This window comes from Ptychodera flava, chromosome 3, assembly GCF_041260155.1.
Source record: "Ptychodera flava strain L36383 chromosome 3, AS_Pfla_20210202, whole genome shotgun sequence".
In the NCBI taxonomy this organism is placed as follows: Eukaryota; Metazoa; Hemichordata; class Enteropneusta; family Ptychoderidae; genus Ptychodera; species Ptychodera flava.
In genome coordinates this window covers 14,872,716-14,940,712 of record NC_091930.1, presented here as the reverse complement: position 1 = coordinate 14,940,712, position 67,997 = coordinate 14,872,716, and the positions used below count along the sequence as shown (strand labels likewise).

Genomic DNA, 67,997 nt, shown 5'->3' with positions numbered 1-67,997 from the left:
GCGTTAGGACAGCAACGACGCAAGTCTAGTGTGTTGCCGTCGTTTGTTTTCGGGTGCATGACGCGATTCGACATTTGAGATCCGTCCATCCAAGCTGGCATTCTGCCCCACCATTGACTGTTTTGACGACAGTTATGAATTATTCTTCAGTTGATGAACAAAATATTTACATGAAACGTAATAAAAGCGCTTCAGAAATTAACCAATTTATTATTTTTTCCATTTAACTCTACAGAGGTTTCGTATTTTAAATGTAAGACACGCGGTCTAAACTAATTACCCCCAGATATATGTACCAATCTTTTGTAAAGGGTAAATACATATTCCAAAAAATGAATTGATTAAAATGTCCATCAACAATGAACAAAAACTCCGGGAGAATGGATAGGTCTTTCTCGAAGAGTGTAAATACATTTGCCAGTTCTAAATTCATCTTGTTAAATGCAGTATTACTATTTTCGTTACCGCTTCTGTATAGAGGGACATATGTTCACGCAGACTGGCTGAGCGCCATAGCACAGAGATAGTAAGATAGATCACACACTCGGGATGTCACTGGCTGAAATATAGTGTCGCCAAGTCCCAACCATCAATTACCTTTAAAGTTGCAATATGGATCAGAATTGACCTTCAAATTTCGAAGATTTAACTTTAGGCCCCCCTATAGAAAAATCCATGACAGTTTCATTTGCAGATTCGACCATTAACAGGAACACGGGGATGGCTCTAATTTGAGTAAATTGATTTAATTACCGAATAAATTGCTGTTTTGGTACGTACTGATTGCGAGAGTAAAGCACAGAATTTGAAACGTCATTTTTACTATTTGAATATATACGCATGCGCATTTGGTGCATGGTAACGGTTTGCGAAATAGCAACATCGTGTCAACGTGCCTAGCTAGCCTTCCAACGGCCAACGGGAAAGCGGTCAGGTCTCTGCCCGCGCCCTGGGTCTCTGCTTACTGATTCAGCCTGGTAAAAATGGAAGATTTTAGCCAAAAATGTCGGCAAAATAAACTTTGTTAATATTGTTTTGTCAGATCGAAAGATGGAACCAGAAAAAAGAGTGACACGCGACTATTGCACCACGTCGAGGAGGCAGACTGTGTCTACAGTTTCTCGCGAAAACACCAACGTCGCCACTGTGTGATGATCAACTTCGCTAGCCAGCGATGTTTCCTCGGGCAACGATTTGTAATGTGATGAACCGGGCCGTAGGGGCCGTAGTCCCTCCGCAAGGAAATAACTTAGATCTGTTAGCATTCATTGATAATCTATATCCTTCAGGTCAAATACGCATTTTTCGGAAACAAAGAAAAACTGCAGTCTCCATCATTAATGGCATGGTCTTATTTACGACGCGTCGATCGACGCGCTGACATGGCCATGCAAGACCAGTCTGAGGGGCAAGACAGCTGCCGAACTTCTGCAGTGGTGGATGATACCGTATGCTGAAGTGGGCAAAGCTTTCAAATAAATATAGTGTGCAGATACCTCCAGTACCTCGCATTTTAACATGAAAAATGTAACAACATACAACGGGGAGAGGATTGCGGAAACGCTGTCAGGTACGCGGTGAACACAACCAGATCGGTGTACGTGGTCTGGACGCTCGATCGATCGAACGTACACAGGTGCTTACGGCGCGGCACTGACATACGTGTATATCGGTGAGAAAAATCAATCACACGATCTTTTGTCGAGCTGCACTTTATCATATCGATATACTTATATTTCTGAAAGACTGTGATGCCACCAAAGTTAAACGCAAAATTTACAATAAATTATCATTATGTATGTCCAGTTCTGTCATCGTGTCAACATCGCCCCTCCAACGTGCACTCTATTGAGACGTCATCACTCTTGGTGGTACTTGTCACGTGCACAGTAGAAACGCCAATGTTTTTGTTTTGAAAGTTTGTTTACAAAACAGTTTTTCTAGGCGGCCGCAACGTATCAAAATGAACGTGTTTGAATGCCGGGATTGGTAAGAGGCTTAGCTAAGAAGAGTACTTCAACGTAGTATGGTCTATTTGCTCAAGTTTTACGAAAAAAAATCGACAATTTTGATCCATATTGCAACTTTAATGGTTTACACTCATGAAATGTCCATATTCTTGCCACGGTATTTACAACGTTTCCGTGTTTCAAATTTACTTTCATTTATCAAAGTCATGCGCGAGGTTCCCCGCATTAGCATATTTGCCAACCGCGTTGACGGACGGATCACGTTTCCATGGGACCGGGGACATGGCGTCGCCAGGTTTTGCACCACACATGTACATTACTTAGTCAAGTCTTTAAGCAAACAAATGATTGGACACATATGGAAAATTCATTCGGAATTGTTGTTGACGCTTAAAATAAGTTTATGACTTAGCAAGACCAACTCACAGCCAATAACACAACATAACTGAAAAGGCGCACAAAGCTCATTATAACGAAATTTGTTCATGCAGAAAGAAAAAAAGGTTGCCTGACGACAGAACTATAAATTTTGGTCACGTGATTAATCAAAAAATCGTCACAAGAGGCTTTGAGTTAAGGTCGCAAATTACTTAGCAGCGTGTCTTTGTTCAGAGACCTAAGTGTTGTCCATTCATTCTAATGAACACAACACAATGTGTCCACGTACGTACTGACGATTTCTTAATTGGTACCGATAAAGTGCGTCGAGCCACTAGAAGTGCCGTTGAATATCAAATCAAATGTGCCACGGATAACAATCTAATTGCTGTACCGCCAAATTGTTAAAGAGCAAACATGCCGTTTCTCTTCTTGTCTTTTGCTAATTCAGCAAGTTATAGAACTGGAAAATGGAACAATAGCATCGCATACTGGGAACATTCTAGGCATGCAGGTTGCTGAATTCGTTCATTATCGTTCTGATTTTGTGCGAATACGTGCAAGGTTTTTGAATTACAGAATGTTTAATTGATTTGCCACGTTCACACACGTTGTAATAAGAAAATCAGCTGATTGCTTAGCGAAAAAACCAACCGCAGAAAATATTCGAATGCAAATATAACGTAAAGATAATATCCACTTTTCACGTCATGATTTAATGTTCTATCTGAGACACCCAACGGTTACATTCGTTCACTGTAATAATCATTCCTATAGGCCTTCTATCATGAAATTGACAAGTATTCTGGAACCGAAAACGGGAGCAGCTTTAGCGAGTTTTATGCAAATTAGTTTTTTTTGTTTCGCAAGCATCAGATTTATTAAAATATTTTACAGGGCTATCCTACGTGCCTCCTGTTTTACCCCTATTTGTAACAATTAACCCTGTTTGTAACAAAACATAATTTTCAAAAAAAACTTTGCCATATTTGTTGAAATCTTGATGAAATATGCATATTTGTATTTTGGGAACGATTTTCGTTTTTTTTTCCTTGTCGAAACTCATTTTTTCCGAAAATGCTCGTTAGATTAAATTTCGTTGTGCAGTTTCCTTGGAATAATAGGTCTACTCGTAAAAGATAATCAAGTTGTGCAGATACATGCCAAAAGTTTGTTCGGGGCAATTTTCACCAATTTCGGTCAGAAATCATAACCCTATATGGGGTTAACTTTTGCTACAAATAGGGTTGGTTGTTACAAATAGGGGTGACATGTCAACCCTATTTGTAACAATCAACCCAATTTGTAACAATACCTATATTTCAAAAAAACTAATTCGTATTTGTTGAAATCTTGATGAAATATGCATATTTGTATTTTGGGAACTGCGGTCTGTCTATTTGTCTGTCTCTGTCTCTGTCTATTTGTTTCCCTTTGTCTCAATCTGTCTGTATGTTTGTCTATCTCTGTCTCTGCCGGTCTCTGTCTGTCTGTCTGTCACCGTGTCTGTCTGTCTGTAAAAGATAATCAAGTTGTGCAGATACATGCCATGGTGTTGCTCATGGTGGTAAATTTGTACTACATAAACGTACCTGCAGCCAAAATTTAGCGATGTGTATATATATATATATATATATATATATATATATATATATATATATATATATATATATATATATATATATATATATATACATACATACACACAAAATTTAAGTTTCATGCATCCTGCATACATACAGAAAACTTCTGTCTGAAGATTGCACGATGCATGAAACTTAAATAACATTTATTATTACTTTGTACTTGAAGTAAAGTGTTAATATTTATAACGCTGTGGTTTCCACATCGAGCACTGTGATTTTTCACGAGGACATTTAAGCGTTATAGATAAAAATAACGACACAGATATTTCTTGTAAACTATGCGAGACTTTCTCCTTGTCCCCTGAACAAAACACCATTAAAAATGTGAGAGTAGTCTCACGTTTGAGGACACCGCTCCATAGTATCTCTACAGGTCTCAACGGCAATCGTCCAATGTTCGGCTCTGTCGGCAGAATGTCAAAGAGCAAGATATCAGAGGTGGCGGATATGTGTGCACAGAGTTCAAAGAGGGCGCTTTCATTGTTTCCGTTTGCAATAAAGCCCATAAAAGGTGTGAAGGCAATGATACCTGAATTATGATCATAAGGAGAGGAAACACTGGCATATTACAAGCAATGATAGACTCAATAAGCTAAAATTTGAAACTGCAAAATGGATAATCGAACATTGCATACATAATGTAATATCCACAGGCTATGTTTATTAGAAATCTGAAAGGCACATAAAAACGATCACATTAAAACAATAGTGTCAAGAGAGAGAGAGAGAGAGAGAGAGAGAGAGAGAGAGAGAGAGAGAGAGAGAGAGAGAGAGAGAGAGAGGAGAGAGAGAGAGAGAGAGAGAGAGAGAGAGACAGACAGACAGACAGACAGACAGACAGAGACCGGCAGAGACAGAGAGAGACAAACATACAGACACATTGAGACTAAGGGAAACAGATGGACAGAGACAGAGACAGACAAATAGACAGACCGCAGACAGACAGACAGAGACGGAGAATGAGGGAAAGGTGGTTGAGATAATCGCAATGATAAAATGTCTCTCAAGTACATCTTGGAAAGATGTTCTACTCATAGTCCAATAGTGAATTATTTGCTATTTATTTTAAGTAGATCAGTGATTAACTTTATTTTACCATTGAAATTACACGTAAAGGGGTTCAGGGTCGTGGCTGTCTGTTAACAGTCAATACGGTCAAGTTCTCACAGTTAGCAGCGCTTTTTCGATCCTTTAATTTTGCGAACTTGAGGAGTTCTAACGTCCAGTCTTTATATCTATACTGACTATCAGTGTTTCTTTCAATCTCTCTATGTAGTTGTTGTTCGCCGTGATGCTTACATGGCTTTGTGCAGCTGAACAACAAGGTAAGGCTGTTGGATTGATCGTCTTACTCGATGCAATGTTTGCAACTCCTACTAATTATCCTCTGTATGTATGTATGTATGTATGTATGTATGTATGTATGTATGTATGTATGTATGTATGTATGTATGTATGTATGTATGTATGTATGTATGTATGTATGTATGTATGTATGTATGTATGTATGTATGTATGTATGTATTTATGTATGTATGTATGTATGTATGTATGTATGTATGTATGTATGTATGTATGTATGTATGTATGTATGTATGTATGTATGTATGTATGTATGTATGTATGTATGTATGTATGTATGTATGTATGTATGTATGTATGTATGTATGTATGTATGTAGGTAGGTAGGTAGGTAGGTAGGTAGGTAGGTAGGTAGGTAGGTAGGTAGGTAGGTAGGTAGGTAGGTAGGTAGGCAGGCAGGCATGCATGCATGCATGCATGCATGCATGCATGCATGCATGCATGCATGCATGCATGCATGCATGCATGTATGTATGTATGTGTGTGTGTGTGTGTGTGTGTGTGTGTATGTATGTATGTATGCATGCATGCATGCATGCATGCATGCATGCATGCATGCATGTATGCATGCATGCATGCATGCATGCATGCATGCATGCATGCATGTATGTATGTATGTATGTATGTATGTATGTATGTATGTATGTATGTATGTATGTATGTATGTATGTATGTATGTATGTATGTATGTATGTATGTATGTATGTATGTATGTATGTATGTGTGTGTGTTATGTATGTATGTATGTATGTACGTATATATGTATGTATGTTACATACATGTAAGTGAATGTACAGATGGATAGACTGATGGGTGGATGGATGTGTGTGCTCATTTACTGTGGTGAATGCGTGAGCAAATCTATATACTCATGCGGATGAACCTCAGTGTAATGAGTAAATCGGCCGTTCAATAAAGATGTTGATAAAGTGTATATAAATAATTATTATACATCTACCATCGAGAACAATATAATTTTGCGTGCGCTAAAAAAGCCGTACGGAACGCCCGTTCCGTAACACATACGGTTTCAAGGCACCCCATTGGACTTGTGCCAGAACAAGTCTCTCGCGCGCTCTGTACGTAAATGTGTAGTATATATAATAGCCCAAACATGGGACTATGTGCCCGAGGGTAGGTGACCATTTGCCAGACGTAAGGAGGGCAAATGGTCTCCTGCCCCGAGGGTACATAGTCCCTTGTTTGGGCTATAATATTTTTATTACATTCCTCTCTTACTCAGTTGCACCAAAAATATTTACGTTTATTGGCAAATTATAGTCAAATGCTTTATTTTCATTTTAGACGAAAAACGGTTAAAAATAGAACGATTTTCATCATCGAATGGCGCATTGATATATTTAAACTACTGTTATGCGGTTTATCAATATTTTTATGCGAAATTTTCCAAAAACCGGATTTTCTGTGCAAAACATGCAATTTCAAGACTTTTATGTCGAAAAATTTTCAAGTTGAAAATAGTTCCGGTTCACTTTCAGTCCAGTGATGACTATGCGGCCCGCGACGTCATCGGCGAGTTACCATTGAATCCTATGGAGCGCGCGACGTTCGATATACGAGGCATGTAATATGCACACACTTCAAAACTTGCAGAAGCGCGTCCGAGAGAGCGTTCCACACTGGCGCGATAAAATCGGAAGAAAAATTGTTGACATTGCACGAAAACGGTCACTACTCTGACATTTTGATGCCCCAGTCAGGAATGTAAGATGTATAATTATAAGGTTATTACGAAAATACCGCATAGGATGCACTCGGACATTGGCGCCGCGCATCGCCCTCCGCTTCGCGTCGCGCCAAATGTCCTCGTGCATCCTTTGCGTTATTTTCGTAATAACCTCATAATATTGCCACTTTGTTGCGGACATTTTTCCTTGCTTCGCAAAATCTAATTTGGATATTCAAAACAGCGTCTTCTCCTTTAGGTGTATATGGTAGTAGCAAGTATATCACGGGATGTCCCGGTGAAATAAAAAATACCACGCTGCCTGGTCAGAACTATGCTACGGTGTCTTGGGAAGCTCCAACATCAAATAGCATTGATGTCGTGGTCATCTCAGCCTCCTACCCAGACCACCAAGGTCAATTTGAGATAGGGGTCACGGGAGGTCACTTACACCGCCGAAGATGGACAAAACGTCCAGTTGGGTACGTGCGTCTTCAACGTTGTCATCGAAGGTGAGCCCATCAATGCCAATATATCTTCGTCATCTTTGCAGAATAAAATCGTAATGTACTTGACAAAAATGTCACCAAATCGAGGTTAAATTGCGACTGCTGATTGCGCAAGAGGTATTGGCCAATATAGATGACTTGCAGTGACGTATATGTAGTGTTTGTTTATTTGCAGTATTTGGCTGACTGGTATTCACAAAAACATTGCTCAAATATTTCCCCTCGCTCGCGACTTCTTTTTTCTCTGTACCACAGAGTACAGATAATATGTCCAGGAATGTACGATCAGGAGGTAGCTTTTAGACATGTTAAAAAAAATACCCTGACTTTGACCTCGATGTGACGGTTAAATTGGGGACGATATCGTTAAGAACTCAAAAAGAGGGGCGTTCTCGCCATACAGACAGAAAACGGCAAAAGCTGATGCAAACAGACAGAGACTAGGGTACAATCACCGTAGACAGAGACAGAGAGATAGAGAATTGCACACAGACTATGACAGACAAGATGGGGATAGACAGATATACAGAATTAGAAATACAAAGACGCGTATAAAGAACAATTGCTTGATAACAAAGCTTTTGTTTTCTGTGCTTGAAACCAAATCCATTCAAAATAATTGATAGTCTCTTCAGTTTGAACACCATTAAAATTTAAGAGGTGAAGGCAGGTTAAAATAAAGAATTCCTTTTTCGCTTTCGCATTTTATCGAAGTGGACAGAGCATACACACCGTTTATTATAATTCCAGCCTCTTTGCGTTACTAGTCAAGGGATGGATGTTTTGTCAACAGTAGTCCAAGATCCATAATGTTTAGCATCTTCAGTTTATCCTTCGAGATGCCACCCCCCTCAGAAACAACTGATAATGTGTCTATTTTTCCCTTTACAGATATTGAGCCACCGGTGATATCAAACTGCCCTGTCAACATGACTTGCTACAGTAGTGGGGACGCATATGGCGAACTGCGGGTTGAGTGGGAAGACGTTTCAGCGACTGATAATTCCAAAAACGTTACCGTAGTAGAATCTAACCAATCAGGTGATTGGTTTCCCGTGGGCAATCATTTGATAAACATAACAGCCATAGATGGGTCCGGTAACAAGGCGCACTGCGTTTTCATGGTTTCAGTCAAAGGTGAGTATTCAGCCTCCACTATTATATCTCGATAAGCGGGGAGGGGTGTCAAAAACCCGGAGGAATGCTGAGAGAAATATGCAGAAATGTTGCTAAAAATGCCTCTGTGTTCGACAAAAATTCGTCCGAAGATCGGCCGAAAATTGTAGAAGGTTTGGAAGGATGGTTTTATGATGCATCCTAAAACCCACTCTCCGAGTTTTGGACACCAAACATTCCTATCGCCATCCTGACCACCCCTTCCAAAGATTGATCGGTCCACTCCTAAAGACCAACTTTTTCTCCACTCTATTTCAAAGACGTTTTTGGAGTATGGGTTTCCATGGCGACATGCTACTTCGCTACGTTATACCGAGGTGAAAATATTGCGGTTCTGAGAAACAGACTTGAGTTCTCTTGAAATCGGAAGCCATCGCCAATTACTGGCTGTTCTCGAACTGTGTCCAGCAGATATTTTCTGAAAATTCCAAACAAGGGGAAAGATGGTAATTTGCAAGTCGAGTAATATTTACGCAGCCTGAAAGACGCGTTCATCATAATTTGGAGAATAGTTTTTCGATTCAGCGTATTTTTAATGTTTTTTGTTAAGCAGCGCACGTCCCGTGGATGCAACCCCTATATTGAAATATTGACACCAATGCATGTTAAGTTACTTTGTGAATAAGTCAGTGCTGTGTCACTTAGGGTGTAGGCTATTTTATCGGATCAGATATCATCTTCTTAACGCTTGCTCGGACTTCCCTCACCCAGGATGACCCATCAACTGATTGCAAGTATTCACCACCAAAACCATCTCCATGTATCATAGCAACTTAAAAGGCGATATAGTCTGGCAACCCCAATCGGCGTACTCAGTGCCCGACAGTGACTTTCACTTGCCACGGCTACAAATTTTGGAAAAAACTCTTCACAGTTTTTTTCACACTTCATTTTATTTAACAAGATCGTCAGTCAGTAAGGAGTATTTGCATTCCCAATGCCGATTCTTTGAAAAGGGGGGGAGGGGTGGCGGGAGGGGTTGCAAGAATGTATCCTTGTCGGGAAAGGACCATGCATGTAGAGGGGGCCTTTACTAAAGTACCGACTAAACACGGTATTATTAATAACCGTAAGTAGGAATAAATGTATGCATTCACAGATTTGTCAATCTTTTTCCCTTCAAAGTTAATATGTAGTCTTAGGGCAGAGAGAACACTCCATTTTTCTGGAAAATAGTTTTCCAATTTTCCTGTAATTCGAATCCCTGTCTTTTTAAGCAAACGATACAAGGTCAAGAGCTGAAACCTTCACCAATGTTACTTTCTACAGATTTGCTTTTCAAGCTTTTCGAAGAGATTTTTTGTACTCGTTGTGCTGGTGTGGCTGTAAGTCCGCGATAAACTGAAGTAAACATAATATCTCAACGGAGTTAACGCAGACTGTGCATTGGGGACAGATATTCAGATTTTCAAACTTTGATCTTGGCCAAGGGCTCATTTTGAAGCGTTGGAAGAGAATCAAGTTTTCGCAGGCTCGGTTTCGTGAAAGTCGGGATTTTTATTTTACTGCATAGAGATAACACGGGGTGTCAGTCATTTTGAATTCCAAATATCGGTAAAAATTGGCTAGTTTGTTTCTCTAGTACCAAAATTTGCATAGTGACCCCTGATTTTCATTCTTGATATTTGAAAGAGACGAACCGTCTGAGCAAACGTTTGTCTTTTATTTTCGAGGCGCGAACTACTTGAAAGGTGTACATCCATGGAAACATCCACCTCGAGTTCAAAATACTTCCATAATTTGTTCAAATTACATTTTTCGGTCGGTTTCCTTTTGGCATTATAAAAGTATTTGGCAGCAATACCAAAGGCTTGAACTAACATACGCATTACATGGTCCACTGGTGAACAAAGCGCGGGAAATTGGCAACAGCGTGCAGTCTGGTAAATGAAAGCTTCCGCCGACAGAGACGGGGTTCGTGTCTGGGGGAGAACTCATTCTATTTCACAAGAGCACTATTAGTTTGCCGTAAGATGGGGACAAATAATGATCGATTGTAAAGTGCCAAACACGTTCTCAACAGCTTTCGCTTCATTTGTGACTCAGCGAGATCAGACGTGTACATGGGAATATATACGAGATTGAAAGGGCGGGAAACGAGCAGCATTAACGCTTCGCGGAATTCGCCGCACTGTGTTCAATACGGGTGTGATACAGTGACAACAACTGTAATTCACAGAGAAGTGTCTCACAGGAATTTCCAAAAGTTGCCAAAATACAGGATTGCCATGGTGAAATCTATACTGTATGTTTAATTTATACCGGTAGAAACCCGATGAGGTTGAGTGACGTTGTTTACTATTCGTCTCCTTAGAACAACTGTAATAACGCTGAGCTTACAAGAAAACAAACCTTGCTCAAATAAGGGGAATGCATTTCTGCGCACTCTGTTTACTTTGATTGGTTGTGTTTTTATACAATAGAAATGCATATTTTAATGTTAATGATATCTGATTAGGCCATTTAAAGAAAATTCGTTGTTTGCCGTCCTTGGATTTTTGAAAACCTACCAGCCAGCCTTGGAAAATACAAACACAGACAAAAAAACCTCAAGTATATTAACATAAGCTCATTTTATTTGGTTTATTTAGGAAAAATAATATTTTTGTTTGTTATAGTGTTAACACTGTGTTTGTTTTCTTAATTTTCTCTGAAAACCTACCAGCAACAAAACCTACCAGTACGGCAAACAAAGCATTTTATTGAAAGCGAGTAAATAAAAAAAACAAAGAGTGTCTGTTCTTTTGAACATAATCACTGAGTATATAAAAACTGACTGCGCAGGTAGACGAACCATCGAGTTTTTGGACTTGCAACAAAAGACTCATGACAATGACACCAAAATTCCACAACAAAATTAGACAAAAGAGCCCCTGAACCCATCGAGAAAGGGGATTTACACCTAGACGGTACTGATAGAAATTGTACCAGCTTGCCGTTCAGATAGCAGGGAGAGACGCTGTAAAAATTAGTGACTTCAACCCCAGCAGAGGCGGCCAGTCGTCACGAAAACACCCTTTAGAGCAGGGCTGACATACACTCTATATCGACTGCAGTGTTTATGCCACGGTACTAGTTGTGTGTGCGTATGAGTGTGTTTCTCAACTTGTGTAGGATATGCTTTGAGGTATTCATGGCGGATTCCGATGAGGAGTCTGGGACAAGCTGAAGGTCACATATAAGTGTTGCAATATAAGGTGACGTCACTTTCTGTATATTGAGTAAAATTGTAACATGTCCCATCCCTCTAAACGGCATTTTGCAATAATTTATATGTAATGATGGGACTAATTTGTGAGCATACCCTGAGGGGACGATCGGAACACGAACGCGACCTTTGACTGAGTAGCGTTCTTTGCTCGCTTTAACTTGATGCGCGATCACACTTAAACGTGATTTGTGAAATTTATAAGTTTGTATAACTTGTTGATTGTACACAGTTTGCTAACAATACACACCAGCTTGTGTTCCTAATTGACAACTTGACCAATGCATCACCACTGTCGCAATGAATTTTTCATCAAAAATCAGTTCTTTGATTACAGAATCGTATCCGGCGACAACAACTGACGCCTCTTCTCTGCTCCAACCGTCGAGGATCCGAGACCCAACTCCGGGTGGCCCGACAGCGACAGACGAACATGAGCAATTTTATCGGCCAATCCGAACAGATTCCGTGACCGAACCGAGGACCATCCGACAGACCGATCAGCGGGTGATCCACACCGAAGGGATAACCGAAACCGATGGAACGGACACAACAACTGCGGTCCCCAGCGGTGATTTAGTCGATAGGGTGAGTGTTTTCAGTGGACAGGTCGTTAAAGAGAACGCTGTGTGCTATGAAGACATATTAATGACCCTGGACCAATAATCATCAATAAACACGCTTCATGATGAATCACGTGACTACCTATTCAAAAATAGCTCATACAAGAAATTACTTTTCGTGTTTTAATTTACCCTTGGATATTTCTGCCTCACTGACCAGATGAAAAAAATAAGGAAAATGACATTTCATCAGTAAAGGTGTTTACGTCCTACTCTGCGTTTGAATATGAATGATTTTTTCTTCATATTTTAGTCTTTCATCCCCTGTGTAGTTCGAAGTGAAAGACTTAAACTTTTGCTCAAACTTTCCTCAAGGAATATATCAATAATTCTCTTTCAAAATCAAGAATAATAATTTGGGGAGGGGATCACCGCACAATGTTTTGTACCAGATAAAGAAATTACCCAAGATTTACCAAAAATAAAGATCAGAGGTCTCCGTACAAAGTTTGGTACTTGGAGACACAAATTACCTAACAGTTGCAGTAATTTCAAAATTCAAACAGACCCATCCCTGTGTTATTTCTATGGATAAAAATAGCGTGTTTGATTATCGAAAAAAAATAAGATAGTAATATTTTCTTACTCCAAAAGCTTTAAAATGAGTCCCGACAAGCTAGTGGTAAATCAGAAAAGAATTGTGGAAAATACAGAGTCCGAATATATCTCTAGGGGGCAGTCTACTTTAACATCATAAAAGGGAAATCGCGCTGAAAGATGTGAGTTTAAGTGACAAATATTTTGAAAAATACGTGGATTCAATCAACTGCGGTGCGTTATAAATAGTAATGATGATAATTGCCTTTATGAGTCCTATTGATATTGGTCGAAAAAATGCATGCTTACAAAATCATTTTGAAGTCTCCAGAATCAAAGTCTCTAATTTCTATCTATGTAATTTGAGGTCAGGTGCTTGAATACATACAATTCGCCTCAGTATTATAGCGTATTCACGAGACCCCTGTCAAAGCTAAAACAGCGGTATAATCGTGATTACAGAGTAATTGCAGATTTCTGCGTGTTCTGAGTCCTAAATATTGTATAATTTTTCAAATTCATGAAACGCTTCATATAAGTAACTATCAATGAATGTTTAAATTGTTTTAGGTAAACACGTTACTTTAGATTCATATTGTTTGAAGTCGCTTACCAAAACCGCAGAAAATATCGAGATAATTCTCTTTAAATGAGGTGTGTAGAAAAATTCATTTCAGGTAGAATGCGCTTCGGGACAGATATTTGGACTCTGGAAATGTTACAATTCCTGTCTGATCCACTTGTGAGGGTTTCAAAATCAGAAATCTTGGTGTAACTTAGTTTTTTGAAAATCGAAAATTTTATTTTTCTCCATAGAGTTAACACAGGGTTGGCGGCCATTTTGAATTTCTGAATTTCGGATATCGATTTGACGAGAGAATGGTTGAAGGTTTAAGTTTGAGCAACACTTTAAGTCTTTCACTTTTGAGATACATACTACCTCAATCCGAGTTGAATTTTTGTGAATTTGGAATTTAAAATGGGATTCTCTGAATTCTCCCTAGGTGTCCAATCTGTTAAGCAGAGTATCGATGATCGGAAGTGACGCACCTATTGAACACGATTTGCTGGAGAGTATGTTGGACGACCTCCGCGACATATTAATGGGAGAAGACTTGCGAACAGACATACTTGATGCCGAACAGACGATCGCCGTTTGTGAGGTGAGTTCAATAATTTGTGTAAAACAAAACAGAGAAACCTCCTCTTTTATTTGCACAATGGCACATCCAATCAACGTCCGAGCAAAGTTATTTTTAATTCAGAGTTATTGCATTGAAATAATCTTGCAAACATGACGTTTGCACTTAAGATAGATATCTCCTAAACACTGCCTCAAGGTACAATTCACATCGGAGATAGATGTCCTGAATCTCAGGCTATTGTAGGTCTACAACTTGTTGGGGCTCATTTTGGAACTGTTTGGGTAACTTCATTTATCATACCCACCAACCTCTTCCACCTGACAAAGTTTTGAAGAATGAAGTCCTAAGGTGATATTTTGGATTCGCTGAAGCAGACACGTTTTTGAACAAATAACATATCATATATATATATATATATATATATATATATATATATATATTATATATATACATATATATAGGCCTATATATATGTATTTAAATGATTAGTTGATTAATTAATTAACTAAAAAATCACTATTGTTAGTATGTCACTCGTGTCCATTATTCTTGTGAAACTGTCATTTGCCATTGTAAGTGGTATAGTGCATACGGCGCTAAGATAAAACAGTCGACCTCTTCCGCAAGGCGTTTTATTATCCACGACCCATGTACACAATTAAATGACACTAGCTCTTCGTGAAGACGTAACGACCAGCATCCAATTACAGAACACTGCGTGAACACGTGATAAGATGATTTGTTTCGAGAAAGTCATAATAAGCACATGCAGAATAACAGAACGTTCGAAAATCTCGGTAACTCATTCAAGTGGGACTATGCCACACTTTTTCGGCGCAGTGTGACGTTCGTGAACGAGTGAGACATCTGTGTAGCGTATCTTCTCGAGTGTACTGACTTTTGTAATTTCCCCGAGAACCTTTGAGTAAATTGGGCGTACCGGCGTAATTGTTGGAAAGTGCCTGAAGGGAGTGTACGTGAGCACTTGAATAATGAGTAACAACCCTGCGTGGTCACAAAGTTCAAATCAAAACGACTTCGATGTTACTGGATTAATAATCGTAAAACTTTACTATTTCCAACTGTTTATTTGGACACCTTTTTGATCCGATTACCTCAGGACAAGTCTTCAATGTTGCTGTAATAATAGCTGACGACATTCATTCAAATATTTACCAAATTTGTGAAAGTAAAGCAATTTTGCGAATTACGTATAAATGACGACGACGTCAATCATTGTCAATCCATTTTTGATGAGTAAGAAAATAAATTCGTTTTAATAGTGTGTAACATAAATGGATTCAACAATGCTAATCTAGGTATATTTCAGACAAATATTTTATTGTGGTATCATTTAAGTTGGCTAGAGCTGTGCATTTCTTGTTTTGCTGACGGACACCTTGATGTCCCTCCAAGATTATACATCGACTAATTTTATAAAATCCTGGAATTGCGCATCGATGCAATTCATTAACCCTCTGCAACAGCCTGCACTTTCATATTAGATCTATTATGTCAAGTCCTAAAGTTAAATCAAAGGAAACTGTGAAAATAAATTGATGCCTTGAATTCCCTAATTGCCGGGAAATCAAATAAGCAATTGCATTGGCTTTTACACTGTCAAAAGTGTCGTTTTGCTGAATTAAGTTCCGTGTTACTTAAGTTTGAGAGTCGCCTCTGTGACCTTTTGTCATGTGACGTACTGTCTCCCTCACTCTTGCAGGACTTAGTGGAAGCGAACAGCCACTTCCTCGATCCAACTCTGAGCGGGTTTTGGGAAGAGCGACGGGAAATGAAACAGGTACGGCTATGTTGCACTTTTTTAATAGCCTAAGCATGTTTGCAATAAAGTCGCTCGAGTGAAACCGAACACGAGTGAATGGGTCAATTTTCTGTTGATTCACACGCAGGTTGACTAACAGCGCGCTTCATTGCTATTAACGGCACAGTCGTCATAGCTCCTCTTTACGGGCATGCGCAATGGGTTTCCCGGTACAAATGCAGGGGGAGTTTAGGAGCGGTTGCTATGTCAACCGTTTTATTTCGTATTTTCGGGCAAATTGTGACCAACTTTTTCATAATTGAATTACGGCATAAAAAAAAACCCTGCAGTAAACCACGATCACAGACATTTTACCGCCTACTAAGTAAAAATACATGTACGTACGGAAGAGCGACACTATCTGTAACAGGTGGTTTTCACTTAAACACTTCCATGAGACGCCATATAACTCCAGGAAACAATGCAGAGTTCATGGATGCTAATAGTATTGATAAAAGCGTGAGAAGCTTAAGAAGCAGACACACAAATAGAAGGATGGACATCAGTTAGAAAACGAACCTACACACTGTTGGTTGAAATGAAGCCCTTTTTTCATCTTGGAAGTATAGAAATCAGCGATTCGCTAATGACCAGCGTTATTGTCGTGTGCACTCGACAGTGCTCACCTCGGCTGAAAGGGAAAGATACCGCTTGTTTTTCATGACGTGTTAAGCTTGAGTATAGTCTGAGTGGCTGAAAGGTAAATTGCTTTTCTAAAAGTCAGTTGGAATGTACGCCGAGCCACGCAGCATTAAATGGAATCTGAGCCAAAAGCAATAGCTCGTCCAATAATGGAGCATACAACTATACAGGAGACCAAAATATTGATTTTTTTCTCGTCCTGAATCTCTTAAAAAGGTGGTTTGGTGACACGCCTTCTATTTCTATTTGTGTTTATTGTTGCTTGTTTTTTTTTCTTTCAGTCTTCAAGTTTCTTGTCTGTCTGTCTGTCTGTCTGTCCGTCTGTCTGTCTGACTGACCTACTGTCTGTCTGTCTGTCTGTCTGTGTTTGTTTCTGTTACTTTTGTTTGTTTCTAGTTCATAAAATTAGAACAAATCATCTCACTCAAAATGACAAAAAGCAAGAAAGTTTACGTACAGCGTTAATTTTTGATTGCCAAGCAAGTGGACAACAGTGATTGACTTAACAGAACTATACAGTGCGCATGTGATTCTACAGATATTCAATATTAACATTTTCTAGGAAACGTAAGGGGCGACGTCAAAAGTTCAATGTAGGATAAAAAACTTAATTCCCTTAGTTTCCCCCCAAACCCCCCCACCCCCCTAGAAACTTAATTGACTTATATTGAACCTGTTGCCAGGCTCTATCTAATAGATGTAAAGCGAAGCTAAGGATCAGTCAATTTAGGGGTGAAATAAAGTAATGCATCGTTAAGGCCCCACTAGCTGTAACTCTTGAAATTTGTTGACGTCAAATTATCTACCTATTCTTTCCTCTCTGAAATCTACCCTCTGAAGAGATATGAGCTTTTACTGCATTAGGAAACCATTCCTTTCAGAAACATTTGACATGTAAATTAAAATTTTATTAACGGTCATTTTGATTTCCTGGCATTTTCAAAATTTGGTAAATTAAAAAGGAATCAGAACATACAATGTCATGGTTGAAAACATTCACCCTTGTGGATTACAGTTTGGACTACGCTGTGCAGTTTATATGAAGATTTAAATGCAGATATGCATAGTATCAAGGGTTTTAGCTTTTCTGCATGGGGCTGTGATTTAATGTTTGGGCGAACATTTAATCGCAGTGTAATCTTTATCTTGTTCAAAATTGCATATATAGCCCCGGCAGTGTGTACACAGACCTAAATGACTACATTGTCACAAACTTATTTTAGTTTGAAAGTAAAATCATAAAAATAATGCTAAAAGATACAGCTAGTGGGGCTTAAGATTGGGAACACACTTTGTGTTTCATCCAATGTAAATACAACATACTAACAACAAACTTGAAGTTTATCAATGAATGAACAAGAACAACAACAATAAAGTCCAGGTTTCTCCTTCCAGAGGCATAAAAACTATCTCATCTGTCCTGGTGGTTGTAACAACTCAGTTCACACTGCTCCATTCAGGCGGACTACACATGCACCAGAAATGTAGCAAGATATAATTAAAAATAAATTCCGAGTGCAACCAGAAACAGTAGAGAAACTACCGTCTATGGTGCAACAGAAGCCAACAGCCTGCATTGTTTACACTAACTAGGCCAGGTGCAGCTCTGCACCGTGTTAAAACAACTCCCTCCGCTGGATTCAACACGAAAGTGTGCATTTCTGCTCTATTTTTTCAAAATATTCATTCCCCTGGCAATTTTTACCTTAAATCGATTTGTAGGATAGAAACTTTTTAGGTCAAAACCCCCCCACCCCCAAACTAAAAGAATTAAGTTTTTTATCCTTCATTGAACTTTTGATGTTGCCCCTAACTCAGTGTCCACTCTCCAATTGTGTGTTGCTTCCAAGCGGATGTGAAGAACAGGACTAACGTGACCCAGTAGACCAGAACGACGCTTGCAAGGATGAGAAATAAAGCCTATAGTATTCACTTGTTAGATGTGACATTATCGGTGCTTATTGTTTTGCTCTGTTTTGTTTCAATTTGAGCATTCGGAGGCCGACGTTAACCATTGCCCACATAGTTGCAATCATGTGAGGGCTAAAAAGTAATCGCTGCTAGACTGTCTCAAAATGCAATATCGCTCTGAAAGAGATGTCATTATTCTGTCCCCACCAGATGGGAGTTTTTGAAATCGTCAAGAATGTCGATGCCATTGCTGAAATAATTGGTAATCTTCTCCAGGAATCCGACACGACTGAGTCGCTTGCTCTCAACGCACAAAACATTGGTGAGTAAAGTTTTGACAATTTACGAAAATTACATAGACAGTTATAATAGAAATAACGGACGACGCCCTGACCATTAACATTTAGCTATGGTAAGGGCGAGAGGAAAGCCTGGTCCGTTATATTTTGGCTTTCCTCTCGCCCGAGCCAATAAACAAACGTTAATTGTAAGGGAGGAGTATGTTATTTCCATTATATTATAAACGAACCAAAAGAAAACCGTCGCGAAATACAACGGGGCCCAAGAACTTGTGCAATACGCAACGCTCTGTCAAGCGCGCCGTAAAAAAAATTGCACATCCGGATATTTTGGGGGAAAAAGTGTCCAAACTTGCCCTCAAGTGCTCAATTTTGTTTTATAATTGATTACGATCTTTTGTACAAAACACACTTTACGTTTTAGCTACAAAGTTACGATGTTAATGTTATTATTCAAATTCACGGGCATGTAAACAAACCATTACTGTGTATTTATGGTCAGTCACGTGGTTCAGCTCGACCAATTAAAATGCGACGGACAAGGCATGGTAATATAATAATGAAAACATCCAGTCGGTCCACTGACAACAACTGCACATTATCCGTATTACTTTTATTAGAAAATTGGATTCGAAGATTGTTGACGTTTGACTTTGGCTTTTCGATCCAAATGACTGAAACATTCTGCATGATGGCAGACAAGATCATGCAGCGAAATATATAGCTACCATTTCTTGGATATGTTTCTAGACTACACTTGTGGGGGCTGTTCCTTTACAAACTTTGATGTTCTCTGTAACCCATATACCCTCACTTCAACGTATATGGAGCCACCCAACCTATTTTTGTAATAACCACAGTTCGAATTGTGAAGGCGCTGAAAGGGTCTTGTGTATAAAAACACACATTAAGGCCCGGATAGCTGGGAATTTTGTGCGTTATTTTCATGATTTTATTTTTAAACCAAAGTTGGTTCATGTAAATGTGCTAACCGAAGGACGTGTATAGAAGAATCACTACTCGCCGATTTGGACCATGCCTACATGTTTTAATAGCGTAGAAATTAAACGGCTGCCCCATTAGTAAAATAGCGCACCCACGGAGAAGTACAAAAACTGCTTTATTTCATGCACGCATGATGGATTTGTCTTGAATGCACCACACACTATGACCGGCAATTTGATGTCGTAATCTTTATTTTCTCTGTCACATGATTTGATTTAAGAAATAGCGGAAATCTAAAATAATGTTAAAACTTTATAATTTACCAGCCACTTTCGACACTTATGACAGTGTTATACACTTTTTCAGTCTTTAATGAATCTTATTCAAAGAAAGCTCAGGGAAAACACGAAAGTTCGAGATCGGTTTATTACACATTTGCGGCTATTGTCGCTTAAAGAAAAAAATTCAACGGGTCAAAATACAAAGATCTCAGTTTGTATTGAGCAGAATATCTCTGTCAGAGTACATCAACTTCCCTGTGGACAAAATCCGGCATTGGTTGTAAAACTTATTATTCCGAGAGTATGTATGCTTAAAAAGCTTCTTTTCTTTTAAAAATGTAATTTTCCTGAGTAAAGAATTAATTACAAACGTCTCCCTATATTGTTGTAATGTTTTTAAATGTATCTGAAAGTGGCACGCAAGCATTGTATGGAATATTTTCAAAGCCTTAGAATCGGACTATTATCTACTGACGTGTGGGACAGTATGACAGAGTGCCGCCATATTGTCTCTTTTCAAGGGAATGTAATTACCTATTTGCGGCTTCTCTTCAATTTTTCATTTTGAGTAGCAGCCCTATATGGTTACTTGTCAAAACTCCGAGTCCCTATTCATGGCACGTATTTTCGATAAAATGTTTGCCACTGTACTCAGCAGACTGTAACAATTTCGCGCACTTCTTTTCACACAGAGATGCAAGCTGCGACCTTTGAACTCGAAAGTTTCGACGGCTTCCGGTATGGCGGTGATTTGCCGGATGCCCCGTCGGATGTGGGCTCCTACATTGAAATCTCGGCCTCGGCGATCGATGGGTCAGACATCGGGCAAGTGACAATCGTCGTGTCGAGGTATAAGACCTTACACTCGCTGCTGATGGAAAACCAGACATTTGAACTGGAGACGAAGTCGAGGTGAGTGCACTCTTCGTTCCTGTAATGACTAATATTTACGTCTGGCTGCGAGAGTGCGTGATGACTGGCCAATCAACGGCAAACAGAGGTATTGAGTCCTGCTGTATATAAAGTGTAACATGAATGGTTTATCACTATGCTGTTGATTTATTGAGACATTCTTGTCAGCGTGCATGCCACGCTCTAATGGAAGATTTTTGTACCACCGACAGACGTCAATGGCGCATGTATGATTCAGTTATATGGAGCGCTGAGGTACTTTCGAAATTTCACATGAAAAATCCCTTAGGTCCAAAAGTTTTATCATTAAACCTGATATAAAACCAAGCTAAAACACATTCTTCATTAAGGTAGTACGCAATTCGTCATTGAAAAACTTAAATTTTTGCTCGAATTTTTGAGTGACAAAATTTTAAATCATCCCCTTTGGAAATCAAGAATAGAGATCACACATCGTGCAAAATGTTATAGGAGAGAAATTAATTGCCCAAATTTTACCGACTCTTGATATTCAAATAGGCCATCTTCCCAATGTTAATTGTCAGGAGATAAATTTTCGATTTTCACAAAAAATAGATGGGAGAAAATTTAATGTATTTAATGAGCTTCAAAATCAGTCCCAACGTACAAAAAAGTTTTGTCAAAGTTTTAACGTCAACATATCCGTCCCCGAGGCGTGTTCTATCTTAAAGCACAAAATACGCCATCACATGTCCATCTTACAAAACCCCGTTACAATAGCCAAGTACGAAATAACATTTTCTGAAATGCAATTTTTTTCACAAACCCCTACGATTTCTTCCTTCAATCTTCAGTCGTCAAAGCTACCAACACACATCTGTCAATAGTGATATCATCGCAATGTCGCTGTATCCGGATTTCGAGTCTGTGAAATCTCCCGCGACAAATTATCCAGTCAAGACAAAGCACGTGACGAATACGCCATATGGAGAGGTACGTATGTATCTTGTCAGTCGGATCACCAGGTCGTTCCCATTTCGTGTTTCCAGAGCAATTTTATGCCGCCTGGAAGAAATATGGAGGCATGAAACTGTACCGTATACCTGCAATTTGTTTGGTCATTGTGTATAGTGTGTGTCACGATGGTGGGGGGGATTGGCGATTACAAAAGCGAAATTCGTCGTTGCAATTTGGAATAGGCCTACTGCAAATCTCATCTGTACACGGTCGATACACGTTACCATTGACTGACATCAACTTTCATCGAACATTGTCGGCGATTTCTTTAACAGCTACATAACGTCAATCTATTTAAAGACATGACTGTAACTGGGTTTTTTAAAAATTAGTATCTGTAACAAGTGCTGTTGCAAGTTTGAAAATAAAGTTGGACGGAAATTCAGATATATATGCATATGGGCCTGAAACATGTCTCATATGTAGATAGTTGAATGTGATTTCTGACCGCACGTGTGCTGTAAACAAGATATGAATCGTCAGTTAATGGGCAATGGCCTATCTGCAGTGATCTCACAGGGCCTGAATCCAAGTTCTTTCAGTTGGCAAGACTTCAAGATTGTGAGCTATGTATGCAAAAATTGTGCCTTTCCAAATGATACATGTGCTCACACGAACAAGTGTGCGACAACGTAAAAATAATGGACCCTGTCTGACAGGACTGTGTCCACAGAAGTGTACACAGTTCTAACGATATGAATGATGTAGACATGCAGAATATGTCACGTCCTGTAACATTCAGTGTTATACAGCAGTGTTTTGACAACAGTGTATACAGACCAGGCTCAGTCACAACGAGGTTCTAGCAAACCCGACCTGTACAACAGATTTAATACATTGTTTGTCAAGGCAGCGATGTTTTTCATTGCTGTGTACATATCATATATTTCTTTGTTCACTTTAGACTGAACAACCGCGCTGTGCCTTCATCGATTTTCGGTGAGTATTTTTTCAAGTTAATATCGCGAAACTGAAATTAAACAAAAACTATTTGTTTCCCGTAAACCGAGGAACATCTTTCACATCCGTCTTACCAATTTCAACGCCAGTAAACGTATTTGATAAATCTTTGTAAACATAGAGTAGTATGGTAAGTTGTGACAGACTAAGGGTAAGTCGACAACAAAACCATACCATCTACAAAAATCCCAAAGGCACTGAAATGTATGTTGAAGACGACAGGAACGACTTTATTGAATCCTATTAATTGATCATTCAACTGTATTTCAGGGGTAGAAGTAAAGACAATTATCAGCGTGAAGAGATAACCGTAATTACTAGTATTCAGGTTTAAACACGAGAGCAAGAAAAAAATGAAGAGGGGCCTTACAGACATCATTATTATAATCGTTTATGTAAACAAGTCATTCTGTCAGCTTTAGTGAACCATTATGACAGAATCATCGGAAAAAAGTTCACATATTTAATAATTTCTAACGTATTTGAATAACTTTCACTGTAAAGAAATCCGAGTGCGCATGTACTGCCCGATGCAATTTAACACATGAGACATCGTAATATTATTTGCTTTCATGTATTTGCTTTTCAAAACTGCAATAGTGTACAAAACTTATATCATAGCTTACGTCACGTCACGCCATGCGCGCCATGTCATCATGATGTCACATCACGTCACGTCAAGTCATGTCACGTCATGTCATATCAGATCATGTTAGCTCTTGTCATATCTTGTCTTGCCATGTCGTGTCATGTCGTGTCGTACTGTAAATGAGTTCCAACAAGCTACATATTGTGTTTAGCATATTCGGATTATCATTGCAATCAGCAGGTGATTGAAGTGTAAAGACGTCTTAGCCATAGGAAGTATAGGGAAAAGCTTAAAGTTTAGTTCGAACTCGTCTAACCCTGTTCAACGACAGTCAATGTAGACTGGATGATAGCTTGTAAATATTCAATCGAAACATTAACGGCATCTTAATTTACCAAATGCATTTTCGCTAAATTCCCTAAAAGAGAATGCTAGCTAAAAAGACTTATCAATGCTATGGAAGATGGCCATGAGTTCGACTGCAATATATATGTTATAGGTTATCTTGTGCAAATTTCTCTGTTCACCGAAAACCTACGAATTATAAAGTTAACTTTTGGACTCAAACTTTTGCAGCCAAGCTGTGCCTAGCTGGTCTTCCCGCGGTTCCCGGATGGACGAAGTAACCTCCGATTACGTGAAATGCAGTTGGTCGCATCTCACAAACTTTGCAATATTGATGATGCCCGTGGATGTATCAGTAAGCCGATGATCAAATCACTCGCTAGTTAAATTTGCCTAATTCCCAAAGACGTTTTCCGGTCATAATATGTTGAGTATCGTATGACGCCTCATCCTCGCATTTCCAGTAAGTTAAATTTTCGATGCAGCAAAATTGAGACTCGCCAGAGGCACGTTCATGTGTTGTTAACACCGATTGGAAATACCAGGTACATTTCGAAAAGGCAGGGAGACATGCTGAAATTACTGAGAGAGAGAGAGAGAGAGAGAGAGAGAGAGAGAGAGAGAGAGAGAGAGAGAGAGAGAGAGAGAGAGAGAGAGAGAGAGAGAGAGAGAACAAACAGACGGACAGACAGAGACACACCGAAACAGATAGGCAGACAGAAAGACACACACGTCGGACTAACAAAGAGACAAACAGGCAAACCGAGACAGACAGACAGTTACACCGAGAGACAGACAGAGACAATGATAGACAGAGACAATGACAATTTCAGAGATTGGTTTGCACTATTCTCAAACTAATACATCAACTTACTTCGATTAAACTTAGCGCAAACATAAGCGCTGCATGCACTCACTACATGCAATTCTCACCTACAGGATCTTGGCATTCACACTACCATACTAAGTGTTCTCACCTACATAGGATCTGCGTTGAGCATTATTGGAATTTTACTCACCCTTACATCCATCATATTTCAGGTGAGATTGAAAAAAATAACAATCAGATTAATTAAGAATAATGTGTTATGATAATCATTTGGATTGTGTGTTTAAGTTGACCTCTAACCCTTACTGTAATTCTTCTGCACCAGTCAATATTTGGTAACCGACATTGCACCAGGTGTCGATATTTTTACACTTTGCAAACCATCGTCTGCCGATCTTGCATTGCAGAGAATTTGGCGCCAATTTGTCTGCAAAAAGAGAAAAAGCATGAGTGGCATATTCAAGTATTAGTCATCACTTTTCCATTATTTGCGTTTACTTAAATTGATGCTATGACTGCGTTATCTTATCATTTCGTGTCTTATCTGGGTTTTTTTTTCAGATTTAGATCTGAGAGGTTCTTAATTCTGATGAATCTTTCGGCAGTTTTAGCGGCCGCGCAGATTACATTCTTGGCGGGAATTGAGGCAACCTCCAATCAGGTAAAAAATATCATCCCGACTTTTCTTTAATAGTTTATGATGTTCGGGTTTCAGCATTCATCTGAATAATTGAACCCTTTTAACGGATTATCAGCGTCACCGTACCGCGTATAATCCGTCAGACTACGGCGACTTCTTGTGATGACACGATGCGAGATAAGCTTAGTATCAAGATTGCGGAGCTTGAAAATTACATGTCCGTCCCAACCAAGTCAGCAGTTCATTCCATTGAACCGAAAAGGGTTGTATAGCTTACCTCCTAATTGAATTCAGCAACACGTTTGCATGTGTCATTGCCGAAACGCTTGGTCAGTAATTTGAAAAAATGCCGAAGTGAGATTGTAATGAAAGATTTGACTTGTCTCTTTTCCATGTGTGATTTGACAGATTATACAGGGTTTTTTTAATGAAAAATAAGTCTAAGAGGGCAAGCAGGGCTCTTGAAATGAAATCGCCTTCAGAGTTCGTGACTGAATAAAACGAACTCATAAAATATATTTTGCCTTTTACCCTGATAAGTATGCTAGGAAGTCTCCTCGTGTATTTCCTAACAAATGAAGATTAAATAAAAAAGCGTAATAGAGACATCAGTCAATATTTCCGTCAAATCGCCATGATTAAAGCGGGATAGGAGATCGGGGCACAGCTGGGATTACACTTGTCTGTGATTTCGCGCGGCGAGCACTTTCTTATAAGAGCCACTCGTTGCACACCCTTCGTTTTTGAATGAAATGCAATCCCAAATGCGCGGCACGTCCGTCTCAAATCCGGTCGTAGCCTCTTTTGACATTTTCTATTTTTGGATGTGCGCGCTCACTAATCACGCTCAAAGTAGGTCAGTGCACAGAGTAAAGCGCTCACGTCTTCTCAAGATGTCAAGTCAGTTCGACGCGAGACAGAAGCACTTTTATCAAAGGCCGCAAAGAAGGAGGTACTTGAGAATCGTATGGTGTGACGAATCGAGAGGAAGTAGAGTGTAAAGCTCACGTCACAGAATTCCCATTTCCGCTTGTATTATTTCATGATTTTCCCGCCTTGACAGTTCCAAACTACATGACGCGATGCTCAATCTGAAATCGTGGTGTAAATATACATCCGCTAGTGATCGGCTGTACAATTTTATCGAAGTACTCTGGTTGACTATCAAATTTGAAGCCGATGACGATAAATAAAGGAGAGCGGGAGTCATTTACAATAGAAAAATGGAACAGGCGACTTTCTTCTAAGTTCTAACGGTTCTCATATCAAATCATAGACCTGACAGTTTTCCTTTTTGTCGAGAAACCACACTTCTGATGGTTAATGATGATGATGATGATGATGATGATGAGAGAGAGAGAGAGAGAGAGAGAGAGAGAGAGAGAGAGAGAGAGAGAGAGAGAGAGAGAGAGAGAGAGAGAGAGAGATCGCTTAAATACAGCGCTCTCATCATATGAGAATGAGCAGACATGAAAATAATGACGAATTCGTCCAAGTGTTGAATGAACATATCTTCGCTAATCGCACATTATCAAACATCTCTGTGGATTTCTTTTCGAAGATGGTGAAATTGAAAGTGTCGTATTTCGAGTCTACAAATGGTGTGATTCTCAACATAACAGATGGAAAATCAAATGACTGGAACGTATATCACATAGCGAATGATTGCTGGCCGTTGGATGTTTATCATATGTGTGTAGATGAGTAGTATGAAAACTTCTATGGAATCTGATATATTTATCTTCTCGTGTGAATCGAACTACAAATTTTAATGCGAAACTCAAACATGTCCATGGAAAATCGTCGTGGCGACATTAACGGTCCGAGTGTACCGTGACAGAAATTATTGCTCGTAAACGATGTCTCGAGGAACTGTAAAAACTTCATGAGTTGTTGTGTAATGGAAATCCTTGATTCAAAAATGGCACGGCATCAAGATTATGTGACTCAATAAGATCGAATGCGCCCCGTGGACAGTGCTTTGGACACCGAATTTTTACAATACTTTACGTTTTCTATTGACTCGTTTGAAGACTATCTAGAAATTAAGTTTAACACTTTTCTGGCAATTAAATGTCTTTTAACTTTCCCTGTAGAGTTAACACAGGGGATGGCGACCATTTTGAACTTTAAATTGTAGCAAATTTGAGGTTATTTGTTTTTCTGATCTACAGTCGGTGACTTTTGGCGTGTTTTGATTTTTGCTTTTTGTTTCTTTCTGGATTATGAAAATGACTTGTTAAACGTTTTCGTGAGCTAGGCGAGAGTTGAGCAAAGTTTAGTGTATTCGTTTCTTTGTCTCGCGCATTTATAGCTCTGTAGTTTCACAGTGTTGGGAGTCCAGGAGGAATACTCGATATTAAATAATATTTTTTCTAATCTTTATAATATCTAGACAGTGTGCCAGATAGTTGCCGTGCTATTACACTATTTCTACCTGACCGTCTTCCACTGGATGTTAGCCCAGGGCATACAACTCTTCGTCAAGGTTCGGAACATGTGCCACGGTCGCTATCGTCTCGTGTCGTTCTACTGCGTCGGATACCTGCTGCCGTTGTTCATCGTGGGCGTCTCCATGGCGACGGGTCTGGAGAATTACGGAACGAGCAAATTGTAAGTTTGGCAACAGATAATGAATCAGTATGATGTCCGTCGAAATCGTAGCTATAGATTCACACAGCTGGCATTGAATTTGAAATTTTCTCAATACTGAACTGATCTAGTTTCCTCTATTTTCATTTTGCTCTACCACGATTCCGTGTATCATTTCCATAATTTGTATGCTGAAGAATAAAATAATGTCTTTACTAGCTACAAAATGGATGCTCCAGAACGTAATTACAGAAACGTTATAGTGAGAGTGTAGCATATAATTTGTCTATTTGAAAATTGTTTAGTAATATTCCATATTTTCCATCGTAAATCGTCAGTCTGATTTTCTCACCAAGGAAAGTGATCAGGAACCGCGTCGCAATTTGATGACAAATTAAAACAGTCACCTGTTGGTGCTAACGGGTTGCCATAGCGACGAGTAAATTGCAACGAAACGACACAAAACCGTTTTTTCCTTTGCATTTCATTCGAAATGCGCAGCATGATAGCCCATCAAATGCACAATTATGTCCTTGAGAGACTGTCAGTGATATGGTGACTGATATCACAGCCCCGGTTCCTCTTTTACAGCTGTTGGCTCTCCAACGACGACGGTCATATATTTGCCTTCATTGGTCCCGCTGTGTTCGTCGTACTGGTCAGTATAATTAAAATATTATTAACATGAAAACAGCATATTAACAAAGTAAGGTATTTACTCTGACACAGAAAGTGTGATTTCACCAATTGAGTTTCAGCATTTATGTATAAATAATACACAAGAGAAAGACAAAAGACAATATTTTGTGAATATATGACAATCATATGTTCAGTGCTCTTGTGACACACTTTTGTATATACTTCAGAAATCAATCACATCAAAGGAGTGTTAGTGTGTTTCTATTTTAGAAACTCTTTCTATTTCACATTTTCATGCCCTCGTTGGTAAGTTTAATTTAGCTCGGTACACTCGCCAAGCTGGTCCTTGACAAAATCAAAGGAAACGTGATGTGTGTCGATCGCTGGCTGAATGTTTTTCTCATTGTTAAATCGCATGTCTGAATATAATAAAAGAAAAGTACGACACGACAAAAAAACCCAGCAAACCTCAGAAACAAATGAACATGGAGATGAGTGTCTGCCACCTGTCTATCTATCTATCTATCTATCTATCTATCTATCTATCTATCTATCTATATCTGAATAGATACATACATACATACATACATATATATATATATTGTATGTATGTATATATATATATATATATATATATATATATATATATATATATATATATATATATATTATATAATTGCTTTTTCAGGTAAACAGCGTGGTATTAATAGCTGTCATGAAAGCATTCCTGTCTATCCGAGCAACTGCTAAGAAATCGGACTCCGAGAAAATCAAGTAAATATTGAAAATTTAATACAGCTCATCGTTCTTTCGTCTTCTAGTCGATGTCACAGGAAGTGTAAACAACCGTACTGTACGAATTTATCAAAAAGAAATTAATCCTGACAGTAAAACCTTACTAAGTGTTGAAAATAGAAAGCTGAAAAGGCATTGATTTCTCCCGCTGTAATTAGACCGTCTCGAACGATTGAACAGGAGCCAATGGTCTAGACACCAATTAACGGTCCCTTGCTCGAACCGCCTTGCTGTTGTGCCGCTGCTTAAATAGGTCGTGATCGATGTTGAACTCAACAGAGGTGGTTGCTCGGACGAGGTTAATCGAGTTAATCGGCTTATTTATTCAAGTCGGATGTTAACGTGAGTGACATCTTTCTACGAGCGGGTTAGATTGTCAGTATATCTACAACTGTGCGTGGAGCAGCTATGCATTGTACCGTAGAGTGAAGCGAAACGCCCCCATACTGTGATGCAGCGATAAGCAAACTGAATTATGAAACTTTTGCCTATTTCATCGCAGATCTGGTCTCCGGGCTGGAGTAATGTTGTTACCAATACTGGGTCTAACCTGCACTGTAAAGTTAAGTGTTAAAGGATAGAACACCGATTAAACGCCTTTTTGTAACACTTTTTGAACGCGTCCAGACGTTCAGAAATTTAACACTACGTGTTCAACCAACGTTCAATTTTGAACACACGTGTGCAGATTTTGAACGCTACGTGTTCATCAGATATTATATTGAACACCATGGTGTTCCATATCTGAACACACGTTGCACATGAAATGTGTTCAAAAAATTGAACGCATTTACGCGTTCAAAGGGCTGTAACACTTTTTGAACGCATGGACGCCGTTCAACGATAAGTGTGTTAAAGGCTAGAACACATGATGCGCGCTTGTTGAACACCTTTAATTTTGGGCGTTAAGGGGGTGTTCAAGCCTTGGAATAACATTACAGACCTCTGATATTCAATAAAATTATTTTATTCTAAAAATACACAAAGCATTTCTCGAGTAAAATACAATTACTGTAAAATGGGCAAATAAACATTGGCCAATTTGTATGTAAAGTTTGTCAGAGGAAATACCAACGGTGTTAACACCCTCCTATCAAAAACATAAGCATTAAAAATCACCATAAAAAATGTGGATCGTTTTAAAAAATATGAACAAAGTAATAACATAACAGGTTTTTCTTAAATATTGGGGATTACGTTTTAAGGTTCATACTTGTTTAAAATGTACAAAATATCAACTGAAAAAGCTCAAAATTTGGCTTACTTACTTCGTTGAAAACATGTGTATGTATGGAATGCATACTTCATTGTTTTACGATGGTTTCTTAAAGACATTTCCTCTTGTATAGACAATTGTAAATTTTGAAGAAAAAGAAAGTTAGTCAAGGCTTCTCTAGTGCACATGATACATAGTTGTCCACATTAAAGTAAACACAACATGTAAAGTTGTCAAAGTGTCACAGTAAGGCACAACATGCAGAAAGTGGGGAAAGTGGGTCCTTGTTAGGGTAAAACCTATTTCCTTGTCCAACAAAGTCCTTCATGAACAAAAAGCTTTGTTTGTTTGTAATATCTTTAAATAAACAATGACATAAATCGGTGACATTTCAAAAATCTACTTCTCAGAAATTAAAAACATATTCGTTAAGACCTTTCAGATTCTGGTGTACCTTGCTATTAATTGTTTATACAAATGTTTTTACCTAAAGTGATAAAATCACCCTTAAAATAAAAAAATGTAGATTGCATCATAATGTGAATATATCACATTCTGGTAATCCCTAATATCTTAAAATGTCTGAAATGTCTTTAATGTCTTAAAAATACAAAGTTTCAAATTTCTGCTTTATTTGAACAATCTGAAAAAGGCTATCAGTAGAGATCTATGTCCTAAATATCAAAGCTGTTCAATTAGCAGTTTTGAAAAAGATTTTTAAAGGACTTTTGACCAAAAATGACGAAAATTGCCATGAAATATAAAAAATTGAATATTTCATCACAAATAGCACAAATTTGACTAGGGTCATTCTTAGGGACATGTTTACCAAATATTGAAGACGTCAGTAAAAGAGAAGAAGATTTTTGCCAAAAATAGCAAAATTAGCCTCAAAAATATAAATTCGCATAGTTCATCATAATTTGAACATATGTGATTAGGGTAATCCCGGGGGACCTTTAATCCAAATATTAAAGGATTTGTACATGCTATTTTAAAGGAAAACCTTGGGATGTACAAATTCGAGGACAATGCTACACATCCACCTATTTAGCTGACGGCAAAGCTAAAAACCAGTTGCTAAGAACAAGAGACGTGTTAAGGTACAATACAAAATTCTCTAAGGTTTGGTAGCATGCTATGATCAACTAAATTTTATAAGGGCATAAGCTTCCAAAGACTTGAAGTCTCCTTTAACAGATGCAAGGGGGAATGGAAAATTGAAGCAGAAAGTGACAGAAAATTCAAAGTGAAAATTTCAGAAAATTCAGTGGACATTTTTACTCTGAATTTTCCGTCGCTTTCAGCTTTAATTTTTCATTCCATCCTTGCATCTGATAAAGGAGACTACACGTCTGTGAAAGCTTATTCTCCGGCAACATGTAGTTGATCATACCATGCTACTAAAGCTTAGATTAATTCAGAAAAAAAATACAGAAACTTATCATAATTCAGTTACTGACCCTTGGAAGTTTAAATCTACATTAGAGATGAACTGAGGTTCTCAAGCTTGTTTCCAGACAGCTACCTGTACACTCATCTTCTTTATTATCTGTACCACGTGCACCAGCTTCTGTAACAACTCTTCGATTTTCAGTTAAATCCAACTTTTTACATCCTGAAAATAATGCAACAATAGGTAATATGGCGAGATGAGACTTTAAATGAAAGACAAGAGACTGATTAGGTTAAGGAAAAGGGGAGACTTTCATAATTTTCAATACTGTTACAAAATATTGGTTTCTTCTTGTCATCAATTGACTAAAATAAAAAAGCCAAACTCTCATATGCTGAAACAATACATTGTATACTCTACGATGTTTAACTGATTTTTTACATGCGATTGTCTCTACTAAAAGACATGTGTTAGCTGTGATTACGCAGCGGTACTATGCAAGGCGTATCGATCGCGCTCAGGTCAAGGGTTATGGTGTCACGATGACCCTTGACCCGAGTGAGATCGATCGATAGGCCATGGCCAAAAGTACCATCGCGTATCACAGCTTGTTGTTGGTATACCAGCCACTGAAAGAAAAAAGGTTTCTTCACGTAGTTAAGCTATTTCAAAGTACAATACGATTAATTTCGAAGGATATTAATACAGATGCTTCAAAATCTAATACCTTTACTATTTTGGGAGAGAAACTTACCCTTTCTGGTCATGTTTCCGCACGATCACGACTTCAGGGTGCGCTTATAAGAAAAATGTCGCAACTTCCGTTTTGATGCATCATGGGATAGGAAAAAGCACCAAACTTGAACACCAAGTGTTTAGAAATAGAACGCCTCTTGCACGCCGATGTTAAAATTAAAACGTTCATGGTGGTTTTCTGTTTTTATTTTCAAATTTTCAAAATTTCAACACGTAATAAGCGTGTACAATTATTTTGTATACTTTCTTTTTTAGAAAAAACATGCTTTCAGCAATTGTAGACCGGAAATACTTTTCACTTAGTGGGAAATTCGTCACACCAAAATCCGTGTACGTTTGCCGGACAGCGAGGCAGTAGTAAATTGAATATAGCCATTGTAAAGTAAAAAACACAAAAGACTGTTAATTGTTTCACAGTATTGTAAAATTTCTGTGATGCTGAGTTTTTGAACACTTGAAGGAGATGGCTGTTAACACATAGTGTTCAGGTTTAGAACATCATTGTTAATAATATGAACAGTAGTGTTAACAATATGAACACTAGCCGTTCAAATTTGAACACCGACACGTACATTTTGAACGCGTAAAGACGCGTCTAGCGTCCGCTATTTTTACAGTGTGGCTGTTTGGCGTCTTTTCCTTCAGTCAGCACACCGTCTTTTTCCAGTACCTCTTCGTCATCTTCAATTCAACCCAGGTGATCTTTCAAACATTTGATTTTTTTTTCAGGAAAGAAGTCAAATGTCTACTATTGATTTGAATTTTGAAGCTGTGTCGCCTGTAAAATTAAACGATGGAATGATCATGTTTTTTCGTTGTTTGATCAGTAGCAGTAACCTTTCTGCAATTGATGGGAAAGGTTTTAAATTGCCGTGAAATGTCAATAAAAGTGTCGGGTTTCTTTTCAATTTTGTAATGACAACTTTTCTGATAGATTTTGCTCCTCGCAAATTAGAGAAGCAAATGGCTCCGTTCAGAATTCGAAGAACTGATGCATATCTTAACACGCTCGAATTTGGCACTTTCAATGCGTTCGGCACCCCTAGGGAACTGTTCAATACGACGGCATATCATAGCGTATGTCAGCACTTGCCACGGCCCATGTATAATTCAACTGATTATCCACATTCAGTTGCATGAGAACTATTGCTCTTTGAAACATCCAATTTTCGAATTGCACGTTCACATTGATTGCCTACGTAGGCACGTCCCTGTGGATACAATCGCGCAAATTAATAAATCGGCTGAGAGATTGACAACTTTTCATTGTCTGGTAATCCTCCATCTGCTTGTGTCTATGTCCTCTATTCGTCGTTGGTCAGCATCTTGAATAATTCATTAACTTTCGGGAATATACGAGAACGTATCGTCCTTTAAAGATGTTCTATCGGCTTTTCAGGGCTTTGCCGTCTTCATCTTTCACTGCGTCCTCAATGATGAAGTGAGGAACGCCTGGAATCGAAAGCGAGGCGGCCTCGCTTTCAAAACATCCTCGTACCCCTCGTCCTCCTCCTCGGATTCGAAGACGATGACGTCAAACGTTAATCAGGTAATTTTCCCGCCATGATATTTCAGAAGAGAGAGTGCACCCTTTCAGTCGGTTTGACAGACAGAAGACGCTAAGTGACATGAAGTAACGACGAATTGATGAGTTTATCCTGCATTTCTTCAGCGTTTGTAATAATTCTAATAGCTTGTTATGGTACGACATGACCGCATTTCTAAGAGGAAATATGTCAACAAACTCAATTGATGAGATACAAAAGACGATAGCGGCGCCTGTGGTGAAGAATCATGAAAGAAATGATTCCGTGAACTTTTCCAAGCGTAAACTCATGATAAGGAACTTTCATCTCGTCCCAACTCTTTCTGCTGTCGATTTTACAAATATGCAACATGCAAAAAATAGCTGTGGTAATTTAATCCCTTTCTGCTCGTGCGCGAAATTATGTTTCAAGTCTTTTTGAGAGTGGAGATTTAGCCGAGCGGTTCTTTCTGTTGCCTCTCCGCTAGGCGATTGATGCCGTATGTTGTGGGTTCGAACCCGATTGAAAACTAGCCGTATTTAAAAGTAGGATACACCTCGAGGATAAATTGTCAGACTTCACATTTCCCCAATACATATCTGGTCTATCGCTTGTGGGGCCTCGTACAGAAGGTCTGTGGGTAGGTGAAGTTTTCACCTTCATCATTTCCCCATAGAGTTAACGCAGCAGTTTCAACTATTTTGAATTTCAAGTGTCGGTTTATGTTGGGTAATTTGTTAACGTTATTGAACAAGGTATGTACACAAACGATACGACAGAATACACGATATCGATACCATAAACATTAATATCTTTGAATGTAATAAAGGAACTATGGTACATGCTAGTGTTCATATTGTTGTCCGTGTACGCGTACTGCGCCCTCGATGTATCAGCTTCAAGATGCAATGTGAACCGCTCGAACATACTAACCTTGTCTACACATGCTCTGTTTCCAAGGAAACTACCTGTACGGCAGCTGGCACGGACAAGTCTGCAATGACCGATTCCAAGACAAGGCTTAACAAGGTACAACAAGCTTGGAACTGAAAATCCCTTTCCTATGAAGATAGTTCATAAACTTTGAAGTTCAGACTAAGTCTTGTGGTTGTTGAAGTTACCAGTTGTCCCATGTTCTTCACGGTACAACTGAAGTCTCTTTTGTTCTTCATTACTGCTTACTTTGCTTCTTTAAACAAGCTAAATCAGCAGACACAGCCAATTTCCTTCTGAAGAGAAAGACGCACGCTGGTTACGAAAACGTAAATCCGGGGCGGATAGATGCCGCGGCGATTCGTACAGTATCCGTGTTCACAATATCACCATCAAAGGCATTCATTCGACTGATATGAAAAGCTCCAGAAATTGCATATTTAATAATAAAATGGCGTAAGCTTATCTGGTAAAATCATGACCCCTCGAGAGTCTATGCTTACATGGAGAATATTCACTGTGGATGAGTAACCTTAGATCTGCAGCTAGAAACTTATTCTTAACGTATTTTATCAGACCAACTCATTTTATGCAATTTCGTTGCACTTCTATCATGACTTTCAGATTATTTATATTTCTACTTCTTAAAGTTTTATGTGCACAAACCAGTTGGAAACAAAATTTATCTCCACTTAAAATATAAAACATTCGTTTCTTATAATACTTACGTGTGTGTTGATTAAATTTAACTAAATATCTGTGCTAGAATCTTGCTTGATTCAGAACACCTAAGACATTATGCTTTGAAGTAGGAAAAAACCAAATACAGGTGGATAGTGAACTTTCTTTTCACAGTACAAATGATCGAATTAAATGATTATAAATTTTGTATTACTGCTTCAATCAAATGTATAAGATTTAGTTCAAGTGTAGGACTATAGTAAATGCTGTAAAACCACACGTTATTCCTGCATAGTTCCGGCAAACAATGATTCAGAAGCGACATCGTCGCTGACAGGTTGCACCGATGAGGGCGCTGTATTCGAAACTCATTTTAGTAAATTTGTACATGTGAATACGATCAAATGTAATATTTAACTTACACAGAAATTCATTCTATTTAAAATGTGTTGATTGGCTTTATTTAATTTGTGAAATAGTACAGAATGCTGTGCAACATTGAGCTGGGGATTGTGAAATCGATGATTTCGGCAGAAACGGTATTGTATTTATGTGTAAATTTACTTGTGTTATATAGAGTCCCATTTTTATTTCTTTATATATCTTAAACGTCACCTATATGAATGTATAATTCTGTTATCGAATATGCGTTGCCAATTACGCCTTACTTCGCTTGGTTCTTGTAAAGTGTTTTTGTTTTAATATCGGTTGTTTTCGTAAATTTTACTCGGCGCTACATTCAGTTAATAGTGTCAATGCTTTGTTACACACATTGATTGAACCACAGACAAATATAGAATATAGAATAGAATATAGAATATATATATTTGTCTGAGATTGAACCATACAGCTTTCCAGGTGATTTTGATGCAGAAAATGTAATGATGTTATATATTTTTCAAATAGCTAACATGATACAAATATTAAACAATCGTTTATCATTATGTTGACTGACTTTCAAAAACATTTTCGCTGCAAGGTTCTCTGAAGGACGCTAATTTACGGAATGCATGACGTAAGAAATTCTATGCTGAAGGATCTGTAAATACAACTATGCCACGTTATTTACATCTCTGCCTTATGATCTGCTGCTTCACAATATGTATTATCACGCTTGAATGTAATTACAAATGAAATTATCTAAACATTATTGAACAGAACCTTGATATGTATTTTATTGACTTATACCGTGTTGATCTTTAAAAGTCCATCATGATGAAGTGTTAATTTGAACACGTTGTCTTTTATCTTTTAGAAATGTTATAGGGCTGAGCGACTTTATGTTGTTAAATTCACCAAGCCTAAACTCTATACCCGTAAGAAGAAGTCATTATAAACTGTCAAGTCAGCTTGCGCGCTTCACGCCGTCATGGTTACGACAGGGCGCTTAAGCTTGTGCGCGAGAACAATTTGTATCAATGACCTCACACCATGGGTCACAGTTTGGTACCCCTAGGTTCATGGTTAATGATCCCCATCCTTTGCTAATGACATTCTAAAGTCTCACAAATACTCAGTTCCTATAATTTTTATAATAAAATACTATCATAGCCTTATACAAACAACTTTTAGTCAATTGCCAGAATATTTCTAGAATATTACCTAGCAAAGTGTTATGATCTAAAAATGTAATGTGACAAGATCTATGAAGTCACCCTTTACCTTTTAAATACGATATCTGTATCGTTTGTGATATCTTTCAAGCCTTCTTTTCCGTCCATAACGTTTTCACGACGATGTACAAGAGAATTGTGACTGACTATTTTCGAAATTATTTCAATAAAGTCACTTAATAAACTACTTTCTTGACTCTCTTTTTTTCATGCCTAACATTCTATGGTCGGGTCGGGACGGGTCTAGCTGGGCTTGCACAAAATACATTCTTTACATTTAATACATTTAATACATTTTTTACATTTTTGTCACGAAAGGTCTGCACGAAATACATTCTTTACCGGCATTTAATACATTTTTTACATTTATGTCACGAAAGGTCTGCACGAAATACATTCTTTACATTTAATACATTTTTTACACGAAAGGTCTGCACGAAATACATTCTTTACATTTAATACATTTTTTACATTTATGTCACGAAAGGTCTGCACGAAATACATTCTATGGTCGGGTCGGGACGGGTCTAGCTGGGCTTGCACGAAATACATTCTTTACATTTAATACATTTAATACATTTTTTACATTTATGTCACGAAAGGTCTGCACGAAATACATTCTTTACATTTAATACATTTTTTACATTTATGTCACGAAAGGTCTGCACGAAATACATTCTATGGTCGGGTCAGGTTTAGCTGGGCTTGCACGAAATACATTCTTTACATTTAATACATTTTTTACATTTAAGTCACGAAAGGTCTGCACGAAATACATTCTATGGTCGGGTTGGGTTTAGCTGGGCTTGCACGAAATACATTCTTTACATTTAATACATTTAATACATTTTTTACATTTATGTCACGAAAGGTCTGCACGAAATACATTCTATGGTCGGGTCGGGACGGGTCTAGCTGGGCTTGCACGAAATACATTCTTTACATTTAATACATTTTTTACACGAAAGGTCTGCACGAAATACATTCTTTACCGGCATTTAATACATTTTTTACATTTATGTCACGAAAGGTCTGCACGAAATACATTCTATGGTCGGGTCAGGTCGGGTTTAGCTGGGCTTGCACGAAATACATTCTTTACATTTAATACATTTTTTACATTTATGTCACGAAAGGTCTGCACGAAATACATTCTTTACATTTAATACATTTTTTACACGAAAGGTCTGCACGAAATACATTCTTTACATTTAATACATTTTTTACATTTATGTCACGAAAGGTCTGCACGAAATACATTCAATACATTAAATATCCGTACTAAATACACCGAACTGTCGGGTCTCTCGGGAGTTATCGGACATCATCGGGAGTTTGGGCCGGTCTTGTACGAAATGCATTTTTTACATTTAATACATTCTTTACATTTTTTTACATTTGGAGGCCTATATGAAAGTTCTGCACGAAATACATTGTAAGGTCGGGTCGGATCTAGCTGTGCTTGCAGGAAATACATTCTTTACATTTAATACATTCTTTACATGAAAGGTCTTCACGAATAACATTCTTTACATTAAATGCTTTTTTCGTATCATGTCCCACGGTCCCTCCACAAGTGGTTATGCCAGGACAATTTTAGCCCATTTTGAACTTTAACAAGCCATGCTACAACCTGCCCCGAGCTTATGATATATTTCGTGCAGAACCTTCATGCCATCAATGTAAAACATGTAAAAGTGTATAAATTGTAAAGAATGTATTAAATGTAAAGAATGTATTTCGTGCAAGCCCATCTAGACCCGGCCCCGATCATAAAATGTATTTCGTGCAGACCTTTCATGACTTAAATGTAAAAAATGTATTAAATGGAAAGAATGTATTTCGTGGAAGCCCAGCTAAACCTGACCCGACCATAGAATGTATTTCGTGTATTAAATGTAAAGAATGTATTTCGTGCAAGCCCAGTTAGATTCGACCCGACCATAGAATGTATTTCGTGCAGACCTTTCGTGACATAAATGTAAAAAATGTATTAAATGTAAAGAATGTATTTCGTGCAGACCTTTCGTGACATAAATGTAAAAAATGTATTAAATGTAAAGAATGTATTTCGTGGAAGCCCAGCTAAACCTGACCCGACCATAGAATGTATTTCGTGTATTAAATGTAAAGAATGTATTTCGTGCAAGCCCAGTTAGATTCGACCCGACCATAGAATGTATTTCGTGCAGACCTTTCGTGACATAAATGTAAAAAATGTATTAAATGTAAAGAATGTATATCGTGCAGACCTTTCGTGTAAAAAAATGTAAAAAATGTATTAAATGTAAAGAATGTATTTCGTGCAGACCTTTCATGTAAAAAATGTATTAAATGTAAAGAATGTATTTCGTGCAGACCTTTCATGTCATAAATGTAAAAAATGTATTAAATGTAAAGAATGTATTTCGTGGAAGCCCAGCTAAACCTGACCCGACCATAGAATGTATTTCGTGTATTAAATGTAAAGAATGTATTTCGTGCAAGCCCTGTTAGATTCGACCCGACGACCATAGAATGTATTTCGTGCAGACCTTTCGTGACATAAATGTAAAAAATGTATTAAATGTAAAGAATGTATATCGTGCAGACCTTTCGTGTAAAAAAATGTAAAAAATGTATTAAATGTAAAGAATGTATTTCGTGGAAGCCCAGCTAAACCTGACCCGACCATAGAATGTATTTCGTGTATTAATGTAAAGAATGTATTTCGTGCAAGCCCAGTTAGATTCGACCCGACGACCATAGAATGTATTTCGTGCAGACCTTTCGTGTAAAAAAATGTAAAAAATGTATTAAATGTAAAGAATGTATTTCGTGCAGACCTTTCATGTAAAAAATGTATTAAATGTAAAGAATGTATTTCGTGCAGACCTTTCATGTCATAAATGTAAAAAATGTATTTCGTGCAGACCTTTCATGTAAAAAATGTATTAAATGTAAAGAATGTATTTCGTGCAAGCCCAGTTAAACCTGTGACCCGACCCGGCCATAGAATGCATTTCGTGCAGACCTTTCACGACATAAATGTAAAAAAATGTATAAATGTAAAGAATGTATTTCGTGCAGACCTTTCGTGCCTTAAATGTATTAAATGTAAAGAGTGTATTTCGTGCAGACCTTTCGTGTAAAGAATGTATTAAATGTAAAGAATGTATTTCGTGCAGACCTTTCATGTAATAAATGTATTAAATGTAAAGAATGTATTTCGTGCATTGATAAATGTAAAAAATGTAAAACGTGCAATATTCTTGACTACTGGCCATGGATGTTCAATAGCCAGCTAGTTGTTACATTTTCTTACTGAGACCGGTACCGCTCCACACGTTTTAGAGTTCGTGAAGCACTCACGCACGCGTGCTCGCTATCATGTGATAAGGAACGGGAAGGCTTTAAATCAGCGATGTTATGAATGCTTTGTTTGTGAAATACCAATCAACCGTCGAAAACAGAAACTAACATTTAAATGAATATATTTTATGCGCTAATTCTTGAGTAGCAGTAACGTTATGAATGTATAACAATTATCGCTGAATCAGTATCACACTTACATTTATTTTTTTTTATTAGATTTATGGCCACTACGTTTAAAAAATAGTGGTTGGTGTTTCAATCACATTTGGTATATTTTACTGAAATAATGGACGATAATACTTTTTTTTGGATGCATAGAAAAATTGTTGTTGGCGTAAATGAATGGAGATTAAATAGATGTATGAGGGTTATTAGCTGTGCGGAGGAGCTAGGCCGCAAACACGTATCGGATGTCACAGGTCGGTGCAAAGTGGGTTAATTCCAAATGAGTCACTTATCATGCGGTGTTTAATTTTCCTCATTTATTCCAATGATTTTTATCAATTGTTGTAAGCTGATGATATTTTGCTGTCTTCCGATATCCCAAATGTCTATGGATCATGAATCGAAATGCTTGACGCTACGTTCGTGAGACGGCCCGGAGACGGAGGCAATTTATTACACTTAAAGGTTAATGCTTATAGCAGCTGTTGACACCAACGTCAACAATTTTAACAGCACTATCTCAATTCTATATCAATTTGCACACACATCACAAGCACACTTTATTAGCGGTAATCCCACAATACTCTACGGGGACCTTTGGGATCGATTCATAAGAGTGTATGACTACGTGATAGAGGCTAAGCTAAGAGAAAGAGAGAGTGGCAACTCCTTTACGTTTGCGAGATGGCGTCAATATTCAAAAGGCCTGTTCTGTTGTGTTAGCCTGTCTCGTCACGGCTTCTTGCATTATCCTATTCAGCAGAGCCTATAACCCGTATCGTGTCGCCGCGAACAGGTATGCATCTCGTTTGTTTGTATCAGGAGATACCACGGCCACTAACTCAGGGAGAGTGCCGCCTCAGTGCTCGGCCTGTCCGTCGTCGACTCCCCGAAAGCGCATCCTCTTCGTCGCCAAAGCCCGGACTGGCTCCACTTTCATTGGTGAGCTTTTCAATCAGAACCCGAACGTTTTCTACCTATTCGAGCCGCTGCGTGTGGTTTCAGATATGGTGAAAATGAATGTAATACCGGAAACTTATCGCGCCAATATGTCGGCAGAATTGCTACACAACTTCATCTATCGTTGTGATTTCTTAACCTACTACGTGTATCATTTTCGAAGGTGGAATGGTTATATCTCGCAAAGTAAGGCTTTGCAGAAGATATGTAAACGATACAAACGGTGCACAAATGTCTCATTTTCTGACCTCAAAGAGGAATGTCTAAAGTACGACGTCATGGTTATTAAAAGCATACGCGTTGAAGATCTGAACAATCTGATGCCGATGCTGCACCAAGAGTGTTTCGATTTCAAGGTGGTCCTGCTCGCTCGTGACCCAAGGGCAGTCGCCTCGTCCAGAAAATACTTCAAATTTATCAACCCGGTGCACAAAACATTGTACGAGCTCGGTATCGCCAAGCCTTTGAACGATACTACAACCGAACTTCACCCGGACAACGTGCACGACTACTGCAAGTGGCTTGAGCGCAACCTAGCTGCTTTCAGAAAGGCCACATCGCGGGCGAGGAGACGAATTGTCGTGCTGCGATACGAGGACGTCGTGACGAACGTGACGCAGAAGGCTTTGGAACTTTACAAAACATTTGGAATCAGAGCAACCGAAAACGTACTGAAGTGGATCGCTGACAATACTCAGAGCAAGGAGAACGCAAAGAGGGGATCCCATGACATGAAAAGAAACTCGACCAGTTCGGCGCTGGCCTGGAGGTCAGATTTAAGCATAGACGATGTAAAACTGGTACAAAGCGCTTGCAATGACGTCATGCAAGCACTTGGGTACAAACTCATTAAGCGGGAATCTGAGCTTATCAACACGTCTGCATCATTATTAGAACCCGTGCTCTTCGAATGAAGAATGTAAAACATTTTGCAATTGTGTTCATTTTTTCACATTGTTACACTGTTACATAGTTACATGCACACCTGTATACATACATACATACATACATACATACATACATACATACATACATACATACATACATACATACATACATACATACATACATACATACATACATACATACATACATACATACATACATACATACATACTTTCTTTATCACTACAAGTAATTGTATTAATTTTGACTGAACTATGGTATTTCAAATAAAGATTTCGACTCCACACCGTCTGACTGCTTTATATATTACCGACAAGTTCTTATCTCCTCTCCAACTTGTGTATACACCACTGTAATTGCTCGAAAACATTACCAACTTGCTAATCCGCTGTCCGTATCAGCGGATTAATTGATTAAGTCAACACCACAGCCGTCAAACACGTAGTAAAATAAATTACTTGTAGTAATAAAGAAAGCAATCAGACGGTTTGGAGTTGATATCTTTATTTGAAATATCACAGTCAAAATTAATCAAATCAAATAAGGTAAACCGTTGCACAAAAAAAAACCTTCCTTCCGACCCCAGGGGGACTGATTTATTTTCCCAGTGGCTTGTCTAGATCTGTCGGCGATGTAAGCCGATATAGCCATTATTCACACCCAAAGAACTTTATACATTAGCAAGTCCTTAAATTCGAGAGAACTTTCCGCTCGTCACCCAAAACAAGGTAAGGTTAGATTTATTCACACTTCTGATGTGTTTTGTATATAGTATTTAGAACTGTACGCTTTGCGTTCGTATTTCAGAGCGTGTCGTCTGAGTTTTGAAGATAAGCAGACATTGTGTCGAGTGTATTAAGTTTCATCGATGTCACCGCACAGTCGCTAGGCTGTAGTAACATCCCTTATGGGTTTGCGGATAAATTGTATGAACTTCTTTTAGCTCTCTGAACAAAATACAACAGAGGTTATCGCGGTTTGCCTCATGTGACTGACATGTAAAAGTGTAATAATTATCGATGGCCGTTATAGCTTGTGACCTTGCACCTTGGTAGACACATATATTGTGTACACAGGTTGTTTACATGTTATGGTAGTTCATCTGATACTTCCATTCGGGTTTGTGGGTGCGTGTACAATATGTAGGGTCTGCTTGTAGGAAGCTTTTCATGACATTTTAAGGTAGATCGCGCCTCGGGGACACTGATTTTGACTCGCAAACTTTCACAATTCTGTTCTGATATACCACTTGTTGGGGTTCATTTTAAAGCTCTTGGTGTAAGAAAACTTTTGCCGCCTTAGTTTCTCAAAATTCGAAAATTATTTCATAGAGTTAACACAGAGATGGCGGCCATTTTGAATTTTAAATATCGGTAAATATTGGGTTATATGTTTCCCTAGTACCAAAATTTTCAAGGTGACACATAATTTTTATTCTTGATTTTGAATGAGAATGGTTGAAAGATTCCTCAAGGAACGTTTGAGCAAAAGTTTTTTAAGTCCTTCACTTTCGAGGCACATACTACCTTAAAAGAATATAAACGGCCCTTCCTTGTAAACAAGGGTTCTCGCAATTATTCTGTATCACTAGTGTGTCCGACGCAAGTAAATGCTATTGAATAAGTTCTATCTATCCTTCTCTCCCATACTTTCAATCCAATTTGATTACTGAAGCGATTTCATGAAAATTATTTCCAGCAGAGATTTGTAAATTTCAATCGTGTATCTGTTGCAGTCACATTGCATATCAAACATGGTCGACAGTATTGACGCTAAAATCTATAGTAGGAAGTGCTATATTCAGAGAAAGGTTCTTGTAATAATTTTGCAAACCGTTTATAGTGTCAGTGCAACCGACAGCGGAGAAAACAGAATTGTTTCAACCATTGGAAGCCCAATAATTTACCGATGAAACGTAAATAATAATTGTACACGGCATCTGGTGTTTTTTATCCGTTCTAGTGCATAACCGAAAATTATAGTAATCATGTCAATCTGTTCACAAACATATATTTCGTTCACCGATAATTGGATTTTGAACGAAATTAGCACTGTGATCCAAGGTCGATAAATAATGATATGAATTTTTTGATGTGTGCAGAGTCTTTTAAATTAACACGATTTGAACTAATTTGGGATAATTGGATGGTGAAGTAATGTCGATTAATCTTCAAATGTTATCTCGTCTGCTTTTGTTTTTATATTACACACTTTTTTTGGACAATTTGCGATATTGCAACTTTCAGCTATATGGCATATAACACTTTTTAAAAAATTGCAAAATATGAAAATCCGATTATCCTAAATTGGTTCCAGTCGTGTTAATTGCTTTTGTTGGCACAACAAACAACATAACAAGCTGGGATTTTAAGTCAATTAAAGTAAGCTTGAAGTCTCACAAGCAAAGGACTAAGACTGTGTTATTATTCACTGACAACACGGAATCACGGGAAAAAGTGTTCATATCTGAGAATAGATGTGAAATAAAACACGTGGAGGTGACAATGCTGTCGGGAGATTAAATGTCAACTTATGTGAAGGCATCCATCGCGCAATTAGCGGATGATTTTTAAATATTCTATTTCAAAACAAATGTAATCTGTATTTCTTAACTCAAAACACAAAGCACACGACCGAAACATCAACGTCGGCCGATTGTCAGTAAGGGGAAAATTGGTTTGATATTCCGCCGAGCCTTTGTGGCCCTATAGTCAGTATTGATATCAAGGAGCGGTTGCTTATCCAAGCCCCTGCTTTACCGTATTCATGAACGAGCTTGGTTAATATCCGATGTTCCGTGGCTAATGGAGGTCTTTCTTTTTAGATACCGATTATAATACAGAAAAGACAAACGTTACTAGTTCGATGCTCGACTTATCATGAGAGTCACTTAATATAGTATCAGTCGCTAGATTTAGTTACACCAAGTCCATCATAAAACAAGGACGGTTGATCATGTTATCAGGGGCAGTCGATCATATAACGGGGGCTAACGAACGTAACTCCTTAGTTTTTAGGTGCCGCCAACTGAGCTGTTCGTGCAAAAAGGTGTTCGTTTTTCGGCGGGCGGGCAAATTTCAAAACTAATCAGCGGGCGGGGAGAAAAAATCTATAATTTCACTATTTTCAGTGGGCGGTGAGAAAACCTTTGACAGTGGGCACCAGAAGATACGTAGAGGGAGGGGAAAGCGGCGTGGTTGATAGAACTTGAGGGAGTTTTAGCACCTAAATTAGAGGGGAGTAATGTTCCAAGCTATACTGCCAGCTGCTCCCACGGTTTGCGTTGATCTGGGTTGCCTAGTAGGCATCTAGTTGGCAATGGGAAATTTTAGTAGTGGGGAGAGGGCAGGGGAGCTTAAAATGTTGTGGGAGCGGGCAGACTATAGATACTTGAGGGCGGCGGCCATCAAAAATTAAGTGGGAGGGCATATTTTCCTTGTATGCCGGTGGGAGGGCAGTTCCCCTCCAAATTTTGGATCAAGGTCAAAAATACGAAAAATCGGTATATCAGCCTTCAAAACATGTTTTGTGATTTTGCGAAATTCATGAAATTTACCAGTTGGCGGTACCTTAGTTTTGGTGGATACCCAAAAACAAACTCCCGACAAAAAGTAACTCGTAAATGCCTTGAAAACTCTACTGTTTACCATCTAGTTTAAAATAGCCGAGGCCGTTCGCGTTGGCCGAGGCGATTCTAAACAAGAAACTCCGAGGTTTTTTTTTCTGACTTAAACCACACGGGTCACAATGATCACATTCCAGTAACCCACAGGATGTGTCAGCCTATTCAAATCGCTTCGAACCTAAATAGACAATGATTGTTATTATTAGGTTCTGACAGGATCGCCTGTCTAACAGAAGCACCGCAAATTGCGGAGTTTCGAGGAAATAAACACACTGCCGAAAACAATACTATGACGTATAGGGAGTGTGATTAGCTCACGTGTGTAAACACGTGGGCTAATGTCATAGCGATGTCTGACTGTCTGTCCGTGTGTGTGTGTGTGTGTGTGTGTGTGTGTGTTTGTGTTAGTGTGTATGTGTGTGTCTGTCTGTCTGTCTGTCTGTTTACACGATAACTCAAAAACGCCTGAACGGATTCAAGTCAGATTTGGTACACAGGTACCATATGCTACTTGCAAGTGTGGCTTGCATATTAATGAAGTTATGCAATATTGTTTTTTTTCGTACAATGGTTTCCCTATGGAGACGGTAATGACAGTGTAGACATATATCAAGAAATACTGCACAAAATTTCATGAAACTTTTCACAGATGACAATCTAAGAACATTATGATGATACTGTGAGTGTCATGTCAATTACCTTCTCATTTGCATATTTAATGAACTTTTTTTATTAGTGAGATAACTCTGAAATTCCTGCACCAAACTTGATGATACTTGCAACAACTATTGATCTGATATATATCTAATTATACTTGGAAGCATAAGGCAGTGTCAAGTTAATAGTTAGGTCATTTGCATATTTCATGAAGTCTTATAATTAGTCATATAACTCCGAAATAACTGCATCAAACGTCATGAAAACTGCTGCACATACTGATACGACAGATATCTAACTATTGTAAAGCATTTAGTAGTGTAAAGTTAATTAAGGGTTCATTTGCATATTTAATAAAATTTTTAATTAGGTATATAACTCTGAAATTTCGGCACCAAATTTTGTGAAACGTGCTACAGATATTGATTTGATAAATATTTAATTGTGCTATGAATCATTGAACAGTGTCAAGTTAATTTAGGGTTTATTTGCATATTTAATGAACTTTGTAATTAGTGACACTACTCTAAAATTACAGCATTAAATTAAATAAAACGTGCTACAAATGTTGATCTGATGAATATCTTATTGTCCCATGAAGCTTGAGCAGTGTCAAGTTAATTAACAGCTCATTTGCATATTAAATAAAGTTTTGTAATTAATAATTAAACTCTGAGAGTACTGTGCGAAGTTGAAAAAAAAACCTGCTTCATATAGTGATAACATATATCTCATGTTCTGTGAAGCGTACTACTATTAATGAACCTGTTGTAAAACACGTGAGCATATTCAGTTCATATTTGGTTTTAATATGGAGTCTCAGACTATACAACCTGTCGTTAACACACATGTTTTGCAAATTTACACAAGAATTGAGGTAAACAAACTTTACGTTTAATCTTTTCCAAGGTTCAAAGTACTGGTCTATATTCTTGATATACAGTTTATTCAAATTAAGCAATGACCTCCGCCGAAGCTTAAGGTGGGAACACACGAGAGTCTGGTACATTCGCGACCTATAACACAAGCCGATAAGCAACTATATATATAAAACATCGAGTTTACAAGGGGTTAGTACTATTGTATTATATCAACTTGTGTGTCTATGTCGTCGTTTTTAGGTATTCTCGTTACTTTAAGCAACAAATGCTGGAAAACGACCGTCTGAGAGATCGAACGTCGGAAATCAACGCCCGAGACCAAGCATTAATTCTTTTATAAGTTGGGATTAAGTCGACAACACGCACACATGTACAGAATTCAACATTGACAACAACACACGCATTAAACCACAAATATTTCTAGTCCTTGACATTCAGCAAAAGTCTTTTTCTCCTTCCTTTTTTTATTCCTAACAATGCTGGTTTGGCACTATTGATGCAATAGTTATTGTCTTTTATCACTATTTGCACATTACTTCCATTTTCTTTTCAGCATTTTTGGACATGCAAACAAGGATAGCTGTCCTGATGACTATGTAAATGACGCGCAAGTTTTGAAATGACGCGTGCGGTGACAAGAAACAGGTTTTGTTGGCCTTAAGTTCCAGTGAAGGAGACGACAAAAAGTGACAGTGACAAGTAAAGCAAGAGCCAAACGAGCAGTGAATCATTTTTTAGATCGAGAATGAAAAAAAAAATCTACAACCGTGTTTCCAAAATACTATTTATTTAATTAACCAGTTATTAATTATATAGATATTTATCAGTCACCTCCTAAATTTCCCATGCAAGGTAAATGCCCCGCCCTTTATTTGTTTCTGCATGAACCTTCTATGCAGGTTTAGGGGCCCATTTTAGCACTGCTAAAACAGTATTTTAGCAAAGATCACGGGAATGAGCTTTATTCCAATCAGAGTGGCGCATGGTAACACGCTTGGATGATACAGTGTAATTTGATTCTAAAAAAGGTACAGTTTATCTCACATAGCGGCCAATGCATCATATGGTCATCGGCACCAGTAAAATTATTAATTAAATCTTTAATATCTTAATAATCAGTAGATTTGCATACAAATTGGATACAAACGATATTATCGGAAAGTGCACGAACAAGCTTAATACCTATTACTAGGATCATGTTGTCGAGGTTTTGACGCAGCATATGTTTGAATGATATTGAATGAACGTGAGAATTACACATTATGGGTCTGCAATGTGCAACAGAGGGTATAACTGTGAATTTTGACATGTACATTGAAGATCAATGGCTGTATTGATGTTCAAAGTTTGTGGTCATTAGATTTATCGTTCTTATCTTTAATTCATATCTATCGTCTGATCAAACCACGTCTTTTAAGTGTTGTATAACAAACATTATATCACAGGCATATGATGGTGCAAATACAGCGATCTGATCGGTCGAGACGCGAAAAGAACCGTGGCATATTCGCGATATAGCACGATATTGTCCTGGCAAACAGCAAAATATTGTTTTGACGTTCCATGCCAGAATTTCAATATACTGATATGATATAATAGCAATAAATCATACCCAGCGACGGTATACCACGAGATTTTGACCAGTTCACTTCTTATATTCACTCGCTGTCGATCGTGCATATATGTAGTGAACTGGTCAAAATCTCGTTGTATACCGTCGCTGGGTGTGCTTTATTGCTTTTATTAATCTTTCGATAATTTCAGGAGCACGAACACGAGTACGAGCTCGGGAGGGGGGGGGGGAGATATGACACTGCTACCTCAAAACTCTATATCCCTGACGACATGTACATGTAACTTCTACACGTATGTTTATTATAAACGGGCGTTAACTTTGAAGACTCGGAGTCTCTACTCTTTTCATGTATATCCAGACGACCTTCCCCATGGCAATATCCTGACAGAAGACGGAAGTGAAGTGTAATAGTTCATGGCAGGACACAGTACAAACCGAGAGAAAGCAGATCAATAAAGTGTTGATCTGTCATGATTTTCCGGGTACAATGTGGAAAAAAATGTCAAAAAGACACGTTTCTAATAATTTTGCAACATACTATTCACTGCTGAGGGCGACCATGACTTTCACGATTCTAACCCCCTTGAGGATATACAAATGGCAAACACAAAACCCAAAGCTGTGAAACATGGGAATACAATATAAATCAAACGATTAACGGTACGATGATAGAGGATTTGAAAAGCACGTTAAAGCAAACCACAAATGAAATGATAGGTAACTAGAATCGCGCGAAAAGGTCAATGCAGTGCAATTTAAGGGCGTATCGCCATGTGGCTCTCCATAACATCCCATTATGCCAAATCACGATTAACAATAGACAAACCCGTGAAAATGCCTTTGTTTCAACCAAAATTTAATACTACTGTAACAATTCAAAAGAACAAAACTAGCTTTATTGTTCCTCACGCTCTTAAATGTAACAACCTCAATGAATAAGCGGAAAACAACTATGTTTATGTAAAAATTAAAGAAAGCTATATGGCGGTGAGACATGTGCATTCTTTTATGCATGCGTATGTTCTTTTACCAAACGATGTCATAATGAACGGGAATGCTTTAAATCAGCGATGTTATGAATATTTCGTTTGTGAAATACCAATCAACCGTCGAAAACAGAACGAAGTACATAATTACACATTTAAATGAAAAATAGTTCATGCGCCAATTCTTGAGTGGCGATGACGTCATGAATGTATAACAATTATCGCTGAATCAGTATTACACTTATAGTTGCATTTTTAATTAGATTTATGGCCACTGCGTTTAAAAAATAATGGTTGGTGTTTCCATCACATTTGGTATATTTTACTGAAATTATGGACGATATTACTTTTTTTATGGATGCATAAAAATTGTGGTTGGTGTATATGAATGGAGATTAAATAGATGTATGAGGGTTATTAGCTGTGCCGCTAACACGTATCGGGTGTCACAGACGGTGCAATGATGGTCGGTGCAAAGTGGGTTAATTCCAAATGAGTCACGTATCATGCGATGTTTAATTTTCCTCATTTATTACACTTATTTTTATATTTGCTATAAGCTGATAATATTTTGCTGTCTTCCGATATTGTAAATGTCTATGGTTTATGAATTAAAATGCGTGACGCTACGCTGTAGAAACGTATGGCTATGGAAATCCGGTCACGACATGCGACCTGCGACTTCAAAACTGCGACCTGCGTCCTGCGAGTGTGAAACATGAGACCTGCGACTTCGGCATTTAGACCTAGGTGTAACCTGCGACTTCACAACAGCGACCTGCGTTCTACGTGTTTGTCAAACTGCGACCTGCGACTCGACCTGCGACTTACAAACTGCGAGATAAATAATGTCTAGGGCTGGGTGGGGTGCATGGTACAACAACCACAGAATACTTCTTTAGGGAGCCGTCATTATTTATGACCTGGGGGTGTTGGAGGAATCTGAGGGCGGGTCACTCAAAAAATCGAAAGCTACAAGGGGGGTCGCTAAAATGTGGAGAACAAGAAGGGGGGGGCTAGTCAATTTTTTTGATATAGTCACGTAGCGTCTTTGTGATGTAGCTATCGTCGGGTACTTTCACTGTGTAGCAAGGAACGTCCGGTAGTAGAGACGGCTACTGATACACGAATATACTCTAAGTCGAAGCACTTTATTGAGCTGCGTAATATAAGTTACACGGTAAAACTTCTATGTCTCACACTAGCCTAATAATAGGCGTCGGTCACGGTCAATGTCGTCTCGGCGTCGCAACAGTTTCTCAACGGGTTCTACAAAGACGTGGTCCACCACAGTCAAACAGACTGGGCTTCTCACTAAAGTCGGTACGTCAAAGTCTCAGAGCGTCTACATCTCTGTACAGGAATGCGTCAAAAAGAGAAGTAAAGTGCCTCTCTGTCTAGAAAGTGTACAACTTAAATCTTCTCTAAATCTGCTTAAAAACTATCTACTGTTGATTGACCAATCAGAGTGCTCAATTCAGGGTGTTTTATTTACTCATAAAGCCTTGGTCACCAAATTCCAGAAACGAATGACAGCGCCGTAGTAAAGTAATGTCCAATCAAAAGTGAACATGTCATATTCTGTAGACAACTGGTACGTTTTAATATTCAAATTTGGTAACACAGTGGAAACCAGCTGCAACACAAAATCTGCTGTGCCCTAGGGCATTTATATAACATGCCCTAGGGCATTTATAGGACGTTCCATTACATTGGAAGGCTATTTCACAAATAAAAGTTTTAATTCATATCCTAAACATGTTACATTGACAAAGGGGACGGTTGACGTAAACACATTGAAAACGAAAATATATCAGTTAGGGGCGATAGTTTTAAGTCGGATAAAACCCTCGTACTCGGGCTCTTCTGGTATATAAAGTCCAACCCTACGATAAAATGTCTCGGCCTGCGGCCTCGACATTTTATCGTTGGGTTGGACTTTATATACCAGAAGAGCCCTCGTACTCGGGCTTTATCCTATACATATTGTCATGACTTTGGTGTGCATCTATAATTAACTAACGACAGCCGGCAGATGTGAAAGACACGAAAGGTCGCTCCCATCAGTACATCTGTCAACATAGCGTCCGGTCAATGCTAATGCCTTAAGCAGTTGTCAAAACAATACATTCACTAAAGGCGGATGAACGGTTACATCAAAAGAGTCTCAAAGATAAACAAGGGAATCGTTCTCACGAAGGGGTTACTATAGGTCACAGTAAAAGCTAAATTCAAGTGATAAAATACTAAGCGATCGAAGGGCGATGCCACAATATGTACTGAAGCATTTAGTGAAGTTATGAATTAATACAACAATAATAGTAAAGAACAGCAATATGTATGCTTGAGATATGTATGTTCATACCCGGTATATGTACACACACACAATATATATATATATATATATATATATATATATATATATATATATATATATATATATATATATATATATATATATATATATATATATATATAAATACAGGTGGTTTCAAGTAGAAACTAAAATCTCATTACACTAAGTGTTTCACCTTATTGTGATCTTCAGACGAGAATGATCAGCTTTTCGACATGGCAAGCCTTATGTATAGGATAAAGCCCAAGTACGAGGGCTCTTCTGGTATATAAAGTCCAACCCAACGATAAAATGTCGAGGCCGCAGGCCGAGACATGTTATCGTACTGTTGGACTTTATTTACCAGAAGAGTCCGAGTACGAGGGTTTTATCCGACTTAAAAACTATCGCCCCTAACTGATATATTTTCGTTTTCAATGTGTTTACGTCAACCGTCCCATTTGTCAATGTAACATGTTTAGGATATGAATTAAAACTTTTATTTGTGAAATAGCCTTCCAATGTAATGAAACATCCTATAAATGCCCTAGGGCACAGCAGATTTTGTGTTGCAGCTGGTTTCCGCTGTGTTACCAAATTTGAATATTAAAATGTACCAGATGTCTACAGAATATGACATGTTCACTTGTGATTGGACAGTACTTTACTACGGCGCTGTCATTCGTTTCTGGAATTTGGTGACCAAGGCTTTATGAGTCATGACGGGATGCTTGCATCTAAAAAACAGTGCACTTTTTTGGGCTCTTTCTGCACTGATAATATGCAATCTAAAGTAGTTATATCAGATATAATCAGACATTACATAACGCTTAGTCAACAACTTCAGATGCCAATAGCTTGGCCGGTACTACTTTATGCCAAGGTATTGTACAGTGAAGCTGCACAACTCAGTCTCGTGTAAACCTTGACAACAGTATTATCATTTCAGGACATCGGATTTGTTCCTACTTTTATTAATTTGAACTAACATATGGTTTTTAGTATATTTATATGTCCTTTTCTGTGAAAATTAGGTTACAATGTTCAAAGAAGTTCAAGGCGAACGATTATCTGTTTGAGTGAAGTGTATAAGGCAAAGATGTCTTCCCTGTACACCCACTTAATCGCTATCTCTAATCACATATTGCAAACAGCTTACCAGACGGCAAATAACTTTAATTAGGAGCTCCATACCCCTTGAAACCCCTATTTCAAGGGGTGAATGTGCATTGAATATGCATTGTTTTTTAGATGGAAACGTCCCCTAATGTAAATAAAACACCCTGAATTGAGCACTCTGATTGTTCAATCAACAGTAGATAGTTTTTAAGTTAGAGGCTAGTACTGAGTACATTTGTCAGTATTTCCTGATTAAAGATTGATATACTTGCCCGATCATTCATGAGAAACGTCTGCTTTCTATATTCTACATTGTATAGGTTACCGATAGGGGAAAATGTGTAAAACCAGCTAATTCCTATTCTATAAAGTTTAAAACCAGTGGAATTCCTTGACAACAAAACCATTTTGTATTGCAGGAAAATAATAATGAATAATATTAATGGGAATAAATGTATGTCTGTCGCTAGTTTTCATTTTCAAAAAATGTAATCTTCATGGTGATCAGTGAACTGGAATATAAGTTTTGGAATACTGTCTCAGATTTCTGTTCCTGTGAGTTTTTTACACGAAAAAATCTGAAAAAATACTCCCCAAATGCCGCCAAATAACACCATTTTTAGCTCACGTGTGTAAACACGTGGGCTATTGTCATAGCGATGTCTGTCTGTCTGTCCGTGTGTGTGTGTGTGTGTGTGTGTGTGTTAGTGTGTGTGTGTGTGTGTGTCTGTCTGTCTGTTTACACGATAACTCAAAAACGCCTGAACGGATTCAAGTCAGATTTGGTAGACAGGTACCATATGCTACTTGCAAGAACTGATTAGATTTTGGTTAGTGTGGCTTGCATATTAATGAAGTTATGCAATATCGTTTTTTTTCCGTATAATGGTTTCCCTATGGAGACGGTAATGACAGTGTGGACATATATCAAGAAATACTGCACAAAATTTCATGAAACTTTTCACAGATGACAATCTCAGAACATTATGATGATGCTGTGAGTGTCATGTCAATTACCTTCTCATTTGCATATTTAATGAACTTTTGTTATTAGTGAGATAACTCCGAAATTACTGCACCAAACTTGATGATACTTGCAACAAATATTGATCTGATATATATCTAATTATACTTAGAAGCATTGGGCAGTGTCAAGTTAATAAATAGGTCATTTGCATATTTTATGAAGTTTTGTAATTAGTCATATAACTCTGATATAACTTCACCAAATGTGATGAAATCTGTTGCAGATACTGATCCGACTGATATCTAATTGTGGTGTAGAGCATTTACTTGTGTGAACTTAATTAAGGGTTTATTTGCATATTTAATGAACTTTGTAATTAGTGAGATAACTCCGAAAGTACTGCACCAAACTTGATGATACTTGCAACAAATATTGATCTGATATATATCTAATTATACTTAGAAGCATTGGGCAGTGTCAAGTTAATAAATAGGTCATTTGCATATTTTATGAAGTTTTGTAATTAGTCATATAACTCCGATATAACTTCACCAAATTTGATGAAATCTGTTGCAGATACTGATCCGACTGATATCTAACTGTAGTGTAAAGCATTAAGTAGTGTGAAATTAATTAAGGGTTCATTTGCATATTTAATGAACTTTGAAATTAGATATATAATTCTGAAATTACGGCTCCCAGTCTTTGAAATTTGGTACAGATACTGTTTTGATAAATATCTAATTGTACTGAGAAGCATTTGGCAGTGTCAAGTTAACAAATAGGTCATTTGCATATTTACGAAGTTTTGTAATTAGTGACATAACTCCAAAATAACTGCACCAAATGTGATGAAATCTGTTGCAGATACTGATCCGACAGATATCTAATTGTGGTGTAGAGCATTTACTTATGTGAAGTTAATTAAGGGTTTATTTGCATATTTAATGAACTTTGTAATTAGTGATATTACTCCAAAATTACAGCGTTAAATTTGATGAAACTTGCTACAGATGTTGATCTGATGGATATCTAATTGTCCCATGAAGCATTGAGCAGTGTCAAGTTAATTAACAGCTCATTTGCATATTAAATAAAGTTTTGTAATTAGTGATTAAAATCTGAGAGTACTGTGCGATGTTGAAAAAAACCTGCTTCATTTAGTGATAACATATATCTTATTGTTCTGTGAAGCGTACTACTATTAATGAACCTGTTGTAAAACACGTGAGCATATTCAGTTCATATCTGGTAATCTGTATTTTCAAAAGCTCCAGCGAGTTCTGCTTCTCTAAACTACTGAATAAGAAAGCAGACTTTGAGAATAACAGCTGCATTGGCTACATGTGCCACAAGAAAATGACATGCTGAATTGTATACAACTTATACAACTTAATCTAAAACGTTTAAGAAATGTACAGAAAGAAAATAAACAAACTTTTGTTACTAATACAAGAAGAATTCCTCCATACTTTAAGTTATATCACCGTCACTACAGTCTCTGAGTACATGTTTAAGTTGATTCCACCAGCCAGATCATTCATCTGATGAAGTTTCATTGCTCAACACGTGGTTGTTAAACATGTCCAGTTTCCAGGTCTACGAACTTTCAGGTCTTGGCGCATCAAAGGAAAAAATATCGCTGAAGATTTGATGTTCACTTCTGTACATGTGACTTACTGACACCACAATGGTTAACGCTTTCCAGGTGTCTATCTCTTAATTTGAATTATTGTATCCTTTCCTTGACAAAATATCTACATTTTTTCTGTCTGTATGTTTTGTCATTGGTGCCTTCTTTTGGCAAGGAGCTGTGATCAGAAAAGATAAACAAATGGTCATGACTTAGACTTGTAAAAAAAACAAACATGTAATGATATGTCATGAAAAGGACAACAAAAAACTGTCAATGACACTGCACTCCCATTTTATAGAAATACTCAGTGCTGGCAATCACATACAGTAACATTGTATTCTTACAGAATGGTTACTAAGATATTCGACTGCAAATCAATCTTATACTGGAGCATATATGAAGTGGTCCACCTCATAATGACCTGGGCACCAAATTGTAAGTAATGGGATAAACACTTTCAAAGAAGAAGATAGTTTGATCAAAAAGTGGCAAATATTGCCACAAGAATACAAATGTGAGAATTTTGCCATCATTGCAATGAATACTGACAGGTTCATTTAAACAACAGCAAATCTACATCACACATGGCATGGCTATTCAAAAATCAGCTTAACATGAGGGGGGTTACTCAACACGTCATAGTTGGCAGGGGGGGTTACTCGAAATTCTGGAGTTTCTAAAGCAATTCCTCCGACCCCCCCCGGCCGTAAATAATGACGGCTCCCTTAGGCCTAAACTAGGTCATTTCGATCTGTGAAATAGCCACCACTTTAGGAACCAACATATATAACAACATGCTTGTTGAAGTAGGCCTATCAAAACAAATTTTATTCATGAAAATCGGTGATCCGTTGAGCATTGTCCCTTTGAAACCGGACTTTGGAAGCAACCGAACAACACGTTGGCCAACACAGCTGTATCATCCCAGCTCATTTCTTTCCTAAATGACACCACCTATCACTGATATTACTTGTGACTGCTTTTCATACTCTCAATAAACACCAAATACCTAAAATCATGGATCTGGTCGTGATCTCGCAGGTCGCAGTTTGAAACTCGCAGGTGCCAGCTGGGCCAGAGCACCCAGAAGTCGCAGGTTGCATTTTGACAAACACGCAGGACGCAGGTCGCAGTTTGAAGTCGCAGGTCGCTTTCGCATGTCGCATGTCGTGACCGGATTTCCATATATGGCAGCTGTTGACACCAAATAATTTTAACAGCACCATCTCAATTCTATATCGATTTGCACACACATCAGAAGCACACTTTATTTGCGGTAATGCACAAAGACTCCATGGGGACCTTTGATGTCGGTTCATAAGAGTGTAGGAATACGCGGTAGAGGGTAAGAGAAAGAGAGAGTGGCAACTCCTTTACGTTTGCGAGATGGCGTCAATATTCAAAATGCATGTGCTGTTTTTGGTAGCCTGTCTCGTCACGGCTTCTTGCATTATCCTCTTCACAGTCTTCAGCAAATCCTATAACCCGCAACGTATCGCCGCGAACAGCTATGCGATTCGCGTGTTTGTATCAGGAAATACCACGGCTACACGCTCAGAGAGGGTGCCGTCACCATGCTCGGCTTGTCCGACCTCGACTCCCAGAAAGCAGGTGCTCTTCGTCTCCAAGGCCCGGACTGGCTCCACTTTCATTGGCGAGCTTTTCAATCAGAACCCGAATGTTTTCTACCTGTTCGAGCCGCTGCGAGTGGTTCCTGATATGGTGAAAAGGAAAGTAATATCGGAAACTTTTCGGGCCAATATGTCGGCAGAATTACTACACAACTTCTATCGTTGTGATTTCTTAACCTACCACGTGTATCATTTCGGAGGTGGCCTGCTTATATCTCGCGAAGCAAGGCTTTGCAGAAGATATGTAAACAATTCAAACGGTGCACACAAGTCTCAATTTCTTACCTCAAAGAGCAATGCTCAAAGTATGACGTCATGGTCATTAAAAGCATACGCGTTGAAGATCTGAACTATCTGATGCCGATGCTCCACCAAGAGTGTTTCGATTTCAAGGTGGTACTGCTCGCTCGTGACCCAAGGGCAGTCGCCTCGTCCAGAAAATACTTCAAATTTATCAACCCGAAGCATAAAACATTGTACGAGCTCCGTATCGCCAAGCCTTTGAACGATACTACCACCCAACTTCACCCTGACAACGTGCACGACTACTGCAAGTGGCTTGAGCGCAACCTAGCTGTTTTCAGAAACGCCCAATCGCGGGCGAGGAGACGAATTATCATGCTACGATACGAGGACGTTGTGACGAACGTGACGCAGAAGGCTTTGGAACTTTACGAAACATTTGGAATTAAAGCAACCGAAAACGTACTGAAGTGGATCGATGACAATACTCAGAGTAAAGGGAACGCAAAGAGGGGATCCCATGACATGAAAAGAAACTCGACCAGTACGGCGCTGGCCTGGAGGTCAGATTTAAGCATAGACGATGTAAAAATGGTACAAAGCGCGTGCAATGACGTCATGCATGCACTTGGGTACAAACTCATCAAGCGGGAATCTGAGCTTATCAACACGTCTGCATCATTATTAGAACCCGTGCTCTTCGAATGAAGAATGTAAAGCATTTTGCGATTGTGTTCATTTTTTTTCACATTGTTGCACTGTTACATAGTTACATGCACACCTGTATACATACATACATACATACATACTACATACATCATACATACATACATACATACATACATACATACATACATACATACATACATACATACATACATACATACATACATACATACATACATACATACATACATACATACATACATACATACATACATACATACATACATACATACATACATACATACATACATACATACACAAAAAGTGCATGCATCAGATACTTAGCCCCGTACATATGTAAAGTACGTACATAAGCACGTTAATAGAGTAAACATCTTCTGACTTTTTTGGGGATTTTCTGATCTTGAGGTTTTTAGGTATTTACATGATAAATTTGTTAGTTCCATTGTAATTGTCTACTATTTTACAAAATGTCCTTATCAAAAGTTTGAGTTTACGGTTTATAATTTCAGGCTGCTAAAAATTTCTGCATAATTCTTTAGTTTTCAAAATTCTGCTGTTTAACGATTCTTCATAATGATTGACATAAAAAGCACAATTCAAAATTTCCATTCAGTCCATGTAATATATTTTAAAATTTGCAAGTTCAAAATTCGCATATGTCCAAATAATTTACAATTTCATCAAATAAATTCATATGTAAGACATACTTGCAAAAGTGAAACACAAGAAATGACAGTACAAAAACACATTTTATTTACTATCATTTATATTCAACAATTAATGAATAAAATAATACAGATTTACAACAAGAAAATTGAACTGAAATATTTTACACGCAAAAATAACTTTGCATCGGCTTTCTCAAAAGCAGATCTTTTTTGACTTTGCACAGCATATTATTATCAGTGTGGTATCGTTATCTCTGTCATAAAAAAATAATTACATTTTGGAAGAATAAAACAGGCAATTGATATTTGAGACGGCGTTCAATTGAACGCCGTCTCAAAGAATGCTTGAGACGGCATCTCAAAGAATGCTTGAGGCGGCGTTCAATAGAACGCCATCTCAAAGAATGCTTGATGTTGATGTTGTCATGGTCAAAGCATAGAAATATGAAATTGTATGTGTCATAATTTCCAATAGCAAATGACAGGAATAATTCCAGGACACAAGGCCATGTACTTGTTAAGAAATGACCTATACCTTTCCAAACGAGTGAATTTTACTGAATACATGAGACCTTCACACAAACACCTGATACAATACACAGCAAACTTGTGTACAATAAGTCCTGCTTTGGGCATGACTTAGATAAGCCCAAAACAAGCCCAAAGCAAGCCTGGGACCCACAGAATACCTTTCAACACTACATTATCTCTTACAATGTGCAGGAAATCACATATAAATGTAATTCAGTGGCAATGATAGTTATCACCCTAGACTCAATGGCCCCAGACAAGGTGAGCATGAGACATGCAGACTTTACTGTCAAGCTGGGCATGCTTTGGGCTTGCTTTAGGCTGGCCTAAAACAAGCCTAAGACTAGCCTCAGGCTTGCTTTCTGCTAGCCCTGGACATGCCTTTATGAATTGAAGTGTTGCAATGTACTGTTGCTGCTTCACGAAACTACTGAATAAGAGAGTAGACTGTGAGAAGAACAGCTGCATTGGCTACATGCACCACAAGAAAATGACAAGCTGAATTGTATACAACTTATACAACTTAATCTAAAATGTTTAAGAAATGTACAGAAAGAAAATAAACAAACTTTTGTCAGTGATACAAGAAGAATTCCTCCATTACTTTAAGTTACATCACCGTCACTACAGTCTCTGAGTACATGTTTAAGTTGATTCCACTAGCCAGATCATTCATCTGATGAAGTTTATTTCATTGCTCAACACGTGATTGTTAAACATGTCCAGTTTCCAGGTATACGTACTTTCAGGTCTTGGGTTCATCAAAGGAAAAAAAATCTCTGTAGATTTGATGTTCACTTCTAATCTACACGTAGTTCCTGTACATGTGACTTACTAAGACCACAATCGTTAACGCTTTCCAGGTGTCTATCTCTTAATTTGAATTATTGTATCCTTTCCTTGACAAAATATCTACATTGTTTTTTTTTGTCTGGATGTTTTGTCATTGATGCCTTCTTTAGCCAGGAGCTGTGATCAGGAAAGATAAACAAATGGTAATGATATAGACTTCGAAAAAACCATGCAATGATATGTCATGAAAAGTACAACAAACACTGTCACTGACACTGCACTCCCATTTTAAAGAAATACTCAGTGCTAGCAAACACATACAGCAACATTGTATTCCTACAGAATGGTTACTAAGATATTCGACTGCAAATCAATCTTATACTGAAGCATATATGAAGTGCTTCACCTCATAATGACCTGGGCACCAAATTTGTAAGTAATGGGATAAACACTTTCAAAGAAGAAGATAGTTTGATCAAAAAGTGGCTAATATTGCCACAAGAATACAAATATGAGAAGTTTGCCATCATTTCAATGATACTGACAGGTTCATTTAAACAACAGCACATCTACATCACACATGGCATGGCTATTCAAAAATCAGCTTAACATGAGGGGGGTTACTCAACACGTCATGGTTGGCAGGGGGTTACTCGAACTTTTGGAGTTTCTAAAGCAATTCCTCCGACCCCCCCCCCCGCCCCCAGGCCGTAAATAATGACGGCTCCCTTAGGCCTAAACTTGGTCATTTCGATCTGTGAAATAGCCACCATTTTAGGAAACAACATATATAACAACATGCTTGTTGAAGTAGGCCTATCAAAACAAATTTTATTCATGAAAATCGGTGATCAGTTGATCATTGTCCCTTTGAAACCGGACTTTGGAAGCAACCGAACAACACATTGGCCAACACAGCTGTGTCATCGAAGCTCATCTCTTTTCTTAATGACACAACCTATCACTGATATTACTTGTGACTGCTTTTCATACTCTCAATAAACACCAAATACCTAAAATCATGGATCTGGTCGTGATCTCGCTAAAGCAATTCCTCCGACCCCCGCCCCCAGGCCGTAAATAATGACGGCTCCCTTAGACCTTAACTTGGTCATTTCGATCTGTGAAATAGCCACCACTTTAGGAAACAACATATAAAACAACATGCTTGTTGAAGTAGGCCTATCAAAACAAATTCTATTCATGAAAATCGGTGATCAGTTGATCATTGTCCCTTTGAAACCGGACGTTGGAAGCAACCGAACAACATGTTGGCCAACACAGCTGTGTCATCGAAGCTCAACTCTTTCCTAAATGACACCACCTATCACTGATATTACTTGTGACTGCTTTTAATACTCTCAATAAACACCAAATACCTAAAATCATGGATGAGGTCGTGATCTCGCAGGTCGCAGTTTTAAACTTGCAGGTGGCAGCTAGGCCAGAGCACCCGGAAGTCGCAGGTTGCATTTTGACAAACAGACAGGGCGCAGGTCGCAGCTTTGAAGTCACAGTCGCATATCGAGATGGCGTGAATATTCAAAAGGCATGTGCTATTTTTGGTAACCTGTCTCGTCACGGCTTCTTGCATTATCCTCTTCACAGTCTTCAGCAGATGCTATAACCCGCACTCTATCGCCGCAAACAGGTATGAATCTCGGTTGTTTGTATCAGGAAATACCACGGCTACACGCTCAGGGAGGGTGCCGTCACAATGCTCGGCCTGTCCGACCTCGACACCCAGAAAGCAGGTGCTCTTCGTCTCCAAGGCCCGGACTGGCTCCACTTTCATTGGCGAGCTTTTCAATCAGAACCCGAATGTTTTCTACCTGTTAGAGCCGCTGCGAGTGGTTCCTGATATGCTGAAAACGAATGTAATACCGGAAACTTATCGCGGGGATATGGCGACAGAATTACTGCATAACTTCTTCTATCGTTGTGATTTCTTAACCTACCACGTGTATCATTTTCGAAGGTGGGGTTCTTATATCTTGCAAAGCAAGGCTTTGCAAAAGATATGTAAACAATTCAAACGGTGCACACAAGTCTCAATTTCTTACCTCAAACAGCAATGCTTAAAGTATGACGTCATGGTTATTAAAAGCAAAGCCGATACTCCACCAAGAATTTCTCGATTTCACGGATTTCAAGGTGGTACTGCTCGCTCGTGACCCAAGGGCAGTCGCCTCGTCCAGAAATTACTTCAAATTTATCAACCGAAGCATAAAACATTGTACGAGCTCGGTATCGCCAAGCCTTTGAACGATACTACCTACCAACTTCACCCTGACAACGTGCACGACTACTGCAAGTGGCTTGAGCGTAACTTAGCTGTTTTCAGAAACGCCCAATCGCGGACGAGGAGACAAATTATCATGCTACGATACGAGGACGTCGTGACGAACGTGACGCAGAAGGCTTTGGAACTTTACGAAACATTTGGAATCAGAGCAACCAAAAACGTACTGAAGTGGATCGATGACAATACTCAGAGTAAAGGGAACGCAAAGAGGGGATCCCATGACATGAAAAGGAACTCGACCAGTACGGCGCTTGCTTGGAGATCAGATTTAAGCATGGACGATGTAAAACTGGTACAAAGCGCCTGCAATGACGTCATGCAATCACTTGGGTACAAACTCATTAAGCGGGAAGCTGAGCTTATCAACACGTCTGTATCATTATTAGAACCCATGCTCTTTGAATGAAGAATGTAAAACATTTTGCAATTGTGTTCATTTTTGTCACATTGTTACACTGTTACACAGTTACATGCATACCTCCATCCATCCATCCATCCATCCATCCATCCATCCATCCATCCATCCATCCATCCATCCATCCATCCATCCATCCATACATACATACATACATACACACACACACACACACACACACACACACACACACACACACACACACACACACACACACACACACACACACACACACAACACACACACACACACACACACACATACATACATACACACATACATACATACATACATACATACATACATACATACATACATACATACATACATACATACATACATACATACATACATACATACATACATACATACATACAAAAGTGCATGCATAAAATACTTAGCCCATACATATGTAAAGTACATACATAAGCACGTTAATAGAGTAAACACCTGATCTATTTTGGGATTTTCTGATCTTTAGGTTTTAGATATTTACATGATAAATTTGTTAGTTTCATTGTAATTGACTACTATTTTGTAAAATGTCCGTATCAAATGTTTGAGTTTACGGTTTATAATTTCAGGCTGCTAAAATTTTCTGCATAATTCTTTAGTTTGCAAAATTCGCCGTCTCAAAGAATGCTTGAGACGGCATCTCAAAGAATGCTTGAGGCGGCGTTCAATAAAATGCCATCTCAAGCATTCTTTGAGATGGAATCTGTCATAATAGCTGACTTTCGAGTTAGGGGGTTCGCGCTTCTTTGCCTCAAGATGGCGCCCTTGCGCACAGCTTGAGTGACATTCGGTGGGACAACCCACAAATTTGCAGACGACATCTGACCTGACCTTAGACCAGGTTCTACATTTGTAAACAATGCCTGTCTTTCACTGCTGTGTGCCGAAATGCTTTGCGGACTCTCGAAAAAAGTCATCGAGCGGACTAAAAAAATACCCCTGGATGCAAGATGTTACGTTTTTTCCATTGCCAAATGCGAAAAAACAACCTGGTTTGAGAAAAAAGTGGCTAAAACGAATAAGACGTGATCCGAAATGGACGCCGACAAAATATACACGGATCTGCTCCCAACATTTAGTAGACCGTAACCTAGCGAAGAGAATCCTATCCCAAGCATTTTTGGAAATATGAAGCCTGGTACATCCATTTTACGACCACCTAACAAACTGCAAAGCCAGAAGGAGTCACAGTTAGCAGGGAAAAGCGGGTGTCATGCAAGACGGCGACGGAGGATATCGGCGTAGGCAGTGATGATCCGGAGACAGTAGCCGACATCGTTGTACTTCCCTGTGATGTAGATAGTACTGGCGTTGTTGAAGTTGTGTCATTTGAAGAAAAAGCTTCGAATATCTCACAAGGTACACAGAATCTGTTAAATCTTTGAACCATTTCTCTCTGGGGCCTCCTATTTTTTGCCCCCGCCCCTCCGGATTTACGGAAGATAATTTTCAGTAAAAACTAATACAAAGGCATGCATATGGGATCACAGTCCCTACCACGTACCCTTTATTATATTGGGAGGGACTGTGATGGTAAGTAATATTCTGTTTCAGCTATGTATTACGCAGCTACCTTGCAACACAGTATTAACATGTAGTTTACTCAAGCTGTGTTGGAAAGGTTTGTAGTGGACCATATCTCTGATATAATTGCTAGCTATATGAGTGAACTGTATCTGGCAAAGGTTTTCTTGAAGGGACTAAGCCCCCCCCCCCCCCCCCCATATTAATTTGGTTAAGTTTCTTTTAAAATGTTATGTTTTTCTGCTTGCTGAACTGGGCTCAATCTCTGGTTGTCACCACTCAACTCACACTCTGTACAACTGTACATGAACATACTGTATAATTCCAGTATCATTTACTTGTTGGTACATACCAAAAATTACTCATAGTAGAATTCCTATGGTATGGTCATGTGCAGGGTAAGAATTGAATTATAACAACTGGCTACTAAGCATTATATTTCAGCAAACAGGTCAACATAACTACCATTTCAAAGAAAACTAAAATAACTGAAATAATGTCAAAAAATGAGCAACTCTGTCCCTAAGTTTAAGGGTCATATTTCAAATGTAAATATTTTTCTTATTTTAGATGTATACATACAGATATTAAATCAACAAACACATGATCCTGAAACTTTTTTCCAACTGTAAACTCAAATCAAACATATATCATGGATAGACTTTATTATTGTAGCGGTTTAATCTCATTTTTTGTGTCTGCGTTACAGGCATGGAAGTGTATCCTCCCTAGTAGTGACCATACCTACTGTTGTCATCCTCTGTATGTTGCTACTGACTCTGCGCATGAGGTGGCCTGTCTAACTGATGTCACAGGAAACATCATTTCAACTCAAGAGATGCTCAAATCACAGAATGAAATACAGAAGTTGAGAACACAAGTGCAAATGTTACAGAGAGAGAAGCATGGCCTTGAATGTGAAGTCAGTGAGTTGAAAATGAAACTTGAAGACAAGGACAAATTGAGGAAAGAATTATTTTTAGAAACTGTCTTATCTGATGACAAGTCTGTTTTTAAATATACAGGGATGCCAAGTCTTGGTATTCTTAATGGTGTTTTTAATATTCTAAATGCTAGAGATAATGAAATTAAATATTGGCGTGGAAAAGAAAGCTCAAGTAGAAAATCATATCAAACAAAAATGGGGGCAAAAAAAACAGGGCCATCAAGGAAATTGTCAAAATATGATGAGTATTTACTCACCCTTATTCGTTTCAGGGTTGGTTTATTGGTGTTTTTTGTTGCAGACATATTTGGTGTTTCAGAGTCAAGGGTGTCACAGATTTTTGCAACATGGATTAATTATATGCATTTGGTTCTCAGTCCACTTTTGAAGTGGCCTTCTCGTCAACTGGTGAAAAAATATATGCCTACAGTGTTTAGAAAAAAATATCCTAAAACTAGAGCTATAATAGATTGCTCAGAGTTATTTGTACAGAAGCCTGCAACTCCAACTGCTCAAGCATGTACATGGAGCAACTACAAATCTCATAATACTTATAAATTTCTTGTAGCAATCAGTCCTTCTGGTGTATTTACATTTGTATCAAACTTGTGGGGTGGCAATGCTTCAGACTGTCATATTACAGATCATAGTGGTTTTTTAGACTTAATTGAAGAAGGTGATGATATCATGGCAGATCGTGGTTTTACAATAAGAAAACAACTAACTCAGAGAAAAGCAACTCTGAATATTCCTCCATTCACTCATGCAGCAAAACAGCAAAAGGAAAACGCTTGAACTCAGCACAGATAACAAAAACAAAAAGCATTGCAAAACTAAGAATTCATGTTGAACGTGCCATAGGGAAACTTAAGCGCTTTCGTCTTCTCAACCAGGTAATGCCCTTGACGTTGAAGCCACTCAGCAATCAGATGTTGAAGCTAGCTGCCATATTTTGTAATTTTTCTCCACCAATTGTAAAGAAATAAATTGAAAATACCACAATTGAAAATATAGGCAAGAACAATGACTACTAGTATGTTAATTCACTGGCTAAAAGTTCAGTACAAAAACATTGGTGTAGGCCTGGATACAGGGTTGTATTTGTAGTTTAAAGGGACACTATCTGAAACTTTTGGCAATTTTTTATTATTTTAGTTTCAAGAAGTCAACCAGAGTTTCTTGTGCTACTTCCAATTGAATTTTATCAGAATTATCTTCTTTTGACTGAGCTTTGTGTAAATTTTCATGACATTGGCAATAGCAGAAGTTGCTTTTCCAACAATTCTCAATGTTACCTGGTAGAGACAAATTCTATGTGTGTGTAATGCTTGCACATCCTTAATGAGATATCACTAGCAAGAGAGATTTTTGTAATAATATTTATGTACGATATATACACATTGAATCCTGTAACTTTTAATATTTAATAATTTCATATTTTAATATTGAACAATGCAAATTGATATTCTGTACTGTATTGCCAGTATTTGTACATGTAAAAGTTTCTAAAGTGGTGTAAAAAGTCAAAC

The 67,997-nt window shown here is 38.2% G+C and overlaps 3 protein-coding genes and 1 long non-coding RNA gene across 4 annotated transcripts; all 4 read left to right on the top strand.

Moving 5' to 3' along the window:
- Positions 1-7,311: 7,311 nt before the first annotated feature.
- Positions 7,312-25,224, top strand: LOC139127711 (adhesion G protein-coupled receptor L3-like). Its single transcript, XM_070693608.1, has 12 exons — positions 7,312-7,555; positions 8,444-8,689; positions 12,274-12,524; positions 14,101-14,259; positions 15,965-16,042; positions 18,827-18,938; positions 20,834-21,053; positions 21,869-22,007; positions 22,936-22,970; positions 24,157-24,280; positions 24,865-24,966; positions 25,162-25,224. Exons 2-12 carry the CDS (start codon positions 8,482-8,484, stop codon positions 25,222-25,224), a joined length of 1,491 nt encoding a protein of 496 aa, XP_070549709.1. The 5' UTR covers positions 7,312-7,555; positions 8,444-8,481.
- Positions 25,225-25,309: 85 nt separating this feature from the next.
- Positions 25,310-29,400, top strand: LOC139125024 (uncharacterized). The gene is made up of 4 exons (XR_011550130.1): positions 25,310-25,415; positions 27,790-28,007; positions 28,578-28,644; positions 29,314-29,400. It is a non-coding gene; the product is annotated as an uncharacterized lncRNA (long non-coding RNA).
- Positions 29,401-42,109: 12,709 nt separating this feature from the next.
- LOC139127700 (carbohydrate sulfotransferase 1-like) lies at positions 42,110-42,934 on the top strand. Its single transcript, XM_070693600.1, has one exon. It carries the CDS (start codon positions 42,110-42,112, stop codon positions 42,932-42,934), a length of 825 nt encoding a protein of 274 aa, XP_070549701.1.
- Positions 42,935-58,654: 15,720 nt separating this feature from the next.
- LOC139127688 (carbohydrate sulfotransferase 1-like) lies at positions 58,655-59,290 on the top strand. The gene has a single exon (XM_070693591.1). It carries the CDS (start codon positions 58,655-58,657, stop codon positions 59,288-59,290), a length of 636 nt encoding a protein of 211 aa, XP_070549692.1.
- Positions 59,291-67,997: the final 8,707 nt, after the last annotated feature.

Bases quoted from the DNA above. Each gene is read 5' to 3' on its own strand.
- LOC139127688 (XM_070693591.1), top strand. From the start codon at position 58,655: ATGGTCATTAAAAGCATACGCGTTGAAGATCTGAACTATCTGATGCCG.
- LOC139127700 (XM_070693600.1), top strand. From the start codon at position 42,110: ATGTCGGCAGAATTGCTACACAACTTCATCTATCGTTGTGATTTCTTA.
- LOC139127711 (XM_070693608.1), top strand. From the start codon at position 8,482: ATGACTTGCTACAGTAGTGGGGACGCATATGGCGAACTGCGGGTTGAG. The intron at 14,260-15,964 runs GTGAGTTCAATA...TCACTCTTGCAG, and splicing joins AGACGATCGCCGTTTGTGAG to GACTTAGTGGAAGCGAACAG. The intron at 24,967-25,161 runs GTGAGATTGAAA...CTTGCATTGCAG, and splicing joins TTACATCCATCATATTTCAG to AGAATTTGGCGCCAATTTGT.